General features: G+C 41.3%; 2 protein-coding genes across 3 annotated transcripts; both read right to left on the bottom strand.

The window, feature by feature from the left end:
- Window positions 1-22161: 22161 nt before the first annotated feature.
- MMP27 (matrix metallopeptidase 27) lies at window positions 22162-36151 on the bottom strand. 2 transcript variants are annotated; one of them, XM_004015972.5, is made up of 10 exons: window positions 36024-36151; window positions 34995-35233; window positions 33736-33884; window positions 33520-33648; window positions 28642-28803; window positions 28345-28465; window positions 26381-26511; window positions 24257-24416; window positions 23623-23726; window positions 22162-22697 (listed from the first exon to the last, which is right to left on the bottom strand). In XM_004015972.5, the coding sequence occupies exons 1-10, from the start codon at window positions 36120-36122 to the stop codon at window positions 22456-22458; spliced, it is 1536 nt and encodes a 511-aa protein (XP_004016021.1). In that variant the 5' UTR covers window positions 36123-36151; the 3' UTR covers window positions 22162-22455. The 2 variants fall into 2 exon arrangements, with proteins under 2 accessions (XP_004016021.1, XP_027834929.2); XM_027979128.2 differs by having other exon boundaries at window positions 28345-28462.
- A 7663-nt stretch (window positions 36152-43814) lies between these two features.
- Window positions 43815-58082, bottom strand: MMP8 (matrix metallopeptidase 8). Its single transcript, XM_004016526.5, has 10 exons — window positions 57972-58082; window positions 56063-56307; window positions 55004-55152; window positions 54791-54916; window positions 52130-52291; window positions 46468-46585; window positions 45596-45729; window positions 44858-45011; window positions 44081-44184; window positions 43815-43924 (listed from the first exon to the last, which is right to left on the bottom strand). The coding sequence occupies exons 1-10, from the start codon at window positions 58080-58082 to the stop codon at window positions 43815-43817; spliced, it is 1413 nt and encodes a 470-aa protein (XP_004016575.2).
- Window positions 58083-71606: the final 13524 nt, after the last annotated feature.

Raw genomic sequence — 71606 nt, 5'->3', positions numbered from 1 at the left:
ATTAGTTCCGTGTTCCTTATCAGGACCTCCTATTGTAAAACAATTCATTCAAATGGTTGCTATGGCATCTGGCCAGGGTGGACAGTTTCAGTCAGTGCGCTTTCCCTAACATAGGTGTGCTACAGTTTACACTAGCCATTCACCATTCACCTACTGAGGTACATTTTGTTTGTTTCTCTTTCTGCCTATTACAAATAAAGCTGCCGTAATACTCATGTAGAATCTAAAACAACAACAAAAAAACTGAGCTCAGAGATACAGCTGACTAACAGAGAACAGTTGGATAGTTACCAGACTCAAGGGAGTAGGGAGTAGATGAAATGAATGGAGAGGGTAAAAATGTACAAACTCCCAGCTGTAAAATAAGTAAGTCCTAGGGGGTATAATGCGCAGATGGTAACTATAGGTAATAATACTATAGTACATATTTTAGAGTTGCTGAGAGTAAATCTTAAAGGTTCTCATCACAATAAGAAAATTGTAACCATCTATGGTGACAGGTTTTTATCAGACTTATTGTGGTGATCGTTTTGCAGTATATGCAGATACCAAATCATTATATTATATGCCTGAAACTATGTCAATTGTACTTCAATTAAAAAACTTAGAACTGCTATAACAATTATTTATTGGTTTCAGGTGAATCTAGGTTTTCATTCTCTGATACAAATGCTTGGAAGTGAAATGGCTGTGTTGTATAAATGTACGTTTTGTTTAAAAATACTACCATACCGATTTCCCAAGTGTACCATTTTACATTTCCACTAGCAATATATGAGGTCATTTTCTCCATATTGCCAACATTTGGTATTGTCACTGTTTTTCATTTTAGCTGTCCTAATAGATGCAGTGATATATCACTGTGGTCTTGTTAGACAGGAAGGCAGCCAACAGCAGTGAGAGGCAGCCCCTTCAGCTAAATATTCAATGGTTGCCTAATCCCACCAAGCAATTCACCAGGCCCACTCCAAATACGCCCCTCAGTACTCCAAAATAGTCAGGGGGCTAGAAACATTCCCCACTGGGCCACTGGTGGGACTTCCCTGCTCTAGCACATGCGCGCATCTCACACTATCAGGCACTCAGGTAACCTTTGGTGCCACTGGATGCATTCAGCTCAGTTCAGTTGCTCAGTCGTGTCGACTCTTTGAGATCCCGTGGACTGCAGCCTCCCTGCCCATCACCAACTCCCGGAGCTTGCTCAAACTCACGCCCATCGAGTCGGTGATGCCATCTAACCATCTTATCCTCTGTTGCCCCCTTCTCCTCCTGCTCTCAATTTTTCCCAGCATCAGGGTCTTTTCCAGTGAGGCAGTTCTTCGCTTCAGGTGGCCAAAGCATTGGAATTTCAGCTTCAGCATCAGTCCTTCCAGTGAATATTCAGGACTGATCTCCTTTAGGATGGACTGGTTTGATCTCCTTGTAGTCCAAGGGACTGTTCTCCAACACCGCAGTTCAAAAGCATCAGTTCTTCGGTGCTCAGCTTTCTTTATGGTCCAACTCTCACATCCATACATAACTACTCAAAAAAACATCGCTTTGACTAGACGGACCTTTGCTGGCAAAGTAATGTCTCTGCTTTTTAATACTCCAGGCCAGAATACTGGAGTGGATAGCCTTTCCCTTCTCCAGGGGATCTTCCCAACTCAGGGACCAAACCCAGGTCTCCTGCAGTACAGGTGGATTCTTTACCAGCTGAGGCACAAGGGAAGCCCATTGGACTCATTAACTGTTTAAAAATATTCCATGAATACATGCATCTAATTATAACAGACTGAATTATGGGAAGGATATGCATGGTAGAGCATCTTCTTATATAACCTGCAACTGTCAATGAAGACTGCCAGTCAACAACCCCTGGATTATGCAAATGACTTTGCCTTAAAAATTTTGTACCCCCGGCCATGATGTCTCTTGGCCTGACCAACCTCTATCCTGAGGTGTTCTTTCTGTTCTTTCTTTCCTTATCTTCAATAAATTTTCTTACAGTGGTTATAGATTCCCTTTTGTGTCCTACCAAGAACCATGACTCCCTGGTGGCTCAGATAGTAAAGCATCTGCCTGTAGTATGGGAGACCCGTGTTCAGTCCCTGGGTTGGGAAGATCTCCTGGAGAAGGGAATGACAACCCACTCCAGTATTCTTGGGCTTCCCTGGTAGCTCAGATGGTAGAGCATCTGCCTACAATAAGGAAGACTGGGGTCAGGAAGATCCTCTGGAGAATAAAATGGCAACCCACTCCAGTACTCTTGCCTGGAAAATCCCATGGATGGAGGAGCGTGGTAGGCTACAGTCCATGGGGTCACAAAGAGTCGGACACGACTGAGCAACATCACTCAGTCACTCAAGAATGGAGGCCCATGGGAGGTGGGGTCTCCAGACTTAATGTTTTTTGCTCATTTCTTAATTGGAGTTTTTCAAATGAGAGGAAGTGTCTTAATGTCTTTTGCCCATTTTTAATTGGCATTTTTCAAATGCCTTTTTCAGATATATGGCTTGCAAATATTTTTCCCAGTCTATAGCTTGTTTATTTAGCAATTTTAAAAATTACTTTTTCTCACTTTTTTTCAGTTATATTGAGATATAATTGACATACAGCACTATGTAAGTTTAAAGTGTACAGCATAATGACTTGACTTATTTGACTTACATATATCATTAAATGATTATCACACTGTTTCGTTTCCACCATCTTATATGTAGTAATAGTTGATCATCATCTTACATAGATACAAAATTTAAAAAACCAAAATGAGAGCTTAGGTTTCTTAGCTTTCATCTATAACATACAGTAGTGTTAATTATATTTATTATGTTATACCTTACACCTCTAGCACTTATTTATCTTATAACTATAAGTTTGTATTTTTTAACAGCTTTCATCCCAGGTCTACCTCCCCCAATACCCATGTCTGATAACAATAAATTTGATCTTGTTTTCTATGAGTTTATTTGTTTTTGAAGTATAATTGATCTGCATCACTATGTTAGTTCCTGTTACACAACATAGTAATTCAATATTCTATACAATTCAAATGATCACAAAGATCACTTTGGTTTTGATTTGCATTTTCCTGATGTTTAGTGATGTTGAGCATCTTTTAATTTGTTTGTGGGTCAGCTCTATATCTTCTTTGGAAAAAATGTCTCTTTAGATCTGCCCATTTTTATTTGGTTTACCTGCTTTTTTGATGTTGAATTGCATGAATTCTCTGCATATTATGGATAAGCGAGATAAGTGAATGTCGCTCAGTCATGTCCGACTCTTTGCAACACAATGGACTATATGGTCCATGGAATTCTCTAGGCCAGAATACTGGAATGGGTAGCTATTCCCTTCTCCAGGGCATCTTCGCAATACAGGGATTGAATCCAGGTCTCTTGCATTGCTGGTGGATTCTTTACCAGCTGAGGCACCAGGGAAGCCCATATTATGGATATTAAACCCTTTTCAGATATATTGTTTGCAAATATCTTCTCCCACTCAGTAGGTGGCCTTTTTGTTTCTGTCAATAGTTTCCTTCACTGTGCAAAAGCTTTTTAATTTGATGTAGTCCCATTTGTATATTTTTGCTTTTGTTTCCCTTGTCTGAGGAGACATATCACAAGAACTATTGCCAAGACCAATATCAAAGAGCTTATAACCTAGGTTTTCTTCTAGAAGTTTTATTGTTTCAAGTTTTACATTTAAGTCTTTAATCCATTTTGAATTAATTTCTGTGCATGATGTGAGAGAGTAGTCCAGTTTGATTCTTTTGCTTGCAGCAGTTCGTTTTCCCAAAATTGATTGAAGAGGCTTTCTTTTTCCTATTGCATATTACTGCCTCCTTTGTCATAGATTAATTGTGTGGTTCATTTCTGGAATCTCTATTTTGTTGATCTATGTGTCTATTTTTGCTGAGAATTTTTATCATATAAAGGTGTTGAATTTTGTAAGAGCATTTTCTGAAGCTATTGAGATGATCATATATTTATTTTTTCTTCAATTTGTTAATGTAGTGTATCATACTGATTGATTTGTGAATGTTGAACCATCCTTATATCCCTGGGATAAATCCCACTATATCATCATGTATGATCCTTTTAATATTATTATTGAATTCTGTTTCCTAATGTTTTGTTGAGGATTTTTGCATCTATGTTTATCAGTGATATTGACTTGAAATTTCCTTTTTTGGTCATATCTTTGTCTGATTTTGGTATTAGGATTATGCTTGCCTTGTAGAATGAGTTTAGAAACATTTCTTCCACTTTAATTTTTTGGAATAGTTTGAAAAGGTTAGGTTTAACTCTTCTGTAAATGTTTGGTAGAATTCACCTGTGAAGCCATCTGGTCCTGGACTTTTCTTTTTTGGAAATTTTGTTTGTTTTTTACTGGTTCAATTTCATTACTGGTAGCTGGTCTGTTTATATTTTCCATTTCTTCCTGATTCAATCTTGAGATATTATACATTGCTAGGAATTTGTCCATTTCTTCTAGTTTGTCCATTTTATTGGCATATTGTTTCCAAGAGGAGCTTGTCTTCATTTCTTGTGTCTTGTGTCTGTTACCAATTTTTATCTTTCTTTTATTTGAAAACCATATCTTAGTTTCATTTGTCTTTTCGATTATAGTTTAGTCACTATTTCATTTATTTCTGCTCTGGGCTTTATGATTTCTTTCCTTCTACTAACTTTGGGTTTTGTTTGCTCTTTCTCTAGTTGCTTTAGGCACAAGATTAAGTTGTTTATTTGAGATTTTTCTTGTTTCATGAGGTAGGCTTGTATTGCTATAAACTTCCCTCTTAGAACTTCTTTTTCTCTATCCCATAGAGTTTGTAAAGTTGTGCTTTTGTTTGCATTTGCCTCCAGGTATTTTTAAAATTTGTTCTTTGATTTCAGCAGTGGACCATAAGTTTTGCTTCTGTATTTTGCAGGTTTTTTTTTTTTTTTTTTTTCCCCCTGAGTAGTTGGTTTCTAGTCTCACAGCATTGTGATTGGAAAATATCCTTAATATGACTTCAGGCTTTTAAAATTTACTCAGACTTGTTGAGTGGCCTAGCATCTGATCATCCTGGAGAATATTCCATGTGCACTTGAAAAGAATATGTATTCTGCTGTTCTTGGATGGAATGTCCTTTATGTATCTGTTAAGTTCATTTAGTCTAATGTGTCCCTTCAGGCCAGTGATTCCTTATTGCTTTTCTGTCTGGATGAACTTTCCAGTGATGTAAGTGGGGTGTTAGTCTTCGACTATTATTGTGTTACTGTCAATTTCTCCTTTTGTGTCTGTTAATATTTACTTTATGTATTTAGGCACTCCTTTGTTTCATGCATATATATTTTAAATTGTTATATCTTCTTCTTAGATTGACCCCTTGATCATTTTGTAATGTTTTTCTTTGTCTCTTATTGCAGTCTTTATTTTAAAGTCTATTTTGTTGGATATGTCTTGCTACCCTATCTTTCTTTTTATTTCCATTTTCAAAAGATACCTTAACCCATCCTCTTTTAATCTGTGTGAATCTTTAGGTCTGAAGTGACTCTATTGTAGGCATCATATGTATGAGTCTTTTTCTATATCCATCCAACCATCCTATGTTTGTTATGGAGTGCTGTTCCATTTAAATTTAAAGTAGTTATTAAGATGTATGTTCTTATTTCCAGTTTGTTAATTGGGGGTTGTCTTCTAGTTCTTTTTGGTCGTTCTGTTTTAGTTTTCTTCCTTTGTTATTTGATGACTATCTTTAGTGTTGTGTTTAGATTCCTTTTTGTGTGTGTATATGTGTACCTATTATAGATTTTTGGTAATGGATGATTATTTTAAGTTCCTGATCTTTAGTTTCAAACACATTTAGACATTTTTTCCTCCCTTCACCCCAATTACTTTATTGACATCATATTTTACATTGTTTTTTTGTGTATATCTTTTAGCTACTTATTGTGGATGTAGCTAATTTTACTGCTTTTGTCTTTAACATTCCTACTAACTTGGTACATGGCTGATTTACCATTTTTACTATATAGTTGCCTATATCCATGAGCTTTTTATTTTGTAATTTTCATGTTTCTAGTAATGGCCTTTTCTTTTTCACTTAGATAAGTTTAACATTTTTTGTCAAGCTAGTTTGGTGGAGTGGAACCCTTTAAGCTGTTGCTTGTCTGTAAATCTTTGATCTCTTCCATCAAATCTGAATGAAAGCCTTGCTGAATAGAATACTCCTGGTTGTAGGTTTTTCCTTTCATCACATTAAATATATTGTGCCACTTTTTTCTGGCCTCAGGATTTCTTCAGAAAAGTCAGCTCTTAGCCTTATGAAAGTTTCCTTTTTCATAACTTATTGCTTTTCCCTTGCTGCTTTTAATAATCTCTCTTTATCTTTAATTTTTGGCATTTAAAATATAGTGTATCTTGTCTTCAATGTCTTCAACTATGTCTTCAAATATTCTCTGCCTCTTTCTCACTCTTTCCTTCTAGGACCCCTATAATGCAAATGCTAGTATTTAAAAAGTTACTCTTTATTGTCTCAGAGGTCTTTTAAATGGTCCTCATTTCTCTTATCTTTTCACTTTTCTGTTTAACATCAGTGATTTCCATTACTCTGTCTTCTAGCTCAGTGATTCATTCCTCTGTATAATCTATTTATTCTGTCTAGTGTAATTTTTATCTCATTTATTGTATTCTGCATCTCTGGTTCTTATTCTAACTTTTCTGTTCTGTTCATCCATTCTTCTCTCAACTTCTTTGGTCATCTCTATGGCCAGTACTTTGATCTCTTTATTGGGTAGATCGCTTATCGCCACTTCATTTAGTTCTTCTCCTGGGATTTTATCTTGTTCTTCCATTTGGAACATGTTCCTCTGTTGCTTCATTTTGCCTGATTTGCTAATCTTATTTCTGTGTATTTGGTAGATTGGTTAGATTTCTCAATCTTGGAGAAGTGGCCTTTGGTATGAGACATCCTATGCATCCCAGAAATGCACTCCTCTCTGGTCACCAGAACTATATGTTCTAAGGGTGCCTTCTATGTGAACTCTGAATCTTTCTCTTGTTGAGGGCTGATTACTATGTTAAGTCTTGTAGGCACCACTGGCCCCTGGCCTGAGGAGGCTGCTGGCTGGTGGTGGGTGGGGCCACATCATGAGGCAGCTGACTGTAGAAACCTGGGGTCTCAGGCTGGTGATCGCCCACTGGTGGGTGGGGCTGGGTTCTGGGGTGGGTGGTTGCAAGGTCAGGTATCTCAGTTCTAGTGTTGGCCTACTGGTAGGTGGGGCTGGTTCCTGACACTGCTGGCTGTGGGGTCTAGGGTGTTCCAAAGCTGGTGTTGGCCCACTGGAAAGTACAGCTGGATCCTGGGGTGGTTTGTCTGAGATCTGGTGCCACCCAGCTGGTAGATCAAGCCATTTCTTGAGGTCTCTGGCTGCAGGGCCCTGATTTTGTGCCTGATGGTGGATAGGGGCTAGTTCTTTATATGGCTGGCTATGGGGTCCAGGGTATTCTGAATGTGGCTTGTTTCTCTGTCATCTTCAAAGGGCCCTTCATGGGGCAAAGGTTTTAAATTTTGATGAAGTTCTTAGATATCTTTTAATATCAATGGTATGTTATATTTTAGTCTTTTTAGTGGTTGCATTGTATTCAGTTGTACTGATGTATAGTGATTTATTTAATTGGTCCTTTATTCATATTGATTATTTCTAATAATTTACTAAAAGCATGGCCACAGTGATTTTCTGGGGAAACTCAACCTTGTGTATATGTGCACATACACACATATGTATCAGTTCAGTTCCGTTCAGTCCCTCAGTCGTGTCCAACTCTTTGTGACTCCATGAATCACAGCATGCCAGGCTTCCCTGTCCATCACCAACTCCTGGAATTCACTCAAACTCATGTCCATCGAGTCAGTGATGTCATTCAACCATCTCATTCTCTGTCGTCCCCTTCTCCTGCCCCCAATCCCTCCCAGCATCAGAGTCTTTTCCAATGAGTCAGCTCTTTGTATGAGGTGGCCAAAGTACTGGAGTTTCACCTTTAGCATCAGTCCTTCCAATGAACACCAAGGGCTGATCTCCTTTAGAATGGACTGGTTGGATCTCCTTGCAGTCCAAGGGACTCTCAGTCTTCTCCAACACCACAGTTCAAAAGCATCAGTTCTTTGGTGCTTAGCTTTCTTCACAGTCCAACTCTCACATCCATACATGACCACAGGAAAAACCATAGCCTTGACTAGACGGACCTTTGTTGGCAAAGTAATGTCTCTGCTTTTGAATATGCTGTCTAGGTTGGTCATAACTTTCCTTCCAAGGAGTAAGCGTCTTTTAATTTCATGGCTGCAATCACCATCTGCAGTGATTTTGGAGCCCCCAAAAATAAAGTCTGACACTGTTTCCACTGTTTCCCCATCTATTTTCCATGAAGTGATGGGACCAGATGCCATGATCTTCGTTTTCTGGATGTTGAGCTTTAAGCCAACTTTTTCACTCTCCTCTTTTACTTTCATCAAGAGGCTTTTTAGTTCCTCCTCACTTTTTGCCATAAGGGTGGTGTCATCTGCATATCTGAGGTTATTGATATTTCTCCCTGCAATCTTGATTCCAGCTTGTGGTTCTTCCAGCCCAGCATTTCTCATGATGTACTCTGCTTGTAAGTTAAATAAGCAGGGTGACAACATACAGCCTTGATGTTCTCCTTTTCCTATTTGGAACCAGTCTGTTGTTCCATGTCCAGTTCTAACTGTTGCTTCCTGACCTGCATATAAACATCTATTTCTGTTTCATTGACTATGCTAAAGCCTTTGACTGTGTGGATCACAATTAATTGTGGAAAATTCTTCAAGAGATGGGCATACCAGACCATCTGACCTGCCTCTTGAGAAACCTATATGCAGGTGAGGAAGCAACAGTTAGAACTAGACATGGAACACATATGTATATAGGCAAATAAATCCTTAGGATAAATTTCTGGACATGGTCTTCACTGAATCATAAGCTGTATGTATTTTAATTGCCCATCAGCTACATTGCAACAGTTTACATGTCTACTAGCAGGATGTGGTAATGGTTTTTATCCTATACTCTCATTAACTCCCATCAACAGTGTTTCACAGTAAAAAGCAAACAAATAACTTTGATGATCTTAGAGGTAAAATGCATATTACCTCTAAGATCATCAAAGTTATTTGTATCTATATATACATATGTATATCTCAATTACTTTTTATATTATTTCGTCAACTATGAGTGATATTGAGCATAGATTCATATGTAAGCCTTCCTTCTATTGACCTTGTACTGTTCCTGTCATTTGACAATTTTTCTAAGTTGACAGTCATTTTCTTAGTGAAGAAATTTCAACATTAAAAAGGGAAACAATCCCTTTCCATATGCAAATATTTTTCCTGTGTTGCCCTGATTATAGTACTTTTTACTTTGAGGAAATTTAGATTTTTGTCATATTTTTCAGTTTTTTTCTATTATGATTTTGCATTTGTAACTTATATAGAAGGGAAAAAAATGTTTAAACAAATTCTCCCATGTTTTCTTTCAATATTTGACATTTGTGATATAATCCATAATACCAGTTCAGATGGGATAGATTTAAGTGCTTTTCAAAGAATCTCAGGCTGTACTCAAGGCTATTTTGCATCTCATTGTACCCCGCTCCCTCAGTGATTCAAATGCCCATTAACATTAGAGAAGCACCGGAGTAGATTGTATATGTATTTTCCCCTTTACCAAACAGTAGTCAGACCCTGCAGAATAGATGAAATAGCACATTTTTCAGCTCAAACAGTTTTCACTAGGTGACACATGGAGACTTTTAAATAGTCAAGATTTAAAGAATTAAGCTCAGCAAATTGTAAAAACCAGACTTGACCTATTGGGTCCACTCAACTATGAGAGTTGAAAGAGGTTAAGACAGAGGTTAAGAGGGAGCTAATTCAGGTCTGTGCCTTGTTCTGTAATCTTGTTTCATTCTCTTCTAGTCAGTGGTTTGAATGTTGTCAATGGCTGATTCCCATATGTTCCAATAACTCTGCAGAAGTTTGTGGAACCTGATTGATTTCTATTAACCCCTAGAAATCGAGTTTTCACTTTCCCTGATGGAATCACCCTACTTAGTAATGGCTGATTCCAAAGTCCAGCTAGCCGGGGCGATTGGTTAGTGCTGCCTGGACTGCCCTGAAAAGTGAAAGTAAAGTGAAAGTCGCTTAGTTGTGTCCGACTCTTTGTGAACCCATGGACCATACAGTCCGTGGAATTCTCCAGGCCAGAATACTGGAGTGGGTATCCTTTCCCTTTTCCAGGGGATCGTCCCAACCCAGGGATCAAACCCAGGTCTGCCGCACTGCAGGCAGATTTTTTACTAGCTGAGCCACAAAGCCCTGGGCTGTCACAAACACTGGAGTTGTATTACTTTGCTCTCTCCTTCTTGTCACAGCTGTCTTTAATCACTCACCGCTGCTGCTGCTAAGTCGCTTCAGTCGTGTCTGACTCTGCGCGACCCCATAGACGGCAGCCCACCAGGCTCTGCCATCCCCAGGATTCTCTAGGCAAGAACACTGGAGTGGGTTGCCATTTCCTTCTCCAATGCATGAAAGTGAAAAAGGAAAGTGAAGTCACTCAGTTGTGTCCAACTCTTTGCGACCCCATGGACTGCAGCCTACCAGGCTCCTCTGTCCATGGGATTTTCCAGGCAAGAGTACTGGAGTGGGTTGCCATTGCCTTCTCTGACAGTGACTGCAGCCATGAAATTAAAAGACACTCACTCCTCGGATGAAAAGCTATGACAAACCTAGGCAGTGTATTAAAAAGCAGAGATATTACTTTACCAACAAAGGTTTGTATAGTCAAAGCTATGCTTTTTTCAGTAGTCATGTATGGATGTGAGAGTTGGACCATAAAGAAGCCTGAGCACTGAAGAGTTGATGCTTTCAAACTGTGGTTTTTGGGGAAGACTTTTGAGAGTCGCTTGGGCACCAAGGAGATCAAACCAGCCCATCCTAAAGGAAACCAACCCTGAGTACTCATTGGAAGTACTGATGCTGAAGCTGAAGCTCCAATACTTTGGCCACCTGATGAAAAGAACTGACTTCCTGGAAAAGACCCTGATGCTGGGGAAAGATTGAAGGCGGGAAGAAAAGGGGACGACAGAGGACGAGATGGTTGGATAGCATCACCGACTCGATGGACATGAATTTGAGCAAGTTTTGGGAGTTGGTGATGGACAGGGAAGCCTGGCATGCTGCATCCATGGAGCGGCAAAGAGTCAGACAGGACTGAGACACTAAACAACAATAACAACATATAGACCCAGATCCAAGCACAGTTGAGGGATGGGGTTTTCTACCTGTCTTCCTTGGTTGTGCTTTCTGTCCTCTCACACTTTCACCATTGCAGCCACAATGAGTTAGGAGGACCAAAAAAGCAGGAGCAGTGCTGATGGGGGCAGGGCACACTATAGTGATTTCAAAGTGGGGTCTCCAGACCAACCATATCAACATCACCTAATGAATCCTTCAGTCTAAAGTGGGGCCTAACAATCTGTATTCTAGAAACCTTCCAGTTAATTTTAAAAATGTGTTTATTTATTTATTTTTGGCTGTGATAGGTCTTCATTGCTGCACACAGGCAGTCTCTAGTTGTGGTGAGTGGGGGATATGCTCTAGTTGCGGTGTGTGAGCATCTCATTTTGGCGGCTTCACTTGTTGCACAGCATGGGGTCTAGGCTTGCAGGCTTTAGTGATTGTGTCACATGGGCATAAGATTTTGGTGAAGGTGGAGATCGATGCAATCAAGGCTTACTTTACAAAAGGTTTTCTGATAGTCACCAGGGGTTGATGTCACCATGAAAGCTTTTTGAGATATGAGGAGACGAAAGGACGGGAATCGTGAAATCAGTTCCTGAAAATATCTAACTATCTAAAGACCTGTTTCCCAGTTTCCCTGGAGCACAGAGTACCTCACTCTCCACCCTGAACTGCCTTCAGGGCATGTTGAGGGTCACCAGCTGCAGCAGCACAGGATTCAGTCTCTGCAGAGGCAGATGGCAAAGGCTCTTGGCAAACGCCAATTTGTAGTTGATAGTCATTTGGGAGCTTCTTAGAAATGTGCAATCTCAAGCCCCACTCTCCTGAGATTCTAATGTAATTGGTCTGCGAGAAAAGAGCCTAATTATTAGTAATTTTAAAAGCTCCTCAAATAATGATTCTAATTGTGTATTGGCATTGCTTTGGACCAAATGTTTATATCCCCTCAAAATTCATATGTTGAAATCCTATTAATAATACCTAGTATAATGGTATTTGGACATGGGGCTTTGGGGAGATAAGCAGGGTTAGATTAAGTCATAAAGGTGGGGCCCTGATGATGAAATCAGTGCCCTTATAAAATGAGGAGGCAGGAGATCTCTCTCTCTCTCTTTTCATACACACCAAGAAGGATATAATATGCCATGTGAGGACATAACAAAGAAGAGATCTCTCACCAAGAAGTCCACCATGCTGGCACTCTGATCATCCAGTCACTAGAACTGTGAGAAATCCATGTTTAGGCCACCCAGTCTATGGTATTTTGTTACAGCAGTCAAACTGACTGAGGAATGCCTCTAGAATTAAGAATTACTGCTCTAAGGAAGAAATTGTTAAGTGTATTTTATGCTTTTGGGGAGGGAGAAAAGGTAGTCCCTTCCACACAGATATTAAGAGATTTAAATGATTTTTCTCTGCAGATTTACTGGAGCTCAGTTAGAAGAGCTCAGTTATCACAGCTTTTTCTCAAAAGGGGTAGGTTTCAGAGTTTCAGCGCTAGATGATGACTCTAGCCCGGGTGTTATAAATAGCTCAACATCATTCAATAAAAATTTCAGGTTCCCATAAGGGAATGAAGCAAAGAACTAAGATCTAGCTACTACCCATGGCCATGAAAAACCAAAATGAGGAATAAGAAAAGGAGAGTCTGGCAGTCTAACTCCAACTCCAACCCAGCCCAGGATCACTGGTCCAAAGGCTGCAACCAAGGAGAAAGGTGGGCAGGTCCCACCATGAGAAGTGATGGGACGCAGTCTGGACTTTGCCTGAGGCCCGGCTGAGTTTAGCCAGCAGAGAGGCCAGCTCAGGGAAGAGGGGAAGGCAATATTTGGAGAGTGTTAGGACTGTGCTTGCCAACTGGATGACCATCAGGATTGACCTGCAGCTTCCCCAAGAAACATCAGCATCTTGTTCATTCAGGTTAACTAACTGGCTGTCTGTATATGTGACATCTTTAGAAAGCTGCAGCTCGGTGGGTTTGTAAACAGCTGTTTCCACTTAAGGCTGCTTCCACTGTCTTATAACACTTAGGGTGACTGGCATTTATGTTTTGGGGTGTTAAATTTTAAATTTCCTGAATACTTGTCTTCTTTGGATGATGCAAGGCAGTGAGTTGGATTTTAATATTTCCCAAACCACTGCTGAGACCTCAGGCAGGCTTATTCCTCATGGAATAAATGCAGGGAACATGAAAGCCTAAACAAGATCATAACAGTATGACTACAAGATCATTTATTCCAACCCAATACATATTCCTTGAGGCCTCTTAGGTAGTAGACATTGAATTAAATATAAAACTTCCCAAGGCATGGTCCTTACATTTAGGAAAAGAGTCAGTAAAGGCCAAAACAATATTAAGAACAACATAAAAGAAGTTGGAAAAGAATATTATACAGAAAAAAGTTTTAGTAAAAAGAACACAGAACCACAAGCCAGGGTATCTAATATGAATTCCATCTTTGTTATTATCTCAGTATGTATCTTAACTTTTTTTCTGCATTAAATAGACATTACCACCATTTTTTTTTTCATCTCCCAAGGTCATCTTGAGAACCAAATAAGGTCATGGATGTGAAATAATTAGTGAAATACAGAATTTCAATCATCATATTGTCATACTTTGCTTAGGCAGTTCTGTACAGATCACTTGCAAGTCAATATTTTAGTTATTTTTTAATTATTATAAAATAAGGGAGTTCCTGGCCAAGAGGCTGAAGAGTTGAGACTTCTGGGTTTCCCAGAGCCTCTTTGATAACTGCATTCAGCGGGAGTGTTTTCATGGAAGGATGCAGGCACCTTTGGGTCCAGTAACCATAACCTGGGTTACTGCCTTTGGTTACTTGGTGTGTTGTAGGATTGCTTAACAGGGAAGGTACTGTGTTCTTTCCTTTTCCTTTATACATATTGAGAAAATAAACCACAGCAATCGTGAAATCAGAATTTTGGTGAAATGTATTACAGAAGAACCAGGAACCATGCTGCAATGGAGCCTGCTGGGTGCAGCTGCAGTCTGGGGAGTGAACAGGAGAATCAGGTTCTCATAGGTAAATAACAAATGTGTGCAAGGAAATTATGTATTGCTTTGTTTTGAGTGGTGGTGAGTACTGGACGTAATAGAGTGTTAAAACATTCACATTCCAAGAGAACATTGAAAATGAGACTTCATGAGACAGAATTTGGATTTTGACATTTATCAAATGACCTTGGACAGAAAAATAAAATAATCTCTTAAACCCCACTTCTACATTTATAAAGTGCAATAGGAGTTCTAGGATTTTTTAGGATTGTTACAAGGATAAATGAGATTCCATAAAATAACTAGTGTTGTTTAATATTGTGTTTAATACATGGTCACTATTACTATGATTATTTAAACAGTCCTTATAAGCTTGCAGATAACCTATTTTTAACAGTGAAGATAAGGGCTTAAAAATATAAAACTTATTTTCCATCTGAGTATCTGCTTCAAATAAGTTGTGTGCTCCATTCTGATATGTGTTGAAGAAGATGCTTTCCTGATTTGAATGACTGAGGTGGAAAATGATCAAGTGAATTTTTAAAGAAATGTTACCTCTAATCTTAAATTCTTGCATTGATTCTTTTTGTGATTTCTTAAAACAAGTTCCATTCTTATAGAAAAAGAAAAAAATTTTAGTGTTTATAATGCTTGCTAAAATAAAGTCATAAGAGTCCACTGGAAACTGAGCTTGCAGGCCACTTAGCAAGGAGAAGAAGCACAGTTCTCCTCCACCATAGATAATAGGTCTCTCCTCAGGATGGCATGGTGGCAGTTTTCTCATTTTATAGATTTTTCCACACTGATAAAAATGTATTACATATATGTGTGTATGTGCGTGCTCAGTCATGTCTGACTCTTTGTGACCCCATGAACTGTGGCCTGCCAGGCTCCTCTGGGATTCTCCAGGCAAGAAAACTGGAGTGGGTTGCCATTTCCTTCTCCAGGATATCTTCCCCACCCACGGCACAAACCCGTGTATCCTGTGTCTCCTGCACTGGCAAATGGATTCCTTTACCACCAAGCCACCTGGGAAGTTCTTATTAGCTGTACATCTAAAATATAATGATGACATATATTGTTGGCATGAACTTGATGCCCACCCAACAAGAAGAACTTGCCCAGGTACATAAATAGAACTGCTGTGGGGATCAAAATGCACAACACAGTTTACCTTTATCTTTAATCTGTCAATGACTAGGGATCAGTTCTCGATTTCTTTTTTATCTGAGTGACCTCGTCCAATCCGGTGTCTCTACACAGTATCCCCCAGATGGACCCCTCCCCAACCCATGCTCAGGCTCCCTTTCAACTTCAGGTCTGTGTATCCAACTGGCAACTGGACACACTGATATTCTCCTCAGAGTTGTTCCCCAAGACTTGGTCACCTTAGTGATTACACACTCCAGTCTCCCAGTTGTTCAGAAACAAAGTTGGGTGACACCTGACTCCTCTCTTCACATCACACCATTAATCCAGTCAGCTAGCAAGTTCTGCGGTCCTACCTTCAAAGTACACCCTCAGGCTTCTCGCTGCTAACCACCACCATCTGCGGTGGCAGATAAACACCTCCTGTTTCTGCTCTTTTGCTCCTACAGCTTATTGTCTTCAGAGTAGCCTGTGATTCTTTTCTTTTTTTTTCTCTGTTTCTATAGCTTTTTTTTTTTTTAATTTTAATATCTTTAATTCTTACATGCGTTCCCAAACATGAACCCCCCTCCCACCTCCCTCCCCACAACATTTCTCTGGGTCATCCCCATGCACCAGCCCCAAGCATGCTGCATCCTGCGTCAGATATAGACTGGCGATTCAATTCTTGGATAAGAAAGCTGTGGTACATATACCTGTGATTCTTTTAAAACGCAAGTCAACTGATGTTTCTCCTCTTAATCCTCTCGACTCTATAAAGCCTGTACAAAGCCCCACAAGACCGTGCACCGCCTGTCGTCCTGCCGCTTCCCTAACTTCATCTCCGTCCCCCCCTGCACCCTTAGCCCAGTTTCCCCAGGTCACGGGAGGTCCCTGTTCTGTAGCTGAGCCTCAGGCCCTTGCCCCGCGGTTCCTCCGGGGCGCCGTGCCGCCCAGGTTGGGTTGCTCGCTCACTTCCTGTAGATGTCGGGTCAGCTTTCCATCAAGGGCTCTGCGTGATTCTCCCCAAAACACCCACGTCCACCATGCTCTCTGTCCCCTTACTCAAAGAATTAAGTGTCAACTGGAAAACAGAAATCACTCAAGCATTTGAAACAGGAGGGATTTAACGCAGGAAATTAGTTCCTTGAGTGATGGCTGGGAATCTGGAAGAGACAAAGAAGCAACCCGGGACCTAGGAACACCGGAAGCCGCCAGTCCTTGTCTCCCCGCGGAGGTGGGGGAAAGCCCCCGCATCTCCCGCAGGGAGCAGGCAGCCCAGAGACTGTGGCAGAGCTGAGTCTGGGGAAACGGCCCCCACTGTCGGGGGAGGCTTCTCCTCCTTTGCCCAGGGCTCTCAGCGCCTCTCCTCAGATGAACTCTTTGAGGCCGGAGCTCGGCCTGCAGGCGCGGCACCCCGTTCTGAGCGTGGAATCCAACCCCGAGGCAAGCAGGCCCAGCACCCACACAGTCTGCTCCCTGCTTTTCCTCAGAGCATTCATCATCCTTGACATACTTACAGTTTTTGGTTTATTTGTCGTTTCTTTATTTTGACTGGTCCATGAAGCCTGGCGCTTTGCAGTTTTGTTCACTGTTTTATCCCTGGCCCTAAAACAGTGCCTGGCACACAGTAAGCACTTAATAAATAATTGTTTAATGAAAGTATAATCCTCAACAGCACATCTGATTTACAGCAGGCATTAGATAAACATATATTGAACAGTTGAGACATTAGCAATTATAATACCGAGGTAAGTGTTACCTGAAAAATAACAATGTGCTCTCTTCGATGAAATCCATCTCAACAGATTTTCCAAGACAAGACTCCTGAGAAGATCAGATCAGGTTTGTTTGAAAACCTTATCTAAGATGTGTTTTCTCACATGGTTCCTTCAGATCCTTAGTATCATATTTCTTGAGGTTTTGAGACCCATTTTGTTTCCACTTCATGAATTTGTCAGTTGAAATTTCCTATTTGAAGTATTTTGCTTCTTAGTTTTACAAATAGTTCAAGAAACTTGAAATTCTGAACTCAGTTTGTTAAAAAATGCAAGAACTTTGAAATAAATGCTTCTATTTGTTACTAATGAAATTGAGCACTATAATTCACAAAAATGGACAAAAATCATTAATCAAAGCTCAAAATTAAAATCAAATCGGGCTTTATGGTCAATTAAGCAATAAATACTGCATAGAAACTATACATAGTGGTCAGACAGAAACACTTCTTTGGTCTGGGAACTTACAACTGTAAGGAGGTTTAAAATTCATTGTTGACTATCTTATTCATACTTTCTTGATGTTCCTAGAGATCAAATTCTAAGTGATTTAAAGTAGGTTTTTATCTTCATGTGGAAACTTCAGATAGATAATGGTATTGGGGAGTGAATAAAGACCCAAAATGAATGGTTTTGTGACCAGCTTCAGTATGTTGAAATATTTTGTAGATATCGATCTTCCTTTTTAAGATTCTCTATACCTGAAGACAAACAAAGAGACTGAATTTTAACCTAAGGAGATGTCATGAGTTCAAAATAACTTCAAGACCAAAACCAAAAACAACAAAGCATCGTGTTTTCCTCTGGGACAAATGATTCATTTAGATGACACTCTTAGGAGAGTCCATCTATGGTGAATAACAGAAAGATTATGATGAGCTTCTCTCTTTGTCCCGAGGCAAGAATAATTCAAAACATTCTCTGCGTATGAATTTAATTCTGTTCCATCTCAGCTGCTCAAATTTCCAAAATGAATAAATATTTGTTAACATAGTCTTGTTCATGCTTGTTTTTAAAAGCTGTTTCTTTCTTTCAAAACATGAGCAGAGGTCCTTGAGAAAACCAGAAAGGACACAGCAAACTGGAACAAAGTTTGTTCTTCCAGTTAATTTATCCCCAGTAAGTGTATTATATAGCAGGCTTCTAGTTTTTCCAACTGTTTGTACTTTTGGATAAATTGTTTAACTTACTGTTGGACAAACAGTTTAATTTGCCTAATTCCAATAATGATAGTTCACAGTTACCAAGCAGTGTGTCTCAAGTGCTAATTCTACATGCTATATGTGGCTAGTTGTTCAGCGTCTGGATCCTTTCCTATTCTCCTTTCACAAATGGAGAAGCTGAGGTCTAGAGAAGTCAGTAACTTGCCCAACGTTCCACAGCTGCTATGTGGAGGAAGTGGGCTGCAAGTCTAAGCAACCTGGCTCCTGAGCGCATACCCTTCCCCAGCCTCCAAGCTGGTAAAGGGAAACTAAATCACCTTTATGAAGCAAGGTGAAAGTGCATTTTGGTCCTCTTCCCTAGGAGAAAAAACAAGCTGCTTTTCCAAGTAAAGGGAGGCCCTGATGGCATGTTTGCTGCTGCTGCTGCTGCTAAGTCACTTCAGTCGTGTCCGACTCTGTGTGACCCCATAGACGGCCTCCCACCAGGCTCCCCCATCCCTGGGATTCTCCAGGCAAGAACACTGGAGTGGGTTGCCATTTCCTTCTCCAATGCATGAAAGTGAAAAGTGAAAGCGAAGTCGCTCAGTTGTGTCCGACTCTTAGCGACCTCATAGACAGCAGCCTATGAGGCTCCTCTGTCCATGTGATTTTCCAGGCAAGAGTACTGGAGTGGTGTGCTATTACCTTCTCCGGATGGCATGTTTAAGAAACAGTAAACAAAGTTATAGCTTAACTGCTTTATGTTTAAAAAGAAAAATAATTCAGTAAGGAGGAGTTTGGGTTCCTCATAGAGGGCAAAGCAGAGAGGGGGTCAGACAGAGGAGCAGGAGGGTGGAGTCCAGGGGAGAAGTGACTGGTGAGATGACTGGAGGTGGGTTGGTTAAAGGACATTAAGAATATGATTTTTTTCCCCCAATAGCTTGGTGGAGGGCCCTAGAAAACTCCAGAGGCTTTTCAAAATTAAGTTCATTAATATTTCAAAGGAAGAATGAAATCAGCTGATGTTTGAGTTACACTTATAAATCTTTAATATAGCTCTAATAGTCAACATAGATTCCTTGGAAAACTGTTTTTAGTGTTGAAAATTAAGGAGAAAGTAAATACCTATAAGCAAATCAATTTCAGATGCTCTCTAAATACTCCAGGTGTTTATGCCACAGAATTGAGAACAGATGTAAGGAAACAAAGGAAGTTTGATCAACGTTTGAAAATCTGTGTACATGTATGCTTCAGTCATGTCCAGCTCTATGGAAAATCTATGGACTCTAGCCCGCCAGGCTCCTCTGTCCGTGGAATTCTCTAGGCAAGAATACTGGAGTGGGTTGCCATGCCCTCCTCCAGGGGGATCTTCCTGACCCAGGGATCCAACCCCCATCTCATGTCTCTTGCATCGGCAGGTGGGTTCTTTACCACTAGCGCCACCCTGAGAAGTCCAATGTTTAATACTAAGCTGCACTACTTTTTCTAATAAGCAACATTGAAATAGAATTAGCATATAATAAAATTCACTAATTTTAGGTGCATGGTTTTAAAAAATATATTCAGTAGTGTCACCACCACCATAATCATGATATTGAACATTTCTATCACATATATTCCTTTGTGGTCAATCCCTTCTTCCACTTCTGACCGCTGGCAACCAGCCATCTGTTTTCTATCACTATAGTCTGCTTTCTTATATTTTTCATACAAATGGAATCATAAGATATGAGGTCTTCTGTGTCTGTCTTCTTAACCATAATGCTTTTGAGATGCATCCATATTGTTGCATGTATCATTCATTTATTGTTTTTTATTGCTGAATAGTTTTCCACTGTCTGTATCTACTGTCAGTTTGATAGACATTTGGGTTGTTTCCAGGTTTTAGATATAAATAAAACGATCACAAACATTTCTGTATAACTATATGTGAGCGTTTTTATGTGAGCATGTTTTCATTGTTCCTGAGCATTTAGGAGTGAGGTCATTGGGTCACATGATGTGTGTTTAACTTATAACAGCCAGACCATTTTCCAAAATGGCTGCATCATTTTTGACTCTCACCAACACTCTAAGAGTGTTCCAGTTACTCTGCTTCTTGTCAACATTTCGTATTTTCAGTCTTAAGTTTTAACCATGCTGGTGGGCATGTAGCAGTATCCTACTGAGGTTTTAATTAGCATTTTCCTAATGATTGAGATGTTGAATATCCTTTCATGTATTATTTGCCACTCATAGCAAATATTTTAGCCATTGAAAAATTGAGCTGTTTGTCCTCTTATTTTTGAGTAGTAAGAATTATTTATATGGATATAAGTCCTTTATCACATATTTTGAAAGTATTTTCTCCTAATGTGTGGTGTTTCTTTCTTTTTTTATTTTTTTGAAAAGCAAAGTTTTTGAATGTGCATAAAGTTCAATTCACCAAGTTTTCTTTTATGGGTCACACTTTCATGTCCTATTGAAAAATCTAAAAACCTTTGTTTAATCCAAGGCTACAACATTTAAAAACTATTTTCTTCTAGAAGCTTTATATTTTTAATTCTTCTATTTAGAGGTCTATGGCCTGTTTTTTAGTAAATTTTTGTGAACAGTGTGAGTTAATCTAAATTTTTTTTATGTGTTTGGATATTTGATTATTCCAGCACTATTTTTTTTTTTCCCCCAAAGACTGGCCTACTATCTCCTACATGCTAGGTATTAAACTGTACTTCTTAAAACTTACTTTCTGTTTCAAACATGCAACTACTTTTTTCTTTGAGGTAAAAGAAGATCCCATTCTTTTAGGAATATGATAATACTTAACTCAAGGAAAAATGTTTGAGTTCGAGGACTAGCTGTAGGGATTCCTGAGATTTTCTGTTCTCACTTTCTATCGATTGATACTTACCCAATCTATCACCTGATCAGAATCAAGTTCAACTGACAACCTCCCATCTTTGGGGTCACGAAACTTATGTAGAGCTTTGCTAAGCATTCAGCTTTGAGCATGTAAAGGCAAAACTTAACCATAAGAATTTAGAAACCCAACATGTACACGTATAACAGAGGACAGGAACTTTCTACCAATAGGTATAAGGACAGCTGACCCATAAACTGGAGAAGGAAATGGCAACCCAGTCCAGTATTCTTGCCTAGAAAATCCCATGGACAGAGGAGCCCGGTGGGCTACAGTCCACTGGGTTGCAAAAAGTTAGACACGACTGAGCACACACAACCCATATACACAGGAAACACAATAAATTTCCACATTTCTTGTATATGCTACATGAGGACAGTGTGCACAAAACTTGCTTTTCAGCTTTCTAAGGAATGGTTCAATGCACTGGTCTCTGCTTGGAGGGTGAGGGTTGGCAGGAACATTACTTGCTTACTCCTGCTAGTTTCTGAGTTGTTGGGGGGGTCATCTTTAGTGTAGCACTTCCTGCGTCTCTCTAGGTTCTCACTCCTCTCTTTGGGAGGCAGAATCGCCTATTTGATTGGTGAATTTAGGAGCAGAAACTAGGCACGTGTACCTCCATCCTCACTTCTTTCTCTTTGGGCTCCATCCAGTCTATAGGTAGCTCACTTTTCCTTGTGGAGGCAGGGTGCTTTCCAGTTCTTCCCATGACGTGAGTAAGTATGTCTCTCTCTAGAATTTGATATTAGGAAGATTGCTCATCCACAGATACATTCTCTAACATAAGCTTTTCAGTAATAAAGGTGGTATTGTACTCTCCCAACTGTATATTTCTTAGTAGATTCAAAACATGGGTAGGGACATGGGTTGCAGTTTATTGAGCCTCTCCAACTCCAAAGGTCCAGACAAAATAGAATGCTAAAGATTGGTTTAATAAATGTCTTCAGTATTTTGTTATTACAAGACACATAGCTTACTTCTTCAAGTCTACAAAACATAAAATATGCTTAAAGTCCAGTGAGAGTTTTGTTTATATGTAACTTCCTGTAAAAAGAATCAGGCAGCTCAAAATAGCAGTTTCACTCTTCATTCAATAGATATTTATAACTAGGCCTGGTGACTTGACGTTAAAGAACAGTTCTGTTCTAATTTGAAGCAGAGTTCAGATTAAAAGATCCTTTGAGGTTTATTTTAGGTCTATGAATTTATTGGTAACTGTAGATTTTGTTCATCATGTGAACAATACTAAAAATAAGAAAATTTAAATTTTTATAATGAAACATCTCCACTCCTGAATATACTTTTCCCTCACTGATTGTAAAATCAGATGATGAATTTAATGGTTCTTTACACTGAAGCCAAGTATTGGTTTTCATTATTCGGGTAACAGTCTTTGCCTTAGGATCATATTCAAACTGTTTTGATCTACGGAAGAAATAGAAGAATCCTAGAGAGAGAGAATTATGATTAGTTATCTTATGCAACTGTATAATTGTTTCAAACTTTTCAATTTTATGAATGTAGAATACAATAATTGAACCTGATATAGAGAGAAAATAAATGTGTAACTATATACATACATTTTACTTTACCCAGTCACACGAAAAATATTAGTTTTATTTCCCCAGGGAAAAAGCCAAGGTATGAAACATGAATTTCAAGGGGTTGTCATTTATACCAGAGGTTCTCAGACTAGTTTTCCAAAAAATGTCCCAGTGAGGCGGGAGAAAGAGGCCTCTGTGAGTATGGCCTTGGGCCCTATCTCATTTTCCTAAAGCTGCTCTGCTTTATCTGTTTAAAGTTCTGAGGTTCCATATTAGATTTCACTAGAATAAAAGATGGCAATACTCAAAAATATCTTTAGACTTCTGCTTACACCATGGTCTGCTTTGTTGTTTTGAAGATATAGTAGCTGGACCGATTCATTAATTTGCCCGAGGTTCTTTTAAAACTTGTAGATTCCTGGATCTTACCCACAATCCTACTGCCTCAGAAACTCTAAGGAACTTGTCTCTTCGTATACAAATCCTAAACTGTGTTTATTAAACTATACACATTGAGGTTTGAGAATCATTGTTCAGTTCAGATGCCCAGTCACGTTTCACACTTGAAACTCTTCAGGGGTTATCTTTATCAGACATCCATGATCAGTGATAATTTTGGTACCGTTTTGCATAGTTTCGAAGTAGTATGTCAGAGAATATAACTCAGAACTTACTATTCAATCTTGATAAGTTCTTCAAAGTTTATTATTACATGTACTCAAAGTAGTAAAATGACATTAAAATGGACACATTTAAGTTTTTGTGCTGAATTCTTTCACAGTCAGTAAAGTCTCCAAAGTATCCTAATAGTCAGGCACTGATGCTTACCTTTGTGTTGGAAAGCAGCATCCACTTGGAGGCCAATTCCTGGGAAGTACTTTACTACTCTACGTGGGTACCCTTTGTCCATGGTTTGGGTCACTTCATCATACCTGGAGACATGGATTTGAAAGGTTTTCGGGGGACCTTTGTTACAGGGAAAGAAGATTAATTTTTTTACTGCACAACTTGGAGTCAAGCAAATATGTAGGAAAAAAGTAATCCTATTGGAAGAAAAATAGTAGGATCGATAATTAAAAATGGCAAAGAGTATATTTGGTCAGATTTCTGACAGTGTCTTAAAAACAAGGAATTATGAGGGGGAAAAAGCCACATAATTTACCGGATCGATACTATTCTGAGGCACTGTTAAATCAAAGGGCTCTTTCCGGAGTTTCGATGATTTTGACTGAATATGTTTGTCACTGGCAGCTTGGTTGGCACCACCAGCCTTATTATTCTATCTTTATTTTTATAAGCTGGAGAAAAATCTTTGATCTGACTGAAACATTCTTTTGTTTGGAGAATGCCATCCACCTAAGATTGTCTTCAACATAACACTTTTGGAAGACAGTGTTAAAGTGATGCTTTGTGGATATTTTTCTCCAGACTAAAACAAGGGGCCAATTGTCTGCAAACTTACCTCCAGCACCAAATACCCACAAAGAAGTAGGTCTTTCTTGTGCTGCGGTCACACACAGCTGCATCAACTTTCTTTACACGTCTTGGAAAGCCAAGAGTATAGATGGATTTGGGATAATCTGGCAAGACAGCATATCCTCTGATCACCCAGAAGTTGTCATCTAGGACGAGAGGGAGAGTGATTATCTTCTGATTTATTTCCTAAAGGGAGAAATAGGTGTCTTAAGAAGTTTGAAAATAATTAGATTCCTAGTTCCTTTCAGGTTCAAATCTTAAAGATTTAGTAATCTTATGTCTCCATTTATTCTTACCACGTTCTTTAGCTGCTTACATATCATTCAGTTCAGTTCAGTTCAGTTGCTCAGTCCTGTCCGACTCTTTGCAACCCCATGAATCGCAGCACGCCAGGCCTCCCTGTCCATCACCATCTCCCAGAGTTTACTCAAACTCACGTTCATTGAGTCCGTGATGCCATCCAGCCATCTCATCCTCTGTCGTCCCCTTCTCCTCCTGCCCCCAATCCCTCCCAGCATCAGAGTCTTTTCCAATGAGTCAGCTCGCATGAGGTGGCCAAAGTACTGGAGTTTCAGCTTTAGCATCATTCCTTCCAAAGGACTGATTTCCTTCAGAATGGACTGGTTGGATCTCCTTGCAGTCCAAGGGACTCTCAAGAGCCCTCTCCAACACCACAGTTCAAAAGCATCAGTTCTTTGGTGCTCAGCCTTCTTCACAGTCCAACTCTCACATCCATACATGACCATAGGAAAAACCATAGCCTTGACTAGACGGACCTTAGTTGGCAAAGTAATGTCTCTGCTTTTTAATATGCTATCTAGGTTGGTCATAACTTTCCTTCCAAGGAGTAAGCGTCTTTTAATTTCATGGCTGCAGTCACCATCTGCAGCCCCCCAAAATAAAGTCTGACACTGTTTCTACTGTTTCCCCATCTATTTCCCATGAAGTGATGGGACCAGATGACATGATCTTCGTTTTCTGAATGTTGAGCTTTAAGCCAACTCTTTCACTCTCCTCTTTCACTTTCATCAAGAGGCCTTTTAGTTCCTCTTCACTTTCTGCCATAAGAGTGTTGTCATCTGCATATCTGAGGTTATTGATATTTCTCCCAGCAATCTTAATTCCAGCTTGTGCTTCTTCCAGCCCAGTGTTTCTCATGATGTACTCTGCATATAAGTTAAATAAGCAGGGTGACAATATACAGCCTTGACGTCCTCCTTTTCCTATTTGGAACCAGTCTGTTGTTCCATGTCCAGTTCTAACTGTTGCTTCCTGACCTGCATATCATTAATGTTACACAAATAATATATACCTAGGAAATGGCTACCCACTCCAGCATTCTTGCCTGGAGAATTCCATGGACAGAGAAGCCTGGCAGGCTACAGTCCATGGGGTCACAAAGAGTCAGACACGACTGAGCAACTAACACTTTCACTTTCATAGTTAATAGTATGCATACTCATGTCAGCTGAGTTCATTATATTGATTCTTTTCTAATTCTGACAAAACCGTCGAGTATATTTGTTCTCCTAAATTTCCACACCCTAGTGTTCTCAAAGGCAGGTAATCTGATAAAATCCACCTGGAAAGTAGGGTTGCTAGATTGAATATAAGATACCAATTGAATCTGAATCTGAATTTCAAGTAAACAGTGATTAATTTTTGTTATTTAGGTCAGTTCAGTTCAGTTCAGTTGCTCAGTTGTGTCCGACTCTTTGTGATAAATATAACCAAAATGTTATAATGGACATACTTAAACTAAAAAGTTATTTTTTATTTGTTTGAAATTGAAACCATCTTGTATTTTTATTTGCCACATCTAGCAGCCCTAGTAAAAAGGGAATATAAGAAGAGAGATGGGTTACTTTTATTTGGCACTTTTTAGTTTTTGTTATACAGGTTTCTTTTCTCCTGTGCACTTGGGATGATGTTTATCTTTATAGCCAGAGAGAATCCTTGGATAGTTGTTCTTTATAATAGGGACTTAAGGTCAGAGCAGAAGCCCTGTCCATTTGGCTCATGCATGAAGATTATATTCCTGGAATTAAAATATCTGCTAACTAGTTCAGGCATACATAAGGAGAAGAGGAATAATGATAAGTGATGTTACCTTTAAACACCAGAATCTTGTCAATGGGGTTCTCATATGCAGCGTGAATATCAGCTGGCAGAGATGGCCAGAATGAAGAGATTAATTCAAATTCAACGTCAGTGATGTCATAATAGATCCTCCATATGTGCCTGTGTTAGACAGGAAACCATACTTTATATACAGTCTACGTGTATCTATTTCAATGAAACCACTGCAAACCTAAGACTTGACTTTATCTAATTGGTTGAGATTTTCCTCGGTTTATAGCATTAGCACAATTTTCCTCAGAAATTTTAGGTGGTTGTGAGTTCAGTTCTACCCTTGGGACCACCAAAGTCAGGACATGCCTTTGTGCCCACTCTTTTGGGTACTTAGAGTAGTATTTAGAATAGTACTTAGAGTAGTACTTAGAATAGTGCTTAGAGTAGTACTTAGAGTACTACCCATGGAAGTCTCATTAACAGTTCTCAGTGTACTCGATCACCTCATTTTTGCCAAAGCAGCAATTCCCAGTATTCTAAGTCAACACCAAGCATTCTAAGAAAAAATTTCTGGTATTGATTGCTAGAATTAAAAATGTTATTATTGTCATTGCTAAATATTTCCTCAGATTTCCCTTCTGGCTGTAAAGCTCTGATGTAGATCTGTGAGCAAGAGCTGAAAAGTCCTTAGAGTTCATTTTTCTTCCCATGCTGGGAACCCATCCCTGACAAGTTGTCTCTCAGCCTCAGCTATTAGGAGCACGGTATGACAGCATGTCATTGTTGTTGTTTTTTAGTTGCTAAGTTGCATCTGACACTGTGACCCCATGAACTGTAGGGCCACATAGTTATGGGTGGAAGGAGTCTGGTTTCACATATTCTTTCCTTTTGCCCCTATATCCTTGTCAGATGGTACATGTCCTGACACTTTGCTCTGAAAGTGTGGTCATGGTATACATAACTGACACACCATGTTGCAAGTTAAGTGCAGTAATTACATCGTGAGAGAAGAGATTTCCTACCACAGCTAACACTTTGTTGATGCAACTTCAAGGAGTGGTCCATGGATGCATATTTCACAACTGGCTCTCCAGGTAGGAAAAAGACGTAGTTTTTATCGTTTGGTGGTTTTCAGGGTGTAGATACTCCAACCAAGGCCAGTACTAAATCAATATGAGCTAGTTTACAAAATTCTTGAAAATTTAATAATTGGATCCCAAAATGGTATAAGCCAGGTCCAGGACATCGTTGGGATAGGGGTATTATTTTAGCTATGAAGTTTCTGAAAGTAGACCCTGGTTCAATGGCAATTAAAAAATTGGCTTAAAAACATTTAAAACTTAATTTATCAGTGTGAGATCCCTTTCGCTGTTGCATGTATGAAAGATGGGAGCAGAAACAAGCAGGCTAGTAAACAGGCTTCTGGAGTAGGAGATGAGAAATGATGGTAGCTTGGATGAGCTGGAGATGGTGGTGGAGACGGAGAAGGGAGTGGACATAGACCATCGATGTGTCTGCAGTAGGACTCAACAAGACCTACTGAATGACTGATGGGGGATGGGATGGGGTGTAAATGAAAACAACGGTATCACAGAGGAAAGAGCGGCTCACCTCTACCTGGGAGGGTAGAGAGAAAGGTCGCAGAACACATTCTCCGAGAGGTGACATTTAGCAGGGATGAAAAAATGGAGCTCAAGTATTGGTGAGGATGTGGAGAAACTGGAACATTAGTTGTTGCTGGTAGGAATATAAAATGGTGCCACCTCTATGGAAAGTGGAATGGCAGTTACTCAGAAAATTAAGCAGATAATTACCATTTGAAAAAAAAATTATCAAACAGGTAAGAGGTATGTGCACAGAATAAAACATTCAAGCAATGTAGACAGATATAAAACAAAAAGCAAAGACACATTCTCACTATCCCAACAACTCTCTTATCCCCAAAACTCTTGAAAAGAAAAACTTCACAGGAAGTTGAGGTGTTTAAGGGAATGGGTTTACCTGCCTTTAAAGAACATTACTTCTCTTCGGAAAGTGGTGATAGCATCAAAAGTCAAATCGGGGTCACAGGCATGAGGTAGAGTGGGTCCCTTCGGCTTAGCAGGTACCTTAGGTGGCCCTGCTTTGATGAGAAAAGAAATACCTCAGTGAATTAAGAAGGCATGTGGAAATACCTACAGAAAGATCTTTCCCAAGAGAATATTTTCCTTATAACAATATTTCAAGAAGTGATTTTTCTCAATGTCCTTCCTGGAAAGCCTTCAATTCAGTTTACATATATTCAGATTTGTTGCTCACCGTAGATGGATTGGATTCCGTTGATATCGTCCTGAGAAAGTGGGTATTTGCTAGGATCCAAGGAGACGTAGTTTGGGAACATCAAGGCTGTTTGATCACTGGAGTGAGAGAGCCCCAGTGAATGGCCAAATTCATGAGCTGCCACGAGGAATAAGCTGAATCCTTAACAAAAACAGGGAGAACATGAGTACGTTAGTCAATCAGGAGAATGATTGCATCTGAGATTAGGAAATAATTGAGAGAAATGAAAAAAAAGAAAAAGGCTTGTCAAACAGACAATTCTTATAACATATGAACGAACCATCATTTATCTGGGAAATTTTTCAACAGTGATAATTGGTATTAGTCACATCATGGAGAAATGTAACCCAGAGCAAGCAGATGGCAGAAAACAGGTGTCTTGAAATGGATAGTAGTAAAAAAAAAAAAAAAAAAAAAAAGCCACCAGTTTTGGGTTGTTGTTAGGCATCTGTACATGATCATATTTCCCCTACTTATTTTCTTCAGAGATTCTCCACTGGTTGTAGGACCAAGTCCAAATACCTACAGATGGCCTTCCATGAACTAGTCCCTGCTTTCTTCCCCCAGCCTCATATTTTATTTTCATTTTCCCTGAGCCTGCCATGTGGAATCACTTGCATTTCTCATCCATGCCATGTTCTTTTTCATCTGTGTCTCTGCATCGCCATCACTTCTGCCCGGAGTATTACCTCTCTCACCCCCTTCACCCATCTGTCCTACTTAGGCCTTGGGGACCCCCTCCAGAGTCATCTTCACAAGACTTCTTTCCCCCAGCTCCTATCCAGGTTGACTTAATTGCACCTCTCTCCACTTCTGTAGACTGAGCTTAATTCTGTCTTTGCAAATAAGTACTGCATTCTTTTTTTCTTTCCCTAAGTTGTACACCCTTTCAGTCCAGAGACCATGTCTTAATCATCTTCCTGGGGACCGATAACAGTTTAGTAATGGGTGCTGGATATCCAGGCTTTTATTTGGATGAAAGGATGGTTAGATGCTCCTCCTGGACAAGACTGGAATACTCTGTATTTATCCACACCAGAAGTTGTACCATGCATGGTTGGAATTGCCTTTTTATTTGTCCGTCTCTCCTACAGTCTGTAAGCTTCTAAGTATATCAAAAAGACTGTCCTTGGACTTGCAGCTAAACCTATGGATACTAAGGAAAATGCTGAGCCTTTTGTGATGGAGCCTTGTCCAGTGATGTTTGCATAAAACAAACATGGAAAGGCAAAGAATTCTTTCATGGACTTTCATGCTTTTTGCTCTGGCTTTTGCTGCCTCTCCTTGTCTGGCTGGCAATATCACTGTGTGTGCTTTTGGACAGGGGTGGGACGAGTGACTCTTTAAAAAAGTAATTAAAATTCAGATCATCTAAACAAAGTGCAAACTTTTATTGTGGCTTTCAAGACCCTCTATATAGGATTCTAATCTACACCATTTTAGCCTTCTGCTCCATTGCAATTCTAATACTTGAGTTGGTTGGGTTATTCTGTCTAGAATACATTTTACTCCACTTTGCTTCAGAATTCCTGCAGAGCCTTCAAGTCTCAGGTTGGTGTCACTTCCTCCCTGACCTCTGTTTATGGGCTGGAATTTCTTTTAGGTGCTCCTATTACATTGCCATAGTTCCTTTTATCCCAAGGTTGATCATACTAACTTTAAATGCCATTTATAGAGTGTGCCGTCTAGACTGTAAACCCCTGGAGAGCGGAGTCTGTGTCTTGTACACTGTTGTATATTCCATTTCTATTACAAAGCGTGGATTAGAGTAGATTTTGAGTGAAGGATTGTTGAAAGGCTTCATTTACTATTATTTGTAGAGCATTTCTCATGTACTGACAACATTATAGGCTGTATGATACAGTAGAAAAAAGATTTCATTTCTGCCTTCTTGGAGATGCAACTAAATAGATACGTTTGGGCATTATACATCAGTACCTTTGTGAATATTTTTTTTCCTCCTAGAAATCACTTAATCATCACCATTATCAATAGTATTAATAATCACCAAGATAATTATCAGTGTTAAACACTTTCTGAATGTTTGCTAAGGACTGGTGCTTTGCAAGTTTTTTTTTTTTTTTTGCCTTTATTATAGATAAGTTGCGTCATCTTCCTGCATGTATGTTCCCCCATGCCACAGACCACTGCTCTTCACCATCCCAGCCCTGCGTCTGTAGTGGTCTCTGAGGGCTGTTTCAGTTGCCTGGTGCCAGTGTATGTGTGTATGAAGCGTTTACATTCACATACAGGTTTGAAACTAGCCTCAATTTGGGAGATTCCCAGGAATCCCTCACTGTGTGTTCAGATCTCTCTGATATCACCATGCAGTGACTTCCAAACCCTTAGGAAGCAGTGGGATTAGCAGATGACTGCTGGCTATTGCTTTTACCGGAGTTGCACTAAGACTTTTGTGCCCTTTGCATAAAGAGAGCCCACATATATGTAAAAAGGTATATTATACATTATTGCCAAATTTTCTATTAAAAAATCCATTTGATTAGAGGTTACAGATGGTTGAGATTTTACATTTTTATTAGAGAACAGGAAAACATTTTCCTGCATAGGTCAGAAAGCTGAGAGTTACAAGATCAGGGATCCCCAGGTCCAATAATTTCAACCCTGAGGGAATGTATTATAATAAAGCAGTTACAAAACACCCCTTTTTAGTATTGTTGCCTGGCTATCCACCCAGAACTTGGTGGAGTGCTATGTTTATCCTCTGCTTTGCTCAGGCAAGTTTTGCCAACTTGGGGTCCAGGACCCTCTGGATTTTTTCATAACCCATCCCACACATCGCCAGAGCTTGGTGGAGTGCTATGTTTATCCTCTGCTTTGCTCAGGCAAGTTTTGCCAACTTGGGGCCCAGGACCCTCTGGATTTTTTCATAACCCATCCCACACATCGCCAGAGCTTGGTGGAGTGCTATGTTTATCCTCTGCTTTGCTCAGGCAAGTTTTGTCAACTTGGGGCCCAGGACCCTCTGGATTTTTTCATAACCCATCCCACACATTGCCTTTGGCAAGGGGCCAGTTGCAGTATGGGGAATAGTACTTTTACCACTAAATGCTGGAATTAATGGGCTTCCCAGGTGGGAAGCATCTGCCTGCCAGTGCAGGAGACATGGATTCCATCCCTGCATTGGGAAGATTCCCTGGCTGAGGGGCATGGCAACCCACTCCAGTATTCTTGCCTGGAGAATCTCACGGACAGAGGAGCCTGGTGGGCTACAGTCCACGGGGTGACAAAAGAGTCGGATACAACTTAGTGACAAACAGCAACAAATTGGAACTAACAGGGATAAAGTGATAATGAGGGGACTTCTCTGGTGGTCCAGTGGTTAAAAATCTGCCTTGCAGTGCAGGGGAAATGAGTTCAATTCCTGGTCAGGGAACTAAGATCCCACATGCCATGGAACAACTGAGCCCACTTGCTGCAACTAAGACCCAATGCAGCTAAATATAAATAGATAAATATTTTTTTAAAAATGATAGTGTAACCTGAGACTAATCTCTGCTTCTAGAATATGCCAGTAAAGCCTGGCTGAGTGAGGGGAGTCATTCTGACTTTGGTGAGCACTAGAATATTTCCTATACCTGCCTGATTGGATGTGTCCACATGACCTTCAGGCCAAATCCAGGAAAACATTGGAACACATCTCAGCAGGAGACAGACCCGGTCCCTTCAACTCCTCTGTCATTTGGATCCTGGGGTCACCCTACCTCTTTCACTTTCTTGGCTGTAATGTTACCTCTGTGGCAGTGCAGCCACCACCTCCAAACTCCCCTGAAGTCCAGCCAGCACGGAGTCCTTTCCCCTCTTTGTTTCCTAGCTCTTGGAAGAACACTTCCATCATGTGCTCAGACTTAGCAAGGAGAGGCCGTGCGTCATTTTGAGTCACTGGCTTTCAGTTTTGCAGAAACTATGACTGACTCACAGACTCCATAGAGTTGTGTGGTCAGGACTGAATTGTGGCCTTGCATACCACCCACCAGAAAGCCACAGCATCCTCTTTCCTGGAACCCTGGAAACCAGATACCAGAGACATGATGACTGTGGTCAATGACAGAAAAAAAAGGGTAGGGAGAACCTGAGAGCCTACTGAACTGCTTCTTTGTTAGAGGTACACATTTTGACTATAAAAAAGTTTTGTTTTTTTAAATTTGAAATGTAATAAAATATCTCTTATCTTCATGCCAGGGAGGCCCAATGAGAAAAATAAAATCACTGCCCATGGCCTAAAGAAATAAGTCAAATATAAAGACCAGGTTCCAATTCTCTGGCAGACAAGCAAGAGTTAGATGAAGAGGTTCATGTATATAAATGGACGTCCTATGGGCCATGTACCCACATAGCATCTTTTAATCACTAACTTAGAATTACCACCTCCCAGAGTTTTCTTTCAATCCTCAAGCTAGAGATGACTTCTGCCATTGGTATAATACACAGTACTTTCTTCCTTGCATGGTGGTGAGTGGGTCTAGGCCTTATACATCACCCACGATCATGAAGCTCTAAACTTTTCTAGAACAACTTTGTGGTCTGCACGACACCTTGCATAATTCCAGACACATAGTGGCCCTTCAAGCATTGCAGATGTATGAAAGAACATATGAGTAAGGGAAGAATGTTCTGATCATAACAGGATTAGTGGCTTTATGAAAGTGCTGTGTGGATAAAGCTCTGAAATGTACAAGCACAGTTGTCTGTATAGATATCGAACACTTTCTTCAGCGTCATCTGGAAAATGAAACATCATAGGGAAACTGGGAAGTAAAAAGCAACTAACTGCAAAGCTATTCCTTTTAGGGATTTGATAAATAGTAACATTTTGTTCCTACAGAAAATTTGGCTTACCTACTCCATCCTTGGTCCAGTTCTCATCCTCATCAAAGTGAGTGTCTCCACCCAGTCCCAGACCAGGGGGAAAGGCGTGGCCGAGGACTCCCAAGGGGCCGTCGAAGTAACGAGGACACCAACCGTGGACTGGGAAACAGCGGGGGAAGAAGATCAGCCTCGTCAAAGCTCCCAAGATGAAAATGGCTATATTGCTTTCTCTGCTGAAAACCTTACCTCGGGTCCTAAAGGCAATCATGATGTCAGCGATCCCTTTGGAAATCTTGGTGAATGTTAGTGGAGTGACTTTGCTCCACACTTCTAAACCTTTTTGGATAGCCTCATCCACATCAGGTCGAGCCATATCAGGAGTGTAGTTTACAATTCTTACAAATTAACAGATATATATCAATTGGCTGTTATACAAGCATGTAAACACACATACTAGGAAAAGAAAACAATTTCTATCTTATCCATCACATGCTGCAGTAAGTTTTGGTATGGTGCTATCGCTACATTCGTACAATGCTTTACCATTTAAATTAGGTACTTTTACATATGCTATATGTTAATAATTCAGTCTTTCATCTGTGCTATTCATCAGGTAGTATGATTGCACTTAGACAAATGAGGCTCAAAGAGGTTAAATGACTTCCCTAAGGTCATGTCTTAAGTGGAAGATCATTCATTTTATGCACAGAATTTGCTGTGCATATGACTGTATGATAGGTATCTTCTGAAAAGAACTGAGATTCATTTTCTCAAACAGCTTATAGAAATCAGTTTTATGCATGTGTCATATATTAAGTCTCACTTGAGAGCCACAAAGAGTTTGTTTCTCAGGAAAAGCTCTTGCTTTTGTTTATATTCTCTATTTTGCTAAATCTACTTTTGCCTCAATCCCTAAGGCTCAAGAAGAAGAAGGAAGGACTATTAGACTTTTTAAGGCCAGCCAGGAGGGCTCTGGAGCAGTGGTCAAGGCCACTGACTCTATCTCGGGTCACAGGCACCCTTCAACCTCTTTCTGCCGATAAGCCAGCCCCTTTGTTTGTGATATCCAAGGTCCACCTGAGATTTGACAATCTAACTCATACATGTCTCCAACATGAGCTGGTTGTACTCCATTTTCTCATTTTCCCTTGAGCACACTTCAATTGTACATTTAAGCATCTGCAGTCAGACTGTAGAAGTTCTGGTCCTGAGTTATTATGGAGGTGGCAGAGGCTAGAGATTAGAGCATATTTGCAGAGCCAGTCTGCTGAGAAGAGCTGTGCAAACTGGCCTATGCTAAACAAGCTTTTTTTCCTTCCAGTTTCTCCTGTGTTTAAGGTGATAATAACAAGGGTGCCTATGTCACAAGTTTTTTGAGAGGGTGGAATAAATAAAACCTATCAAGCGCTAAGCACACAGGAAGTGCTGGGTAAAATAAACCATTATTATCTTTGCTTCTTAGAGATAATATTCACATTCATTTAGATTAAGAGCAGGAGCATTACCTGTAGGTGAGGTTGTACTTCTTCCACCCGGGGAGAGTATAGCCATACTGACCCACGTCAGGCACCCCACACCTGGGTGTCTTCATGATCTCCAGAGTGTTTGAGTCCAGTTTTCCAGTCACTGTCAATCCAAAGAATGCTTGCATTTCACGGATTTTGCCATCTATGAGACTTCTGTTACTGCTTTGAGCAAGATGACTCCCTTCTATTTCAAGAGAGTAGAACTGGTTGAGATACGCCTGACCGAAAAGACAAAAAAAAGGCACGGACTACAGGGCAGCAGACCTCTATCTCAGGATAAGCAAGCTTTCCGAGATCCTTTCCGGCAGCAGGAGGGGAAAAGGAAATACATAACAAGGGAAAGAAAAAGAAAATAAAGAGGAAGGAGAAGAGTCACCCTCTCTTTCAGTTTCCAAAAGCTCATTGAGCTGTGTGTGACCAGAACCGGCTACACCCATAGAGCTAGGGAACTCCAAACTTTAACAGACGAGAAGCATGCTTCTTCTCTGTGTGGGATGATCTTGTGTCATGCACATTTTTACTGTTACTTTCATTTGGTGTTTCCTTGAAATAAATTATGGAGAAAATATGATTATTCACATGTAATCACATTTAAGGAATTCCATCAAATATGGCGAAGTAACTGGATTGATTTTTAGAGGGAATTTCCAAAGCAGCCTGGTTTTCGTACATGTAGGATAAGGAGCTCCAAACTACACTTGGGTCCCCCTGGCTGGTCTTCAGATGCTTTAATGGAGATCTCCGTTCTCACAGAGCTGACCCTGTCTCTGCTCACTCTCTCCTCACTTGTATCCAGTGCTTAAATAGCAAATCCTGCCTTTCTCCCAGCCCACCCAACTCTCCACGCCCCACCATTCCTGATGTCTTTAGGGCCAAGGAAAGGATAATCAGCTCCTCACCAAAAAGTTCAGGACTCTTTGGTAAGAATGAGCTGTCTTTTTAGGTCCTCGGACAATCAGTAAAGTGAAATTGTTATGGACAGCCACAAATGACATTTACTGAGAGTACCTGAGTCAGTTGCAGGTTCTCCTCGTCTTCCGTCCTTCGGTCTGCAGGAAATGCAGAGGACAGTGTTGCAAAGACCAAAAGCAGAAGAAGGTTCTTCATTCTTCTCTCTCCAGTTGAAGCCTCGTTCTGTTTGCATAGAATTTAGAAAATAATAGTGAGACGTGGCATGAATCGGCTTGTATTATCCTTTAATTAAAAACAGAAAAGGACATTTGCCATGGAGTGTGTCATGCATGATATGCTTTTTTTTTCTTAGGTTGAGTTGATTTCACAATCATGATCTACAATTTGTTTGGTAAATACAGTCACTGTTATTATTGAATTAAAAATAATATGAACTGAGGCTCCAAGCTACTTTTGCCCTTGCAAAGTTGGAGGCTTTCCTATGCATAAATTCTTGGGAGTTGAATAATTTTCTTTTGAACAAAAGCCCACAATATTTGTATAATAAGATAATTTTCTTTGTAAAAATTTTTATCTTTTGTTGCGATCACCTGTTATGCTTGCAAAATTGTAATTTTTTGCTTCTTTGCTTCTTCTGAGGAATGTGATTTCACACATTGCCTTGCTCTTGATACAGATACTTCCTTACTTCTTGTCTTCTAATAAACAAGGCATGTCTGTTTTTCAAAAAACACAGTTTTCAAAGACCTGGTATTGTGAAAACGCAATTGATTTAGGAATCAGATTATCCTAATTAACCGGGTAAATACCAGATATTTATTGATCACTCACTCTTTGCCTGTCATTATTAATGGAAGAAAGAATAAGACACTGGTCCAAACTTGTTGGGAAATTCAGACATATACACAGACTAACCCCAGGTAAAACGGAGAAAAGTGGCAAAATGCTCAGTAAAGATTCTGAAGACTGAAATGGCCCCAAATGTAGAGTGATCACTGAAGACGAGTGTGATCTAGAGGCTTCAAGCAGGCTGAGCTTGCACTGGCTCTTGAAGAGTGTGTAGGATTGGTTCTCAAAGAGGAAAAGAGAAGGCATGTGAGTGGAGGGAGGCCACAGGAAGCAGGGACCGCGGCAGAGACGAGCTGCAGGAGGTCTGACTGGACTGGAGCAAATGCACGTGTAGGCAGCCATGGGCAATGGGGGTGGGGGTCTAAGAAAGGCTGCAAGGAAAGTGCATGTTTTGAGTCCTTTCATGTCTAGAATACCCTTTACTCCATCTTCATACTCTACAGAGAGTGCGTCTGGTTAGGGACTATCAAGCTGAAATCAATCTGCCTTAGAATTCTGAAGTTTCTGTTCCATTGTTTTCTCGAATCTAGTGTTGTTGTTGAAAAGCCTTTTATTCTTGGTATGTTTCTTTTTATTTCTGAATGATTTTGGAAGTCTCTTTACCCAGGTATTCTGAAATTTTATAAAGATATCTCTTAATGTGAGTCTTTTTGCAGTACATTGCTTGGCAATAAGAGAGCTCTTTCATTATGAAAACTTCAAGGAAAATTTCCTCTCTTATTTCTTTGATAATTTCTTTCCATCTAGTTTCCTCTTTTTCTTTCTGGAATACATAGCTATTGGAACTCTTGGGTTGAATCTCTGTGTTTCCAATATACCCTTTATTACTTTCCATCATTTCCAGCTCACCTATTGAGTTTATCTTAGTTATATTTTTAATGTCCAAGAGCTTTTTCTAGTTCTCTGAGTATCCTTTTACTTCTTTGTATTTCATTAGTTTTTTTGGATGTAAGCTTTGTCTTATTTTTGAAGAATGTTAAGTATTTTTTCATTTATTTTGATTTTCTTTTGCTTCCAGGATTGTCTCTATTTCTTCAAAATTTCTGTTTTGGTGTCTGTTTTTGATATTAGAAGCTTTTTAAAAAGTGTCTGGAGATGTGATCTGCAATCTGTTTAATATTGAGAGACAAGAAAGTTGAGTGGAAGCTATGTGTGCTTTGGCAGGGTTGCTGGCCCATGACCTTTACTGCAGGACGGTAGGGCGGGTTCCAGACACTTCATGTGATATATTAGTTGGACTTCTTGGTTGAAATGTAATAGAAAAAATCCAAGTACCAAATGATTAAGAAACATTTCTTCCTCCCTCACATGAGAAAAGTCCAGATTTGGTAGTCCAAGGCTTGTGTGACAATACCACATCATCAGGGATGTAGGCAGCAGACACCTGGCAACACCATCTCTCAGGCCCAGTGCCTCATGGTCCAGGTGGCTTCTCAAGTTTGTGCAATTGCGTCTGCATTACAGGCAGCTGGAGAAGGAAATGGCAACCCACTCCAGTGTTCTTGCCTGGAGAATCCCATGGACAGAGGAACTTAGCAGACTACAGTCCATGGGATTGCACAGTGTCAAACACAACTGAAGTGACTTAGCACATACAGGCAGCAGGAAAGAGGAAGGAAGAGACAGTACATGCCAAGTCTCTTTCTAGAAGCCTGTACAGTATTCTGCTTACACTTTGAGGCAAGAAATTAAACACATGGCCATATCTAGCCATAAGCGAGGCTACAAAACGGTCTTTTAGCTGCATTGCTACCTCGGATGAAATTTACTGCCGCAAAGGAAGAGGGGGATCGTGTTAACAGAGGTAACTGGTAAGTCTTTCCCCCACTGAGATTTCTATAGGTCGAGTATTTGTAAATCCCTTTTCTCAGGTGAGTAAGTTTCCCCAGAGAAGACACCTCCAATTTCCCACTTTAATCTCCCAGCAACAAAGTTATAGGAGGTGCCTCTGGAGCCCTGTGTGACAATCTCCCAGCATACCTCTGAGCTTAGCTGTGCAGCTGTGGACAGGTCTGCGTAACTCATTTTACACAGCCCACCCTTAACCACTCATTGAGTATCTTTGTGCTTTTTGCTCAGGGCATTAAGCTGCCATGGGAACTGACAGGTCAACTCCTTCGAGCTACCTGGTTGTGGGGCGGGGAGCTGAAGGACGAATGTTCCAGCCTCCCACCCACTGGAGAACAAGTGAACAACTGAAAGGAGTTCTGTAAGTTTCTCAGGAAGTCCTGCTGGAACTGAGCCCCAGCTCCTGTAGCAGAAACCTCAGCGATACATACTTGAATTAATGAATTTCTGTTTCACTCTGCTTGCTCAACCTCACTCTTGCTTCCTGGGACCACATCCCCAATAAAGTGACTGCGCCAAGGTCTTGCCTTAGCCTTTGCTTTGGAAGGAGCTCTACCTAAGATAAAAGTAATATCATTCTTTCAAGTTTTAAGTTTATTTTTTTATTTTATTTTATTTTTTTATTTTAAAATCTTTAATTCTTACATGCGTTCTCAAACATGACCCCCCCTCCCACCTCCCTCCCCACAACATCTCTCTGGGTCATCCCCATGCACCAGCCCCAAGCATGCTGCACCCTACGTCAGACATGGACTGGCGATTCAATTCTTACATGATAGTATACATGTTAGAATTCCCATTCTCCCAAATCATCCCACCCTCTCCCTCTCCCTCTGAGACCAAAAGTCCGTTATACACATCTGTGTCTTTTTTCCTGACTTGCATACAGGGTCGTCATTGCCATCTTCCTAAATTCCATATATATGTGTTAGTATACTGTATTGGTGTTTTTCTTTCTGGCTTACTTCACTCTGTATAATTGGCTCCAGTTTCATCCATCTCATCAGAACTGATTCAAATGAATTCTTTTTAACGGCTGAGTAATACCCCATTGTGTATATGTACCACAGCTTTCTTATCCATTCATCTGCTGATGGACATCTAGGTTGTTTCCATGTCCTGGCTATTATAAACAGTGCTGCGATGAACATTGGGGTACATGTGTCTCTTTCAATTCTGGTTTCCTCGGTGAGTATGCCCAGAAGTGGGATTGCTGGGTCATAAGGGAGTTCTATTTGCAATTTTTTAAGGAATCTCCACACTGTTCTCCATAGTGGCTGTACTAGTTTGCATTCCCACCAACAGTGTAGGAGGGTTCCCTTTTCTCCACACCCTCTCCAGCATATATTGCTTGCAGATTTTTGGATGGCAGCCATTCTGACTGGTGTGAAGTGGTACCTCATTGTGGTTTTGATTTGCATTTCTCTAATAATGAGTGATGTTGAGCATCTTTTCATGTGTTTGTTAGCCATCCGTATGTCTTCTTTGGAGAAATGTCTATTTAGTTCTTTGGCCCATTTTTTGATTGGGTCGTTTATTTTTCTGGAGTTGAGCTGCATAAGTTGCTTGTATATTTTTGAGATTAGTTGTTTGTCAGTTGCTTCATTAGCTATTATTTTCTCCCATTCAGAAGGCTGTCTTTTCACCTTGCTTATAGTTTCCTTTGTTGTGCAGAAGCTTTTAATTTTAATTAGATCCCATTTGTTTATTTTTGCTTTTATTTCCAGAATTCTGGGAGGTGGATCATAGAGGATCCTGCTGTGATTTATTTCTGAGAGTGTTTTGCCTATATTCTCCTCTAGGAGTTTTATAGTTTCTGATCTTACATTTAGATCTTTAATCCATTTTGAGTTTATTTTTGTGTACGGTGTTAGAAAGTGATCTAGTTTCATTCTTTTACAAGTGGTTGACCAGTTTTCCCAGCACCACTTGTTAAAGAGATTGTCTTTACTCCATTGTATATTCTTGCCTCCTTTGTCAAAGATAAGGTGTCCATATGTGTGTGGATTTATCTCTGGGCTTTCTATTTTGTTCCATTGATCTATATGTCTGTCTTTGTGCCAGTACCATACTGTCTTGATGACTGTGGCTTTGTAGTAGAGCCTGAAGTCAGGCAAGTTGATTCCTCCCGTTCCATTCTTCTTTCTCAAGATTGCTTTGGCTATTCGAGGCTTTTTGTGTTTCCATACAAATCTTGAAATTATTTGTTCTAGTTCTGTGAAAAATGTGGCTGGTAGCTTGACAGGGATTGCATTGAATTTGTAAATTGCTTTGGGTAGTATACTCATTTTCACTATATTGATTCTTCCGATCCATGTTTTAAGTTTAAATTCTCACATCTCTTATACTCAAAACTTCAACACAGCATCCAGAAAATACCACACATTGTCAAGAAAACCTTAAAAAGGGCTAATGTTTAAAATTCTTCACTATACTTTATATTGCTGTTCACTTTCTTTGCCTGTGAAATATGGATAAAGAAATAACATGAATTCAGGTCTTGTGTTGAAAATGCACAGATGAGGCTTGGGCCACGAATCTGTCATAAATAGCTGGTACAACTAGCAGGTATTCAGAGATGAATCTCCCATCTTTGTGCCTGTAAAAACTGATTTCATAAGAAGTTTTAGAAGATGCCATAGTCTGAAATTGACTCTTAAAAATGAAATCTCAAATTCTTACACGTCCTTTTGCCATTTGACATTGATACAATGACTTGCTTATCCATTTCCCTCACTTTGCCTAGCACAGTACCTGGAACAGGTAGGTGATTAATTGTAGAATAAGTGAATAAATGAAATTATAGTATATACTAGTTTTTATTTTATCTTATAAAATAAGTTGACAATAAAGTATTGACATACTCAAGAGACTCTTTGAAGACATTGAATACTGACAAAATATTTCATTAATCTATGAAGCAACATCTAAAAGTTTAATATCAATAGTATAATATTTCTGATAAGGGAAAATACCCGCAAATATATTGAAAATTCCCTTTATACTTTAGATGGACTATGTGGTAGTATATTAAGAAAATCATAGATCACAAGTCAGTCATTTAAAATATTTATTTTAAATTCATTTAATAGATAAATTTTGAACCAAAATTATCAAATTATACTAAATTAATCATCTGCTGGGCTTAAAAATTTTAACTGAAAAAGAACAAAATATATGATAGTGTTAAATATATTTTATAGTTCACATAGTTATTATGTAATGAGCTGCATTGTATTACATTCTAACAACTGCTAATATATTATAATGATTTTTTAATTGGAGGGTAATTTCCTTACAGTGCTATGGTGGTCTCTGCTGTACATCAACATAAATCAGTCATAATTATATACATGTCCCCTCCCTCTTGAGTCTCCCTCCCCTGCCCCATTCTACTCCTCCAGGTCATTCCAGAGCACCAGCCTAGGCTCCCTGGGTATTATAATGATTTTAGTGTCTGGACTAACCATTATGATCCCACAAATCTTAAAGTTCTTAATAGAAAATCCACTAGCAAATTTATGCATCTCATCTCAGTTTAATTCAATTAAATAAGAGTTACTGATTTTTGTGCCCAGCACAGTTCTGTTGGTCTGGCAAACCCTAGTTTTCTGTAGAAGGTGTCCTTTTGAGGAGCTCAGGGAAAACAGAAATGAAGAACAACAGATCTAACTTGCCCATTTGCTCAGACTCTAGAAGCCAAGGAGGAGGCAGGAGAGGAGGTGGTACCCCTCCTTTTTGCTTCTCCCCTGGGAAGATACCAATTATCTCTACCAGGGTTTCAGTTCTGACTTCCTGTATTGATTCATTTCCTTAAGTGCAGGTGTACTATTTCAGCTTCCTAGAGCTGCTGTAACTGTCACAAACTTGGTAGCTTAAAACAAGAGAAACTTTTTTTTTTTTTTTTATCACAGTCTGGAAGCTACAAATCAAAGTCAAGGAGTCGGGAGGCTCATGTCCTTCTCCCTAAAGGCTCTAGGGCATATCCTTCCTTGCCTCTTTGCAGCTTCTGGTGGTCGCCAGCAACCCTTGCCACGTAGATAAATCATTCCCACTCTGCTCCACCTTCTCAAGGCCTTCTCAACTGGATATCTAGTGTCTGCTCTTCTTATAAAAATATCAGTTTTTAGACCTACCCTAATATAGTATAACCTCATATTAGCTAATTACATCAACAGAGATGCTAGTTCCATAGGTGCCTGGGGTGAAGGCTTCAGCATACCATTTTTCAGTTCAGTTCAGTCGCTCAGTCGTGTCTGACTCTTTGTGACCCCGTGAATCGCAGCACGCCAGGCCTCCCTGTCCATCACCAACTCCCGGAGTTCACTCAAACTCATGTCCATCAAGTCGATGATGCCATCCAGCCATCTCATCCTCTGTCGTCCCCTTCTCCTCCTGCCCCCAATCCCTCCCAGCATCAGGGTCTTTTCCAATGAGTCAACTCTTTGCATGAGATGGCCAAAGTATTGGCATTTCAGCTTCAGCATCAGTCCTTCCAGTGAACACCCAGGACTGATCTCCTTTAGGATGGACTAGTTGGATACCATTTTTAGGGAGATATAATTCAATCCACAGCAGGTATCAACAATATTGTTTTCCAAGAGTGGAAAATAACATCACATTTTTGTCAAGGCAATGTATACAGCTTATGTTGTTCATAGTACTTGTTGTTGTTTATTCACTTGAAGAGTTGTGTCCTACTCTTTGCGACCCCATGGACTATAGCTAGCCAGGCTCCTCTGTCCATGGGATTTTCTAGGCAAGGACATTGGAGTGGGTTACCATTTCCTTCTCTGGGGTCATAATCCTTATTTCTAATCAAAATACAGTGCTAAATAACATGTAGCAGGTACACTTAAGACATATTTAAAAGACTTAAGAATGAATGGGCATTTTAGAAGTCAAATCAACAAGTTAAGGTAATAATGAATATTGATTGAGGTGGCAAAGAAGACTTAATCTCCTTCTTGTGATGGATTCACTAACATGAAACGGAATGTATGAGAACCAAATCAACGTCTGCAAACAGTGGATACGTAATTTCACTGAAGAGTAGTCCAATGAATACAGTGATAGCAAACAACATTATTTATTATTGAGAAAATATAAATAGGATACAGTGTAATAGATATGAAAATTAGACTTCCCTTCCATATTCAGAAAATGGATACAATCACATTTAATTTTGCTTCAGCTGTATCTACAGTTAAGCCATCTATTGCTTCTGTCGACTCTAGTAACTCTACGAGCATGGAAATCAAATGCAAAATATCTTGGTCCACTGAAGAAAAGGAAGAAGGCTATATAAAAAAAAGATATAATGTATTGAATTAGCTTGTAAAAGATCTTGGATATTTTCAATTAAAAAACCCCATTTCAGTCTTATTATAACTATCAAATGCAAATGAGCTATTTAAAAAAATTAAACAAATTTATTAAGTTTATTTTCTACTTACAATTCTCCTGGAAAACTGCATCAACTCTACTTTCTATTCCTGGAAAGAAACTTGCTATGCTTTGGGGATAACCTGGTTCCATAGATTGACTTTGGTCATCATAGCTGATGAGAAAAAAAAATCATCCCATATTTTAAGACCAATATAATATACACTGATAACAATTTTCTTTAAATTGTATATACTTTAAAAAGTGCCTTCACACGTATCTTCTCATTAGTTCTTCACAATATCCTATTTATTGGAACTAATGATGATTAATTTCGCTACCTAAGGGTACATACTTATTTATAAAATATACTGGTATCACTAATACTAAGGCTGATTTCTGATTGCTGGTGCAGTGTTATTTTCAAAAAGGAGAGCTTATGTTTCTAAGGCTTTTACTTAATTGATTCATCATCTCTATCTGATAAATATAAATAATAGTTTCAACTTGGGAATCAAGTTCTGTATAACATTTGCTTGAGTGTAGTAGAATTTAACTCTTAGAATTTCATGAATAAATGAGACTTAGCCTAATTCTTTCTTTGCATCTCACTTTAGTGCTCTATTCAATTTAGCTCTTTTTCAGGATATAGAGTGCTCAATACCATTGTGCAGGAGTCTTAACTTCATGAAAATTTCAAAAGCCATAGCAACATCAATCATCTTGTTAAAAAGAATGCTTATCAGAGACCATCTAGTTATGTTAAACCTTCAGATACCTGATCATCGATGGTTTCAAGACAGGGTGAAAAACATAGATTTCAATCTCTAATGGAAAAAAAATCTTACCTCCAGAACTGGTCGTTTACAAAGAAGTACGTTTTTCTCCTGTAGGAAACAGCTGCATCAATTGCTTGGACACTGCTTGGGAAGCCATAGCTTGATATATGCTTGGGGTAACCTTGCAGAGTATCATAGCCACTCAGAGCCCAGTACTGGGTGCCTGTCAATGATTCAGATTTATGTCAGGTAAAGTTTTTCCATTCCTACAAAATGTATATCACTTCTTAACCTTTGCATAAATTCTCCATAGGAATAAAAATGGAAAAAATAGTCTTGAAAAGAAAAAGGTGGTCAAGTTAAGATCATTGGGCTATAGCCCAATGAGATAGCCCTCATGGTTCCCCAGCACCTGTAAACTATTCCCAACTTCTTAGCCTGGCATTCAGGGCCCCACACTTGAATGTCTTATCTCATGTGACTTCTATACAGAGATTTAACTAGAACCTTGGGGGAATCTTAGAGAATTATGCCTGGGATGATGGTGGAAGAACGCTAAAGGTGGTCTAATGAAGTGTTCTTATTTTGTAAATGAGGAGATTAATGCCTGAAGAGAGTACAACCTGCTCAAGTTCACACAGCAGTTAGTGGTGGACAGGGGACCCAACCCAGGTCTCTCGACAAAAACGCAGCCAGTGTTAACACTCTCTCCTTGACTCACCTCTTTGAACCCGGAAAAGAGCACAAAGGAGTCCTGCCCTTCCCTCCACCAGGAACTAAAAGAAGAGGAAAACCTCAAGCAGTTACCTTTGAATATGAAAATTAGGTCCCTGTCAAAATCCTCATAAGCAGCCTGTATGCCATTTGGCAGGGACGGCCAGTAGAGAGAAATGAAATTGAGTTCCACCATTGGTAGCTGAGGGTGCCTCCTCCAGACGTACCTAGTGGAACACAAGGAGAGATGCACGCGTGACAGTCTACGAAGGCGGTTTCTGCGAGTCGGGGGCTGGCACCGGCCCTGTAAGCCTGCTGAGAGGATGTGTCACCCAATGAAGGGGATGCTGGCAGCTCAGTGACCAGCATATGCCCAGTCCTTTGTGGTGACCCCATCCATCTGGTGAGAACTCTGCTGGTGTCAGAGGAGCTGACCGGAGGGGCCTTACCCGATTACGTTTTATACTACCTCCATTCTCACACACCGACAAGTCTTATTTTGTTAGGCTTTCATTACTGGTGCTAGGATATGATGAGGATATTTAGAATACCAGCACACTCAGCCTGTGGGTACACAGTCACAAAATAGCCAATGGAAAATGGAAAACTTCAGTCAGATGAGTTTTCCCGCATCTTATGAAGTGACTGGTTCCATTCACCTGACTGAATTTGGGTAGGACCAAATACTATTTTGGTCTTGGGGAAACCCAGCCACAGAGTTTCTAACAGCTAGAGCCCATGTTTTTTTACATCTTCAGAAACATCTGAATATTTACAAATGTTTTAACTATTTTTTCTTTTCTGGGTTGTTTTGAGTTACCCAGAAAGCACTATCAATTCCGATGATATTCACATGCATAGATTTCAAAGGAAAAGTTGAGTAATATGTAATATGTGACTTAATTAGAACAGTTTTAAGTTAGGCAGTAAAAGAAGTCAAAAAAAGGAATATTTCATTCTCATACTTGTCTTTGAAGAAAAGTTTTTCTCCACGGAGCGTGGTTACAGCATCAAATGTCAGTCTGGGGTCGCAGGCGGTGGGGGTGGTTGGTCCAGTAGGTTGGACAGGGTTGCTTGAGGGTCCTGAAATTTAGAAAAGACTTTCTATAAACATAAGCCCAGGGTGTACACTCAATACATCTCAGATCAGTGAAGGGTCTTCATATGAAAAGAAATGCTACCTGACTATCCTACAAGGTGTTAAAGTAATCACACATTGCTGCTGCTGCTGCTGCTAAGTTGCTTCAGTCATGTCCAACTCTAGACGGCAGCCCACCAGGCTCTTCCGTCCCTGGGATCCTCCAGGCAAGAATACTGGAGTGGGTTGCCATTTCCTTCTCTAAGCACACATTAGGCTCTCTTAAAAGTCTTTTTATATAATTAAAAAATTAAACAGGTCTTCCTTGATGACTCAGTTGGTAAAGAGTCCGCCTGCCAATGCAGGAGACATGGGTCTGATCCCTGATCTGGGAAGGTCTCTCATGCCATGGAAGCAGCTAAGCCCGTCTGCCACACTCTAGAGTCCGGGAACCGCCACTAGAGAGCCCATGGACCGTGACCACTGCAGCCTGAGGGCCCTGGAGATCGTGCCCCGCGACAGGAGAAGCCACTGCCGTGAGAAGTCCGTGGACCGCAGTGAAGAGAGGCTGCCTCTCGCCACAAATGGAGAAAACCGGGGCAGCAACGGAGACCCAGCACACCCGAAGAATTACATAAAAAAATAAACAAAAGAGTAGTTGTGACTTTAGGGACAGTTCCAGGTTAAGTTGTGAAGCAAAGAAATGTGGATTCTTTCCCTTCCCCTCTGCCAGTTTAAAATCAGAATCCCATGTTTCTTTCCCTTCTTGGCTCCTCTTTCTGAATGTTTAGTCACTCAGTATTTACTTTCTCGTTGCCCACAAAAAATCCACCTTCAAGAAGCTGTTATCTATCAGTCTTCTGCCAAACAGCATAAATCTAAGTTCAATTTTAGAAATATTTTCCTATGAATATTTAAATTGTAATGTATTTTCTCATTGCAGAACAAAAGGTTGCAAGCAGTTACAATATGGGTGAGCGAGGAAAGGAGGTGTTTTCAGAGGAAAAGGAATTGGGAAGTAGAGGCAGTTAGACTAAGTCTCATTGTTCCTGAAAATTCTACTGTCATGAAAAAAAATCATAGTTGTGGAACCCTAGCCTGCTTGCTTTTGATACAGCTGTCTTACCAGAAAGGGAGAATGTTTTACCCAATGTGACTCCACAACACTCCTGTCCCATCAACACTTTTAATTCTTTTTTTTTAGAGATAGAGTTGCAAACCTTTCTCTGGCTTCTTGTTCCTACAGCTACTAGGGGCTAGGAGGGCAAGAGGAAGGAGAGATGGAATGATCCAGACCACACTTCAGTTCAGTTCAGTTCAGTTCGGTCGTTTCGTCGTGTTTGACTCTTTGAGACTCTATGAATCGCCGCATGCCAGGCCTCCCTGTCCATCACCAACCCCTGGAGTTCAATCAGACTCACATCCATCGAGTCAGTGATACCATCCAGCCATCTCATCCTCTGTTGTCCCCTTCTCCTCCTGCCCCCAATCCCTCCCAGCATCAGAGTCTTTTCCAATGAGTCAGCTCTTCGCATGAGGTGGCCAAAGTACTGGAGTTTCAGCTTTAGCATCATTCCTTCCAAAGAAATCCCAGGGCTGATCTTCAGAATGGACTGGTTGGATCTCCTTGCAGTCCGAGGGACTCTCAAGAGTCTTCTCCAATACCACAGTTCAAAAGCATCAATTCTTCAGCGCTCAGCTTTCTTCAGAGTCCAACACTCACATCCATACATGACCACTGGAAAACCATAGCCTTGACTAGACGGACCTTTGTTGGCAAAGTAATGTCTCTGCTTTTGAATATGCTATCTAGGTTGGTCATAACTTTTCTTCCAAGGAATAAGCGTCTTTTAATTTCATGCCTGCAATCACCATCTGCAGTGATTTTGGAGCCCAGAAAAATAAAGTCTGATACTGTTTCCACTGTTTCCCCATCTATTTGCCATGAAGTGATGGGACCAGATGCCATGATCTTCGTTTTCTGAATGTTGAGCTTTAAGCCAACTTTTTCACTCCCCTCTTTCACTTTCATCAAGAGGCTTTTTAGTTCCTCTTCACTTTCTGCCATAAGGGTAGTGTCATCTGCATATCTGAGGTTATTGATATTTCTCCCAGCAATCTTGATTCCAGCTTGTGCTTCCTCCAGCTCAGCATTTCTCATGCTGTACTCTGCATATAAGTTAAATAAGCAAGGTGACAATATACAGCCGTGACGTTCTCCTTTTCTCTATTTGGAACCAGTCTGTTGTTCCATGTGCAGTTCTAACTGTTGCTTCCTGACCTGCATATAGGTTTCTCAAGAGGCAGGTCAGGTGTTCTGGTATTCCCATCTCTTTAAGAATTTTCCACAGTTTATTGTGATCTACAAATCAAAGGTTTTGGCATAGTCAATAAAGCAGAAATAGATGTTTTTCTGGAACTCTCTTGCTTTTTCGATGACCCAGCAGATGTTGGCAATTTGATCTCTGGTTCCTCTGCCTTTTCTAAAACCAGCCTGAACATCTGGAATTTCACAGTTCACATATTGCTGAAGCCTGGCTGGGAGAATTTTGAGCATTACTTTACTAGCATGTGAGATGAGTGCAATTGTGCAGTAGTTTGAGCATTCTTTGGCATTGCCTTTCTTTGGGATTGGAATGAAAACTGACCTTTTCCAGTCCTGTGGCCACTGCTGAGGTTTCCAAATTTGTTGGCAAATTGAGTGCAGCACTTTCGCAGCATCATCTTTCGGGATTTGAAATAGCTCAACTGGAATTCCATCACCTCCACTAGCTTTGTTTGTAGTGATGCTTTCTAAGGCCCACTTGACCTCACATTCCAGGATGTCTGGCTCTAGGTGAGTGATCACATCATCATGATTATCTGGGTCATGAAGATCTTTTTTGTACAGTTCTTCTGTGTATTCTTGCCATCTCTGCTTAATATCTTCTGCTTCTGTTAGGTCCATACCATTTCTGTCCTTTATCGAGCCCATCTTTGCATGAAATGTTCCCTTGGTATCTCTAATTTTCTTGAAGAGATCTCTAGTCTCTCCCATTCTGTTGTTTTCCTCTATTTCTTTGCATTGATTGCTGAGGAAGGCTTTCTTATCTCTTCTTGCTATTCTTTGGCACTCTGCATTCAGATGCTTATATCTTTCCTTTTCTCCTTTGCTTTTGCCTCTCTTCTTTTCACAGCTATTTGTAAGGCCTCCTCAGACAGCCATTTTGCTTTTTTGCATTTCTTTTCCATGGGAATGGTCTTGATCCCTGTCACCTGTACAATGCCACGAACCTCCGTCCATAGTTCATCAGGCACTCTATCTATCAGATCTAGGCCCTTAAATCTATTTCTCACTTCCACTGTATAATCATAAGGGATTTGATTTAGGTCATACCTGAATGGTGTAGTGATTTTCCCTACTTTCTTCAATTTAAATCTGAATATGGCGATAAGCAGTTCATGATCTGAGCCACAGTCAGCTCCCAGTCTTGTTTTTGTTGACTGTATAGAGCTTCTCCATCTTTGGCTGCAAAGAATATTATCAATCTGATTTTGGTGTTGCCCATCTGGTGATGTCCATGTATAGAGTCTTCTCTTGTGTTGTTGGAAGAGGGTGTTTGCTATGACCAGTGTGTTCTCTTGGCAAAACTCTATTAAGTCTTGCCCTGCCTTATTCTGTATTCCAAGGCCAAATTTGCCTGTTACTCCAGGTGTTTCCTGACTTCCTACTTTTGCATTCCAGTCCCCTATAATGAAAAGGACATCTTTTTTAGGTGTTAGTTCTAAAAGGTCTTGTAGTTCTTCATAGAACCATTCAACTCAGCTTCTTAAGCATTACTGGTTGGGGCATAGACTTGGATTACTGTGATATTGAATGGTTTGCCTTGCAAATGAACAGAGATCATTCTGTCGTTTGTGAGATTGCATCCAAGTACTGCATTTTGGACTCTTTTGTTGACCATGATGGCTACTCCATTTCTTCTAAGGGATTCCTGCCTGCAGTAGTAGATGTAATGGTCATCTGAGTTAAATTCACCCATTCCAGTCCATTTTAGTTTGCTGATTCCTAGAATGGCGACGTTCACTCTTGCCGTCTTCTGTTTGACCACTTCCAATTTGCCTTGATTCATGGACCTGACATTCCAGGTTCCTATGCAATACTGCTCTTTACAGCATCGGACCTTGCTTTTATCACCAGTCACATCCACAGCTGGGTATTGTTTCTACTTTGGCTCCATCCCTTCATTCTTTCTGGAGTTATTTCTCCACTGATCTCCAGTAGCATATTGGGCACCTCCTGACCTGCGGAGTTCCTCTTTCAATATCTTATCATTTTGCCTTTTCATACTGTTCATGATGTTCTCAAGGCAAGAATACTGAAGTAGTTTGCCATTCCCTTCTCCGGTGGACCACATTCTGTCAGACCTCTCCACCATGACCCCACATCCAAGGAGCAGTGGCTGTGTGGGCGCAGGAGGGCCTAGGGGAGCTATTCCACGCTCAAGGTCAGGAGGCGTGGCGGTGAGGAGATATCCGTCATCCCAGGTAAGGAGCAGCGGCTACGCTTTGCTGGAGCAGCCATGAAGAGATACCCCATGTCCAGGGTAAGAGAAACCCAAGTAAGACGGTAGTGTTGCAAGAGGGCATTAGAGGGTAGACACACTGAAATGATAATCACAGAAAACTAGTCAATCTAATCACACTAGGACCACAGCCTTGTCTAATTCAGTGAAACTAAGCCATGCCCATGGGGCCACCCAAGATGAGCGGATCATGGTGGAGAGGTGTGACAGACCACACATAGACAGAGCCAAAGGCCTCTATATTCCTCCCTGGAAAGTGTCAGTCTCAGCTTTAAAAAAAACATTTATATCTCTTCATACTCCATCCCACTTCTTTCTGTCACAGACAACAATCTTGATATGTTCAACATGTGTATATATACGTAAATATGTGTTTGTTAGCATGTTTCTTGAAAATGCTTTGCTTTGTCTGTATGCATTCTTAATTTGTGTGGCTTCAACATATCGCATAATTTGTACACTGGGTAATATGTATCATTCTGTTTCTTATCCAGGAATCACAATGTTTTAAAGACTCATCTGTGTGTGTGTGTTAGTTGCTTAGTTGTGTCCGACTCTTTGCAACCCCATAGACTGTAGCTCACCAGGCCCCTCTGTCCATGCGATCCTCCAGGCAAGAACACTGGAGTGGGTTGCCATTTCCTTTTCCAAAAGGAACTATAGAAAGAAAGCGAAGTCGCTCAGTCATGTCCGACTCTTTGCAACCCCATGGACTGTAGCCTACCAGGCTCCTCCATCCATAGAACTCTCCAGGCAAGAGTACTAGTGTGGGTCGCCATTTCCTTCTCAGAAAGACTCATCTGTGTCCACCTGATTCAGAGTTTTTCAGGGCTGCACATTACTGTATGGCCTGCACCCACCACATTTTCCCTGTGTATTCTCCTGATGGGCTCCCAGGTACCCTCCAACATCCATCATCACAGCAGACTGCGGTGAGCATCCCTGACATGCCCAGGTGTCACCACATACTTCAGACAACCTTACCGTAGATGGCCTGAATGCCATTGATGTCATCTTGATGCAGTGAGTAGCTGCTGGGGTCCCTGAAAGTGTAGATGGGATACATCAAGGCCCCAGGATCAGAGGAGTGAGCCAGCCCCAAGGAATGGCCGAATTCATGGGCAGCAACAGAAAACAAGTTGTAATCTGAAATGCAAGCATGTGCGGTGAATGGGTTGAAGTGGATTGAAGGGTAGTGGGAATAGGATCTCGAGGAATGCAGCTTCCAGGCCCAAACTGCCTGACTTCTCCCCTTCCTCTTCATTATCTGATGAAATAGAGGCTGGAAGGAAACAAGGTAGGATTCATAGGTTGCAATTAGAAGTAATGATCACCTCATCAGGTCTTAGAACCAAGAGGACCGCCTTTCTTCCAGTTCTCATAATTCACAGACCTGAGGTTTAGGGAAATGATGACGAGGCCATCACAGGTCTCAAGACTCTCAGAGGCCCTATCCCACACCTGCTCCTCGCCAGCCTCCCAGACCCACAGCACCACGAGCAGAGTCGCAGTGAAGAGGCGCATAGAAAAGAAGCCGGTCAGCCTGAGAGACAGGCCTCCTGTGTGGGGTTGACTCCCTTTGGCTTCCTGACCACCCAGAGCCTAGTGCCAGCTCTTCCTTGATTCTGAGCTCTCTAGGAAGCATCAGGAATTTTCCACCAGAAAGAGACAAACCGTGCCACGTATTGGTCCCTACTCTTGTCTTTTGACTTCCATGAGTCCGGTGCCTTTCGTAACTAGGAACTGGAAAACTTTCAAGGCTTGCACTTCCTGTCAAACAAAGCCCAAGCTCCTTTGCCAAGTCCAAGACTACTGCGTTTGGCTCGGGCAGATGTCTGAGGACTGGATTTCTGATGTGAACCCTTCCCTCCAGCTGGTCTACGTGCCATCTCACAAACACATGGTGCATTTTCTAACACTGCCTACTTAAAAAATAATCATAGTTGTAGAGCACTTTCTTATATACTAGTCATTGTAATAATATTTAATCAGTAACATTCTTACGAAATATTATTAGAAATACTTCTACAGGAAAGGAACTGAAGCCCAGAGGTTTTGGACCCTTGTTATTCGTCTTGCAGCTAATAAGTGGTAGAGCTGGGGCTGAACCTGGTTATGATAGCAAGACCTGTGCTCTTTCCAGTGTTCAACACTTCCTGATGATAATTAGCCCGGAATATTCTACCCATGCTCTAAGACTTACTTTCTTGACCCTCACATCCTTCCACCTTGCATTCAAGAATGCTTAAAAAAACATCTTTGCGTGCCTGAAATACTGGGCAAGGGGCTCTGGGGGATTTATCATGATGCATAGACTAGCCAGGGAGACACGTGCAGAAACTTAAATGTGCAGAATAATGAGGAGGGAAGTCAGAGAAAACAAACCAAAGGCTACTAGGATTCAGAGAAGAAGACAAAATGGGGAGTTTCCATACCAATTGGTATAGTATGGAAAAAGAGAGATTTTGAAAGGTGGGGCTTTGGGTGTGGGCAAGGGCATTTCAGGAAGAGGAAGCAACGTGAGCCAGTGTAGGACGGTTGGAAAGCAGATGCTGTCATCTGGGAACAGTGAATTGCAGTGTGGCTGCTCTGTGTGAAATGCAAAGACAAGCCATGAAAGATGATGTTGGACGATCCCCAAGAGCTGTCAGTGTCAAGTGCACATATCTGGCCTAGAAAATGTAAATACCAGGCTTTCCAAATGTGGACATGAGCTTTCCAAGAACAAAACTCCTTGCAGTGTTGGGGAGAGTCAGAGGGACAGAGACCAGAGGTGAACAGTCCAGGTGGGACTCTGGATCAGGTGAGCAGTAGTGACCATCTAACCTGGTGGGAAGGGCAACAAGAATCTGAAGTCATGGGGAGAGTTTATTATCTTTGTAAACACACAGCTTCAAGCACAGGGATTTAGGTATAATAAATACTTAGATCACTGATGTTGAGGAAATGGTGGGAGGAACAGGTCCCAAGCGAAGATAAAATGTTCCTTTCTTATTATTTTCAAAAAAGTGTCCCATGGCCTCTTGTTACCCTATAACCTTTTAAAGCACCACTCAGTTCTCTTCAGGTGATCTTATTCTTACCCTGAGTCTTCTCCTGAAAGGGGTAGTTTGCTATATGGGAACACATCTTTGAAAAAATAGCTCTATGAAGATGAAATGACTAGATAAAGAAGAATATCTAGATGGCTGCTCTTTCCTAAGTAGGTCAGTTTTCTAAATAAACCTAATTATTTCTGAATGTCACAAAGTAGAAATCTTTTCAAGCATCATAAAATTTCACAATATTAAAATAAAGATATGTGCTAAATCAGTGGTAAGCAGACTTTTTCTATGAGAGTCCAGATAGCAAATATTTTAGATTTTGTGAGCCATAAGCTCTGATACTGTGGTATATAAAACTTCATTATTTGTATAAAAATAGGAACAGGAAGGACTTAGCCATGATTTGTTGTTTTGATTCCTGCCTTAGGAAACAAGGTCAGGATTTAGCTTTTAAAATTTTTTCTAAACCTAAATTAACTTATCTTGAGGTAATAAGAATAGTGTGTGTGTGTGTCTGTGTGTGTATGCGTGTAGGCGTGCAGATTCTAATATGGGAAGCCAAGTGAGAAGCTGCACGTGGACATAACCTTGGCTGACTTACTTTCAGAGGTTTTGGTCCACGTTTCTTCTGCATCAAAATGAACATCTCCTCCAATACCTGGGCCCGGCTGAAAGGCATGAGCGAGAATTCCATTGGGTCCATCAAATGGGGAATTGTCCCCATGATCTGAAATAAAACAATTTGTATTAGGTATTAGCCAAGTTTCAATTTAGCCAGAGAAAGCAAAATCGAGCCTGACTTCTTTGAGCCCACCTTTTTGGGCAAAAGAAATCTGGATGTCTGCTTCTTTGTCCGAGGTCCTGTTGAAGGTCAAGGATGACACGTCACTCCAGACTTTAAAGCCTGTCTCAATAAGTGCTTCCACGTCTGTCTTTGTCAAGTTTGGGGTATAGTTCACAATCCTTCAAAATGAGAAGGCACATTAGTGTTTAGAACAGCAGTCCCTCGGGAGATTAAATTGCTCTAGTTTGGAGTTTGTTGCACGTGGGACATGCTACCACTGAACAGTGTGTAAGGAGGGGGTGAAGGACTTAGGGTTGAAGACAGACCTGGGTTCTGGACAAGTTACTACATGTCTTTAAAATCCATTTCCTTATTCATAAAATGAGGATGGTAAAATAGTACCCCTCTCATACAGTTTTTGTGAGAGTAAGTATATATAAAGCATTTAGTTCACTACTCGGCAAATAGTAGTCTTCAATAAATATCGGGTATCATTATTACTGTTATTATCTTCAAAATGGATGAAAGGTGAGGCTAAATTCTCTCCAGCAATGATTAAGTCTTTGGGGGTGGGGGGGGGGCGGTGTCCCTGGTGGCTCAGTGGTAAAGAATTCACTTGCACACAATGCAGGAGACTGCCTGTAAATGCTGGAGACTTAGATTTGATCCCTGGATGGGGAAGATCCCCTGGAGAAGGAAATGGCAACCCACTCCAGTATTCTTGCCTGGGAAGTCCCATGGGCAGAGGAGCCTGGCGGGCTACAGTCCATGGGGTCATAAATAGTCAGACATAACCTAGTGACTAAACCACGAACGACTGACATGAGTTCTTAGACAGCCTAACTTTGCCACAGTCCTCTTTAGACTGTTAGAGAAAGGAGACCAAAAATGGCAGGCTTTGGATTGACGAGAAGCCATAGGATCGTCGCCACTTTATCCTCTCACTTATTCACTAGAATCTAAACTGTGTAAGAACAGGGATATTTACTTGTCTCTAGTGGATTCCAAATTCTGTATCAGTATCTAACACAGTAAGAGTTCAGTGAATGCTGGCTCAGTGAATAAACTCTGAAACTCGAGAAATATCACCTGTAGGTCAGCTTAGTGTTTTCCCACTTGGGGTTTCCTGGGGTTCTCATAAAGCTGCCTGAGTCAGGCACTCCACATCGAGGCTTTCTCATCATCTCCAAGGTTTCTTCATTTGGCTTCCCTGTCACGTTCAGCCCGAAGAATTGCTGCATTCTTTTAAGGGTCTCAACAATCACATTAGTTTTGCTCTTTCTTTCAGACTTATATTTGTACCTTGGTAATTGGTAGAACTTCTCTAGGTAATTCTGGAAAAAGACAAACATATAAGGGATTTGCTGTGAAACTGCCTTCACTTCTCTGGGGTTTTGCATTCCTTTTTAAGGTATTGCAGAGGTCAAACCAGGGCTAATAACCTGATTGCCACAAAGATAAAAGCACAAATTTGCTGGTTGATTTTGAGAGATAAGTGCCTACTGGAAAGAACAGTTCATCCCTTCAGTGCTACAGTTACTATTATTCATAAACACTGGTATTTCGTGAGGGGTAAGATAGACATCTCAAGCAAAATGCTAGTATACAGTTAGGAGACTGCCTTCTTATTTTTATTAAAAAGCAAACGAAACAAAACAGCAGAAGCATTTATTGACTTCTTGAAGTATTAGTTGCAGCAACGCAGATTCTCTTTTTTTTATCCTCTTTTCACTATTGTAGGGGAGGGTTAATCATTCACACAGACACGAAGATGCAAAAAAATAAGGAGCTTGCCAAGATGATAATCGGGTCCCAATTCACCACATTGCTTCCCAAATGAGAACTGAAAATTTTAAGAGAAGAATGCCAAACATGTTTTGGAGTAACAGCAGCATCACTCTCGTTAGCCTTTTATCCACCACAGTAGCTCTTCAAGAGAGGCCAGAAACTCATTAAGTAAAGGTTCTGAAGGTTGTTAACGAGCCAATTATGAGACTTCTTTCTTTCACCTTAAGCATCCTTAAGTGGCACTTTGCAAGCGACACAGGACACAGCAATTTTGTGTTCACACAGATCAGATAGCTTTGGGTTCAAAACTTAGTTCTGCCATGGATTAATTGTGTGTCCTGAACACATCACTTATATGATTTAAGATTCACTTTTATCTCTAAAGTGGAATTAATAATCTGTCCTCACAGGGTTGCTGTAGGATGAAATGAGACAATATTTGAGAAATGCTGAGCAGGACACCCTGTGCAGAATAAGTACTTAATCACTTCTGGCTATCAGCCATGGGTTACTGTATCATGGTAAGAAGTATTTTTTTTTTTTAAGTCAAACAAAAAGAATCAACAAGAAAAGAATGCTTTTCTAAAACTGTAATGCTAAGAAAACTGCGCATGTCAAATTTCTGACAGCATTCCTTTGTGTTTCTTTAAAGACTTGGCCTTTCATACAGTTAAACAATGGGGAAAAAGCTATCAGTTTTTCTTTTTACAATGCTTCCAAGAGTTTATAAACAGCCCCATAGTCTGATTTTAGGAAATAAAACCACATGATGAACTGATTTCTGGTTTCTTAACAGTTTCCCATCTTCACACTCTCTTGTATGCCTGCGATATTTGGCTGCACAGACACGTTCATATAGAAAGCACCAATCATGTACTAACTGCACTGCAGACATTCTAGAAAGGAAGTCTTAGGTAAGTGAGACAGAAAATCATTTTATAATTAAAACCATTCCTTCTAAAAGGTTTTCCCAGCTGGAGCAGCTTGGCAGCCATGTTTTCCGAGGGTTTGAAGAGTTGAGCGTGTTTGCATGCCCGGCTTTCAGAGAGCCCCGTTTGGAACTCTCCTAATCATTGAAACAAGATGTTCAGCCTCTAGCAAATCATTTACATAATTCCTTCAGGCGGTTTCAACTAAAAAGAGAAGATGACCCAAACAATTTTCTCATCACCAGCAAATCAACCACCCACCTAAATGATAGCTGAGGTACCTGAACAATGTTTCTATTTTTCTCTTCTAGGGATGCAAAAGATACTGGAAAGGCCATCGAAAGCTGCATGTGGAGTAAGAGCAGAAGTGGGAGCATCTTCAGGCTGAACATGGCCTTGTCTTCAAAGACTGCCTCTCCCGGCCTCCCTTCTGCCCCTTCCCCTGACGGGTACCCTGAAGATCACAGCATCACAGGTCTCTCACCGCTTTATTTGGTCCCTCATAAAGCTGTGTCTTAAACAATTGCCCCATCAGGAATGTGAAGCAATGCAGGCTAATTACACTCTGACAGTTCTGCAATGTTATAATGTGATCGAGTACCCTCAAATGGGGGAGCCTTTCAATGGAAAAAAAGTGCCATTTGCTACTCTGCTTTTGGGGCTTTTACATATTTACTTTTGCAAAGTTGTCTAGGAAAAGGAATAGGAGACTAATTCTGAAGTTAATAAACAGCATTTCTGGATACGTCAGAGGCTGAGGCTGTGTTAACTTAAACAGTAGAATATTTTTTGATTAGTGGTAGGTGTCTTGGGACTAAGGAGTCTAACTGGAGAATCTTTGCACTTACCCCCTGTCCCCCTCCTCCCACTGTGGTAGGTCAGGAGCATGTGGGCTTGTGTGCCCTGTGACAAAGTTGGATGCATTTGGGAGTCCTAGAGTAGTTTCTGGAAGATGTGGTTTTGGCATCAATGCAATAGAAAACCCCAGTCCACAAGCTGGATTTTCCTTGGAAAGACATAGAAAACAATTCTGATGGTAATGATAATAACGATTGTTTGCTAAATATTTTTTACATCCCAGACTTATGTGCTATATGTATATGAACTTGGCCCATGCTCACAAGGCCTTGGAGGGTGGATGTTACTGTGACCTGCACTTTGTAGATAAAATCAAATCCAGAGATGTGATATGGCTTATATAAGACATGTGCTGACATTGTGGAGGAGCCAGGATTCAATCATAGGGCGTGTGTTTAGAGGCTGAACTGGCAGCTACGATTGACTCATCAGGACTTATTTTCTAGTCTCCCCTCCAGCACCTGGCTGGCCCAGATGGAGCTGTAGGTCCAGGCCTGCGGCAGCTGGGAAACCTTGGCTGTGTGGATGGAGAAGACAGGAAGAAGGGGCACAGGATGCCTTGTGTACGCCCAAAGGACTCAGAGAGGACTCCCAGACAATGTGGTTCTGCAGCAGCTGTGCTGGGCAGGGGCTCTTGGGCCTGCTTTTCAAACCATGGCCCTCAGTCCCACTAATTCTGACTCCATGTGCATATCCACTGCTACCACATAGGGACTCTGAATAGATTCATTCACACATGTTTATATAACAGTTGCGGCTTCCCTGGTTGCTCAGCTGGTAAAGAATCCACCTGCAATGCGGGAGACCCCATTTTGATTCCTGGGTCAGGAAGATCCCCTGATGAAGAAGGGTTAGGCCAACCACTCCAGGATTCTTGGGCTTCCCTGATAGCTCAGATGGTAAAGAATCTGCCTGCAACGTGGGAGACCTGGGTTTGATTCCTCTTGGGAAGATCCCCTGGAGGAGAGCATGACAACCCACCCCAGGATTCTTGCCTGGAGAATCCCATGGACAGAGGAGCCTGGTGGGCTCCTGTCCATAGGGTCTCAAAGAGTTGGATACGACTGAGCAACTAAACACACACATTTGACTCTTACCAAGGGGGTGGGTTGGGGTGCTGACCTTCTATGCAACTGAAAATCTGCATGCAGTTTATAGTCAGCCCTCTGTTTACTCAGTTCCTCTGTATCTTCACTTCCATGTCAGCAGATTCAACCAACGCTCAATCCTGTCATACTCTAGTATTTATTATTGAGGAAATCCAGTGGGGTGAACTGGGAGACTAGGATCAACATACATACACTCCCGTGTATCAAACAGATGCCTGGTGGGCACCTGCTGTCTGGTGCGGGAGCTGAGCTCAGTGCTAAGTGATGACCTAGAGGAGTGGGGGGGGGGGGGTGGGCTGGGAGGGAGCTCCCAGAGGGAGGGAATACGTGTGCACATAAAGCTGATTCATCTCACTGTGCAGCAGAAACTAACACACCATGGGAAAACGATTATATCCCAATAAATATAATGAGGGATAAAGAAGAAAACAGTCCAAGTGTGAGTGGGCCTACAGTTTAAACCTATGTTGGTCAAGGGTCAACTGTATTCTGTAAAGGCAGGCTGTTCTTGTGCTTAAATGTATATGTCAACATGTACAGCATGTGTTAATGTGCTAATAATATCTCTATTTGAGAGGCTTTGGTAAGCGCTTCAGTTCCCTCCTGAAGTCTTTTAACAGCTTTTGAAACAAGCTGAAGAAACATGGCTTGGGTTAGAACCCATCTAGAGAGCAGATGAATGTTTGCAATGTAGATTCTTACATTCATTCAAGAAGTATTTCCTGACACTTCCTGTGTGCCAGGTGCTGTGCTGAGTACTAGGTTATCGGAGACAAGTTAACAGTGGTTCAGGTGAAATACTGTGGGAGTCTGGCGGAAAGCGCAGGGTGGGTAGAATCAGGGAAGGCTTCCTGAGGGAGGCAGAATTTGAGCTTGTCCTCAGAGGAAAGCAGAATGTGGATGTGCAGAGATGTGGGATCCGGTCCTTGTCCCCATGTTCTAACTTTTTCCAAGTGGTTCAAGCCGTTCTCTCACACGACTTAGTCATGATGTGGCTTTCTGTGCATTAGGTCTTCAGTGAAAAAAACTTTTCTTTCTAAATGAGAATGCCCTGTGTTGAGTTATTGTGATTCACTGTCTTGTTTATAAGGTTCATCAATGTACTTTCTCCTGAACATAATCGGAAATGATTTAAACAAGAATCCCAAACTTTAGTGAACTCGGTTCTCTAGTGTTTGTGTAAATGTTGTGTTGTATACCTAGGGCTGATTCACGTTGAGGTTTGACAGAAAATGACAAAACTCTGTAAAGCAATTATCCTTCAATAAAAAAAATAAATTAAAAAGAAAAAAATATACACATAAAAGAAAAAAAAAGAAACAGAATTTTGGACTTGGATCCCAGATGACAGATCCAGCCCCAGTACAGAGGTGGAGAAGGCCACACTTGTCAGGGTCTCTGGCTTCCGCTTTGCGAATCCTTCCTCTGTGTGTGACTGACACTCACTTCCCTGGTGTCTGCGCCTCCCTTCCAGGACACAGAGTTCTCTCAGGCCCTCCCCTCTCTGAAAATCTGCTTCTGGGAAAAGACCAGCTATCAATCATTTCCACTTTAGTGTGAACTTGGGGACCGTTTGCCTTTTAAGCCAATTTCCTACTATAAAAAAAAAAAAGCTGACATTTTTTAAAATGAAGGTTTTGTTTCCTGTGGGTTTCAGAGCAAGTAAAGGAGATGGTGGACATTTAGTTTTGGACAGAGACAGTGAAAGGCAGCAAAGGGTCATCCTGTCTCCATCCTGCCACCCCCTATAGACAGCAACCTTGTCTCACCATCCAATGTGCTGCTCCACTGCAGAGATAGCAAGTCGTCGTTTTATAGCTGTTTTGCTTTCTAGGCCCAAGAAGAAACTGATTGCATAGATACAGCTTGTTTTCCCTTGAGCTTTAAATAAAAGAAAAAAGGAAGAGGATGTTTCTGGCTAGCTGGGGTGTCACAGGTAGCTGGGAAAGCTACCTGGAGGTGTTCAGGGAGGCCTGAGTCCTCAAGGCTGAGTAGGAGTTTGCCAATGGGAAATGTGAGCCGGTAGAGGAAAGAGCTGAGTGCAGTTTACCCAGCGAAGCAGATGGATTTTTGAGTAGTTTGTGAACAGGAAAAAAGTTTCCCTGCATCATGCATTTTTGAACTGTGATGATCAGCATGGATGTCTCTACCCTCTGACCAAATGAACAGATGATTGTTGGAATCATTGGTGGTGAAGGTAAAGAGCATCAGGCATGAAATCATACTAATACTAACTAGGTTCAATTTGCGCTTCTGCCACTTCCTACTTAGGTAACTTTTAGCAAATCATCTAAGTTCTTCTGGGCCTCAACTTCCACATCTATGTAACTGGGACGTTAACTTCTCCCTCACATGGCTTCAGGGGGATTGGATGAGACAGTGCATTTGAAAGTCGCATGTAAACCCTCCTGAGCGCTCTTCTCTGCATTGCAAATGTGATTAAGTTCTGTTTCTTGTGCTCATTCTGTAAATTGAGCCAACAATGTTGAAAAGCTCCACGTTTCCAGAAAGAGAAGTGCTTCAAGGTTAAGCCACTGAGTGATGAAGTAATTTCCATACAGCTTTCTTCAGCATCCAGAGCTCAGGGCAGTCAGGGTGTAACTTACACACCCTTCACACAGAGTATAGTGGTTAAGTTAGAGATCACACAAACCAGCTGTATTAAACACTGCATGAAGCTGGCAGCCTTTACTATTAAGTGAGCAGAAAGTGTGCACTGTCTTCACTCTGTAGGAGTCAGTCTTAGATGCTGGCTACATATTGCCTCCCTTAAGCTTCATCATAACCCAAGGAAGAAGGGGTTATTATCCTCATTTTAAAGGTAACTAAACTGAGGTCCAGAAATCTGATTCACACTTTCCTTTCCATTTATCTTACCTGGTAATCTCCCCTTTGTCCTCCCAGTGAGGAAAAATTCAAATTAAGACAATAATTCTCAGTCTCAGCTCTATATCAGAGTCTGTATTAAAAACACAGATAAGTGGGGGACTTCCCTAGTGCTCCAGCAGTTAAGACTCCATGCTTCCACTGCAGAGGGCATGGGTTTGATCCTTCCTGATCCCAAAATTAAAAGACGTTTGCTCCTTGTAAGAAAAACCATAACAAACCCAGCATAGTAAAAAGCAGAGACATCACTTTGCTGACAAAGGTCCATGTAGTTAAAGCTATGGTTTTTCCAGCAGTCATGTATGGATGTGACGCCATAAAGAAGGGTGAGCACCGAAGAATCAATACTTTCAAACTGTGGTGTTGGAGAAGACTCTTGAGAGTTCCTTGGACTGCAAGGAGATCAAACCAGTTGATCCTAAAGGAAATCAACCCTGAATATTCATTGGACGGACTGATGCTGAAGCTGAAACTCCAATACTTTGGCCACCTCATGCGAAGAGCTGACTCTTTGGAAAAGATCGTGATGCTGGGAAAGATTGAGGGCAGGAGGAAGAGATGACAGAGGATAAGATGGTTGGATGGCATCACCGACTCCATGGATGTGAGTTTGGGTAAACTCCAGGAGTTGGTTATGGACAGGAAGGCCTGGTGTGCTGCAGCCCAACAGTCCAACAGAGATTAGATGGCATCACTGACTCTACAGACATGAATTTGAGCAGGCTCCAGGAGATGGTGAAGGACAGGGAAGCCTGCCATGCTGCAGTCTATGGGGTTGCAAAGTGAACACAACAGGCAGATGAGGCCACTAAAGCCGGGCTGAGCAGCAGAGACGGCCCAGGCACACGAGAGGGTGGTTACAGTTGGCAACTAGGATCCAATCTCTGTCTTGTTTTTAACTTCAAACATTCCCATTTACCTCGCTGACTCTGCCACCACTTCACATCCCCTCCCAACTTCAGAGTGTTGAGGATAAGACAAAATGGAGAAAAAAATGATCCAATGATACTCAATAACTGCACAAAACCATTTGACAGAGACCCATGTTGGACTTCCCTGATGGCTCAGCTGGTAAAGAATCCGCGGGCAGTGCAGGAGACCTGGGTTCGATCCCTGGGTTGGGATGATCCCCTGGAGAAGGGAAAGGCTACCCACTCCAGTATCCTGGCCTGGAGAATCCCAGGGACTGTGTAGTCCATGGGGTCACAAAGAGTCGGACACATCGGAGCGACTTTCCCTTTCGTGAGGACAGACGTGGCTGGAGACAGACGATTGATCCAAGCGGCTCTTTTTCTGGAGGAGGGAAGCTGCTGACTGAGGTTTCTGGTTTTTGGCCCCACCGTGTGGCATGCGGGGGTCTCAGCTCCCCGACCAGGGATCAGCTGTAACCGCCCGCACTGGGAACACAGTCTCCACCGCTCCACCACCGGTGCAGTCCCTGCTGACTGAATTTGCCCAAATTCTCTTCCCTCCTCAAGGAGTTCGGCTCTGTGATCTGGGTGTCTTGGTTTTTGTTACTCCTGAGCTGTGTGACTTCTACATCTTCTCCGCTCTCGGGGTCTGGCCTCACGTCCCATCTTGCTACATCAAGAGACACGACTTCTTACCACAGGGAAGTCAGCTCAATTTCTGTGCAAAAAAAAAAAAAAAAAAGCACGCTGATCTCACTCATCCCAGACTCCTGATAACGGCCTTTCCGCGTGTCCACGGATCTCTTGTTTCTACCCCAGAGTCGGTTCTCTTTACACCTTCTCCCCCCTCTTCCTGTTCCTGCTTTGACACCTTCCCCTCTGTCTGCAGACACTTCCTGATGGCAACGAGACAGAGCAAACCAGCTGCCTTCCCCCATCTCTCCCCCACGCAGACTCCGGGGCCCTGTCCTCCCCTCCCCGCCGGCCCCTGGAGTCGAGAGCGCCCTGAAAGAACCGTTTCTCTCTTCAGGCCCTCACTCGGTCCTGTTCCCCTACGCCTTGGTCCGGGGGTCTCCCGTTTAAAGCCGGACTCTCAGGAGGATGCGCGTCCGCCCTCTGGGGACCCGCTCCCCACTCCGGCCACGTTTGAGGTTCCTGCAGCTGCTGCAACAGCCCACCGCCAGTCCACGGCTTAAGAGAGATGTGCATTCTCTTAACGGCTGTGCAGTCTGGAGTCTGACATGGGTCTCCCGGGCTAAAATCCAGGTGTCAGCACGGCTCTTGTCTCCTGCTGGGGGCTCCCGGGGGCATCACGGTCCTCGCTGCTTTCAGCTTCCCAAAGCGGCCTGGGCGCGTCGGCTGTGGCCCCGTCCTCCGTCTTCAAGCCCTTCACACCTCTCTAACCCTTCTGTCTTTAACATCTTTCCCTGACGGCAGCCAGGAGTTCTCTGCAGCAGCAAGGCCCCTACGTAGGAACGGGCTCTGTTCCGAGTGCATTCCCAACTCCATTTTGTTCATAAGTCCACAAGAGTTAGCCTAGGTCCCCAACTAACACACTTGGTGATATAGTCCTGTACTGTAATAGGTTTATAACACTTTCACACAAATAGTACATGAAAAACAACAAACACACATAAAATCTTTGAATCTTCCGTACAGCACCTGGGAAAGGACAGCAGTGCCAGCTGCGCCATGCTGCGGTTAGGCTCACGTCCAGACGCCCTAGGCCTGCAACAAAGACGGCACAGTGTGCATGCTCTTCAGTGCTGTGTGAAACAGTGCGCAGAAGCACAGCCACCCGTGGAGGATGCGTGCGTGGGAAACTGTACACCAGACACGTGAGCCAACTTACGTGATTGGACACGTGAACCTATGTTCGTTTTCTTGAGAGTTTGCAACTTGAAGTTATGTACGTAGGAGACTTACTGAGATTAGATTGGCCCGCATGGATAACCCCTGATACTCTCCCCAGCTCGAAGCCTTTAACCTTCGTCACACGTGTAAAACCTCGTTTGCCGTGTAGATTCGCATAGTCACAGAAGTCCAGGGATTCAGGTGTGGACGTATCCGGGGCTGTCACCATGCTCACCACAGGCAGCAACTCTCAACGGGAAGAGAAGGGAATGGCCGGTTAGTGTGGGGAGGGTGATTGCACAGAGGAGGGTGGCTGAGAAATTGTGGGTCTGCGTGTGGTTTTAAAGTCCTTTGGAAGATAATGCCCTATGACCCAGATGACCTACACCCACCTTGGTCCCCGTTTTGACTTCCAGGGCCAAGAATATATCATGTGCGTACTTACTAAACACCCATTCTAAATCAGGGGCTATAGCAGTTCCTTTTCCAACATCACTTTCATGTGAATCTATTTATATGGGTGTCTAAAGCAATATAGAAATTGAAGATCAGAAAGGTTAAGTGAATTACCCAAGGTCACATAGCTAGCAGGTGTGTAATGTAAGTGGATTTGGAAATTCTGTTTTGGTTTCATAACAATTTGGTTTCAAACTGTTTCCAATAAGGCTCAAAAAAGTCATAGCCTAAGATTGCCTTTCACCTTAGTAGCTTCTTTAGTTTAAATGTACACTAAGGTCTCCAGTGGTCATGTATGGATGTGAGAGTTGGACTGTGAAGAAGGCAGAGCGCCGAAGAATTGATGCTTTTGAACTGTGGTGTTGGAGAAGACTCTTGAGAGTCCCTTGGACTGCAAGGAGATCTAACCAGTCCATCCTAAAGGAGATCAGTCCTGGGTGTTCATTGGAAGGACTGATATTGAAGCTGAAATTGCAATACTTTGGCCACCTCATGCGAAGAGTTGACTCGTTGGAAAAGACCCTGATGCTGGGAGGGATTGAGGGCAGGAGGAGAAGGGGACTACAGAAGATGAGATGGCTGGATGGCATCACCAACTCGATGCACACGGGTTTGGGTGGACTCCGGGAGTTGGTGATGAACAGGGAGGCCTGGCATGCTGCGATTCAAGGGGTCGCAAAGAGTCGGACATGACTGAGCTACAGAACTGAACTGAACTGAAGGTCCCCATAGGAATATTTTGACCTGTCTTTCCTCTAAATTATGCAAGCGTGGTTGCCTAGCACGTGAGGACAGAACTTCAGAGGAAGCGTAATCGAAGCCTCAGGGCCCCACAGGCCGCCAGTTTATCTTTTGATTTGGAGGGGAAGTCTGGAGACACGGGTTTGATCCCTTTCTTCCACTTACTTGACCTTGGACAGGTTCCTTCATCTCTGTGCTTCTATTTCATGCCTCTGGCCACGTACAGCTGTGAACCTTGAACAAGTCGCTTCACATCCCTATGCCTTAATTTCCTCCCGTGTAAAGTGGTGGCAATGGTACGAATGTTGTGAAGATTAAGCATAGATTTGCCTGGAAAGTGCCTGCACATGTCGCACAGTAAGAGTTCTCTGACAGCTAAATAGGCAAGTACTTCGCAGGATAGCCATGGGTTCCAAGGAGGTACCAGACCTAAAGTAGACTATAAACCATAAAGGGCTATTCCAAAGACTTATCTTAAAAGTCATTTACTTAAAAATAATGCAGGAACATGTGCTCACTTGTTTAAACAAGCAAACAAACAACATAAAAAAACATTCAGAAATATGAAATGCAAATGTGAACTCCCCAAACCCCTCACTCATTCAACTTCCCTCCTCAGGAGGTGACCACTGTTACCATCTTGATATGTCTCCATCCAGATATATTCTTATGTCCTAATTCTAAAGATTAATTGTCATTATTAGATACAGAAGAAGTTTCCAGGACTGTAGTGTGTCCTGAGTGTAAAATATCAAATGCTTCAAGGCTATGTGGTGTAATGCGTGTGTGTTAGTCGCTCAGTCCTGTCTGACTCTTTGGGACCCCATGGGACTGTAGCCAGTCAGGTTCCTCTGTCCCTGGAACTCTCCAGGCAATAATACTGGAGTGGGTAGCTGCTCTCTTACCCAGGTGATCTTACCAAACCCAGGGATTGAACCTGGGTGTCTCTCACTGCAAGCAGATTCTTTACAGCCTGGACCATCAAGAGTAGAGTAGCAAACAAGGACTAATAAAGTCATGGAAAACAGACCTGTCACTCTTAGCCAAGCCAGCTGTGGTCATGTGCATATAAAACCACTAGAGGGCACGCAGAGTCCATCTGGGCACTGAGCTGTTTGATCAGGTCAGTGAAAAGTGGAAGTGAAAGTGAAAGTTGCTCAGTCCTCCCTGACATTTTGTGACCCCATGGACTCTACAGTCCATTGGATTCTCCAGGCCAAAACACTGGAGTGGGTAGCCTTTCCCTTCTCCAGGGGATCTTCCCAAACCAGAGATTGAACCCAGGTCTCCTGCATTGCAGGCGGGTTCTTTACCAGCTGAGCCACAAGGGAAGCCCAAGAACACTGGAGTGGGTAGCCTATCCATTCTCCAGGGGATCCTCCTGACCCAGCCACTGAACTGGGGTCTCCTGCATTGCAGGCGGATTCTTTACCAACTGAGCTACCAGGTCAGTAGTCTGAAACAAATGTGAACACAGGTGGCCATTATCTCCTTTAGTGAAGGTTTGAACAAGGCAGTTGGAGACTCACCAAGGCTCAGTACAGTGTAATCTGCTGTAGGTGAGAACAGAGAATGCGAAACCCCACAGACTTCCTAAGCACAGAGTTTCAGCCTCCATTAACAGAGGAACATTTTAATGTGATGTCGTGGGGAGCAGCTTTAGAAGGCCACTATAGGGTCATCTATGGACACACTGGTTGTCACACACATCACAATTTGCTTTGGACGGTTTGCACAATTTGCTGGTAAAAGGAAAACTTTTAAGTCTGCTAAGTAACAGTTGAATACTTGATGACTACTTACCATCAACAGAAACGAGGTTCAGTAGAACCTGCAAGAAAACTGAGATTCCTAAATCCATTCAAAGTTTAATTTTATACATGGTTTATACCAGAGAGGATGGGTTAAATTAGTCTGTGATTGTAAGCCTGGAATCCTTTAATGTCTCTTAAAGCAACAAAGGTTTACTTCTTGCTCATGCTATGCAAACATCATGGTTGGACAGAGGGACTCTGCTTGTGGCAATAACCCTGTTTCCCAGATTTCCAGAGGAGCCATAGTTTTGAGTTCTATCAGTTGCTATGTTGGATGGAAAAAAGACACCTGAAGGGTTTTGTGCAGGCAATTAAATGTTCCAGCCCAGAAGACCCACATGTCACCACCACTTACAGTTCATTGCCTGGAGCTAGTGATGTGGCTCCTCCTACTACAAGTAGGATAAGAAGTATCACCATAATCCTTCTTTGTGGCTAGCAGGTTCAGTTCAGTTCAGTTCAGTCGCTCAGTTGTGTCCAACTCCATGAACCGCAGCACACCAGGCCTCCCAGTCCATTACCAACTCCCAGAGTCCACCCAAACCCATGTTCATCGAGTCGGTGACGCCATCCAGCCATCTCATCCTCTGTCGTCCCCTTCTCCTCCTGCCCCCAATCCCTCCCAGCATCAGAGTCTTTTCCAATGAGTCAGCTCTTCCCATGAGATGGCCAAAGTATTAAAGTTTCAGCTTCAACATCATTCCTTCCAATGAACACCCAGGACTGATCTCCTTTAGGATGGACTGGTTAGATCTCCTTGCAGTCCAAGGGACTCTCAAGAGTCTTCTCCAACATCACAGTTCTAAAGCATCAATTCTTCAGCACTCAGCTTTCTTTATAGTCCAACTCTCGCATCCATACACGACCACTGGAAAACCATAGCCTTGACTAGATGAACCTTTACTGACAAAGTAATGTCCCTGCTTTTTACTATGCTGTCTAGGTTGGTCATAACTTTCCTTCCAAAGTATAAGTGTCTTTTAATTTCACCATCTGCAGTGATTTTGGAGACCAAGAAAATAAAGTCTACCACTGTTTCTACTGTTTCCCCATCTATTTGCCATGAAGTGATGGGACCAGATGCCATGATCTTCGTTTTCTGAATGTTGAGCTTTAAGTTAACTTTTTCACTCTTCCCTTTCACTTTCATCAAGAGGCTTTTTAGCTCCTCTTCACTTTCTGCCATAAGGGTGGTATCATCTGCATATCTGAGGTTATTGATATTTCTCCCAGCAATCTTGATTCCAGCTTGTGCTTCCTCTAGCCCAGCATTTCTCATGATGTACGCTGCATATAAGTTAAATAAGCAGGGTGACAACATACAGCCTTGACATACTCCTTTTCCTATTTGGAACCAGTCTCTTGTTCCATGTCCGGTTCTAACTGTTGCTTCCTGATCTGCAAACAGGTTTCTTAAGAGGCAGGTCAGGTGGTCTGGTATTCCCATCTCTTTTAGAATTTTCCACACTTTGTTTTGATCCACACAGTCAAAGGCTTTGGCATAGTCAATAAAGCAGAAATAGATGTTTTTCTGAAACTCTCTTGCTTGTTTGATGATCCAGCAGATGTTGGCAATTTGATCTCTGGTTCCTTTGCCTTTTCTAAAACCAGCTTGAACATCTGGAAGTTCATGGTTCATATATTGCTGAAGCCAGGTTTGGAGAATTTTAAGCATTACTTTACTAGCGTGTGAGATGAGTGCAATTGTGCGGTAGTTTGAGCATTCTTTGGGATTGGAGTGAAAACTGACCTTTTCGTTGAGCCAAAAAGTGTGTCTGGGTTTTTTGTAACATCTTACAAAAACCAGAATGAACTTTTTGGCCAAGCCAAAATGTTCATGGTAAAGAACATTACTCATGAACACCGAATGGTAGAGAGAACCCACCTTTATCTTCTCCATATAGTATCCCAGCTTTCTCCAAGCATTATTTACTACTCTTTGTTTTCCTAAATTGTGATGCTTCCTCTATCATATCAAGGATATGTTTCTTGACTCATATCTGGCTCCATAAGCTCCTATCCCTGCTCCTATGTTAGTTTTATCATGGTTTTGTGAGACGTCTTAATGTCTGGTGCAACTCTATCTATCTATGCTTTGTTAAAATCTGTAGCTCTTTGTTTGTATTTATTCCTACACAAAAGCTTCAAAATCAGTTTTTGTTTTCCAAATAATATGGTTTGGATTTAATTGAAGTTTCATTGCATTTATAAGTTAATTTGGGCAAAAGGATTATCTTTAGAGTGTCAGGTCATTCATTCATGAATACGGTGTTTGGACTTCTTGTGTAACAACTCTTAAAATTTTATTTAGAAGTTTAAGGTCTGTTTTTGCTAGATTATTTCCTATATAGATTGTAGATTTTACTGTAACCATTAGTCTTTTACTTTCTACATTTTACCTAGTTTTTTATTGTGAGTATATAGGAATATAAATAATTTTGGTATGTTTGTGTTATATTTGAAAATGTTGAAATTTCTGCCTAAAGAGTTTTGGTCCTTTGGACTTTTCTATGCAAATGATCTAATTATCTGAAAATAACGGTAACTTGGACTCTTCCCTTTTAATCTTTACATCCATCATTGCTTTTCTTGTCTTAATTTTTGGACAGAGTCCCAGGACTATGTTGAACAAATATCAATGATAGTAGGCATCCTTCTGTTACTCCCAGAATTGATAGGAAAGTGACCACACTGTCCCCACATGTGCTGTATGGTAACAGTAGAATAAAGCTGGTTTGCTTCCTTATCATTTGTGTGTTCATGGAGTAGCACTTTTATTTGCCTTCGAGAGCTCTTCTTTTGCATTCACAGGTTGGCTGTTTGGTACAAGAGGCCTGCCGTTTGATCTAAGTCAGCTTTTGATGTGCTTTCCTCACTACGCTGAATCATTTCTAGCTTTTTATTTTGAAGTGAGGGAGGGGCTTGCATGTTGAACACTTAGGGGCCATTGTAGGATTATTAACTGGCCTAGTTTCAATATTGTTGTTCTCAGGAAATAGAGAGGCCTGTGTAGAGGAGGAGGTGGGGAACAGCTGGTTATTGGAACAGTCAGAACACATACAACATTTATCAATGAAACTTGCCATCTTCTACAGGTATGGTTCATGGTATCCCCAAACAATTATAATAGTATTATCAAAGATCACAGACCACTGTAACACATATAACAATACTTTAAAAGTTTGAAATATTTTGAGAGTTACCAAAATGTTACAAAATGTTACATGGCAGCACAAAGTAAGCAAATCCTGTTGGAAAATAGACTTGTTTGATTCAGGATTTTAATG

The sequence above is a fragment of the Ovis aries genome, chromosome 15, assembly GCF_016772045.2.
Source record: "Ovis aries strain OAR_USU_Benz2616 breed Rambouillet chromosome 15, ARS-UI_Ramb_v3.0, whole genome shotgun sequence".
Lineage (NCBI taxonomy): Eukaryota > Metazoa > Chordata > Mammalia > Artiodactyla > Bovidae > Ovis > Ovis aries.
The sequence above is the reverse complement of the archived record's forward strand: the minus strand, read 5'-3'. Positions and strand labels throughout refer to the sequence as shown.

What these genes read in the sequence shown, in the direction of transcription:
- MMP8 (XM_004016526.5), bottom strand. Translation starts at nt 58,082, where the DNA reads ATGTTCAGCCTGAAGATGCTCCCACTTCTGCTCTTACTCCACATGCAG. An exon ending in TGGCATTCAGGCCATCTACG is followed by an intron (nt 46,586 to 52,129) that starts GTAAGGTTGTCT and finishes TCTAAATTTCAG; the next exon opens with GACCCTCAAGCAACCCTGTC. An exon ending in AAACTTTTCTTCAAAGACAA is followed by an intron (nt 45,730 to 46,467) that starts GTATGAGAATGA and finishes GTGTTCCACTAG; the next exon opens with GTACGTCTGGAGGAGGCACC.
- MMP27 (XM_004015972.5), bottom strand. Translation starts at nt 36,122, where the DNA reads ATGAAGAACCTTCTTCTGCTTTTGGTCTTTGCAACACTGTCCTCTGCA. An exon ending in AGAACCTGCAACTGACTCAG is followed by an intron (nt 35,234 to 36,023) that starts GTACTCTCAGTA and finishes CTTTTCGGTCAG; the next exon opens with GCGTATCTCAACCAGTTCTA. An exon ending in GTGGGTATTTGGTGCTGGAG is followed by an intron (nt 23,727 to 24,256) that starts GTAAGTTTGCAG and finishes CCATGTCTCCAG; the next exon opens with GTATGATGAAGTGACCCAAA.